Raw genomic sequence first — 72089 nt, 5'->3', positions numbered from 1 at the left:
AACATGGAAAAGTTCGGGTCACTACACCACCCAACACCCACCCTCCACCACCACCCACCCACCACCACCACCAACCACCGCCACAAACCACCGCCACCACCACCACCCACCCACCACCACCACCACCCACCCACCACCACCAATCATTCATCATGAAATGATTATTATTCATCAAGAAATAATTATCATTCATCAAAAAAGAATTATCATTCATCAAAATATTATCATGCATCAAACAATTATCATTCATAAAAAAATGATAACATTTATCGAATAACTTTTATAATTCATCAAATACTTATCATTCGTAAGAAAAAAATGATCATTCATCATAAAAAAACTATCATTCATCTAATTTATCTCATCAGATAGGTATCATTTAAAAAAAAAAAAAAATTATTATTCAAAAGAAAACAATAACCACTAATCATAAAATGATTATCATTCATTAAAATAATTATCATTCATCGGGAAAGAGTTATCATTCATTAAAATATTATCATTAATCAAACAATTATCATTCATAAAGAAAATGATAACATTCATCGAAAAACAGTTATCATTCATCAAATAGTTATCATTCGTAAGAAAACAATGATCATTCATCAGAAAAACAATGATCGTTCATCAGAAGAAACTATCATTCATCGAATAGTTATCATTTTTTTAAAAACAATTATTATTCATAAGAAAGCAATAACAATTCATCACAAAATGAGTATCATTCATTAAACCATTTAGCATTCAACAAACAATTATCATTCATCAAACAGTTATGATTCATAAAAGCAACAATTATAATTCATCGAAAAAAGTTATCATTCATCTAAGTTATCATTCATTAAACAGTTATTATTTATAAAAAATATGATGAATGATAAAAAAAAATTGATGAATGATATAAAAATAAGATGAATGAGAAAAAATATGATGAATGATAAAAGTTTTAGTAACAATCACATGTCAATTAGAAGTAAAAAATGTTATCATTCAAAAGGAAACAATTATCAATTTATCATTCATCACAAAACAATTATCGTGCATCAAAATGTTACCATTCATCAAACCATTATCGTTCATCAAACCGTTATCATGATTACTTTTATAAAAAAAATGGGGCATTTCGAGATTCGAACTCGGGACCTCCCGCACCGAAAGTGAGAATCATACCACTACACCAAATGCCCAATTATCAAACAATTATCATTCATCTAATTGTTGTCATTCATATAAAAAAACACTTATCTTTTATCGGAGAACATGATGAATGATAAAAAAAATATCCGATGAATGATAAAAATACTCAGTGAATGATAAATATAGCTGATGAATGATAATCGACGAAAGATAAAAACTACCCGATGAATGATAAAATACCCGATGAATGATAAAACAACTGATGAATGATAAAAAAAAATTTGATGAATGAGAAAAAATGATGAATGATAAAATCGGTGATGAATGATAATTTATCATTCATCACTCGTTTTGATGAATGATAAATTTATCATTCATCACCAAATTTTGAACGATTTTGAATGTTTTTGGATTATAAAAATATAGATTCGAAGAGCATTTTTATGCATATTAATCTAAAATAAATAATAATAATAAAAAAATATATTCATATATTGCATTATTCTTGTTTTTTTTAATACCACATTAATATCATTAATTCTCTAATTGCCACTAACAAGATCAGTGAACATAAGGTGAAAACCAAGCAAATATTATAGCACGACCTCTAGATCACTAAATGAAGACAATTCAAGTTGTGTAAACTAGTGTAGAAAACAATAATGGTACCTGCATAAAATTGACTAATTGCTTGGTTGCCCATCCAAATAGAAGCAGAGCAAGTAATGCAGAATATACTATACTTTGTTATGCAGCAACCAGTAGAACCTAATTATTCATAGAAAGACAAATGACAAATGTAACCCTGATAAGTTAAATATAAGCCCCTCACCATAAAAGGTTTAATCTTACTTCGGTTATATTTGCAGACTCCTTTACTAGGAGAAACAAAGTTATGTAAAGAACCTGCAAATCAGAAATTCAGTTTACGTACATATTGTATTAAGAAATCTGAAAAAATATATGAACAAACTACCTCACAAGCTATGCAACTGAATCACATAAACATCCTCTTTCCGTAATACAACTTGAATAACCAACTCGTGCTATCTTTCACATCTTTATGATTAGATTTCCCAACCAAGAAAGTACTGCATTTTATAAATAGGTATGTAGGTATCTGCTTTATCTTTAATAGTACAAACGTGTAAAATAAAAAATTAAAAAAGGTTAGCTTGCAAAGAAACAGATTGAAACGTGAAATCAACCAAAATATTGGATTACTTTCGATATTGAACATTCATCCGTATATCTTTCCCCTTGCACGGTTCTTTGAACTAAATCAGCTCCTCTATCATGCAGATAACTGTATGACCTGTAAAACAGACAATTGATGACAACAGGAGCATAAAATTGAGAAAAAAGAAATTGACATATATCCCAGTTGCAACCAAAATGGACTTTGACCTCGCTTGACACACTCAAACCATTAAAACACGTTTACCTTTCAACCAAACTTCATGTTTAACCTGTTTGATACTTACTGTGAATGATAGTATTCAGTGGTAATGATACGTGTCTTAATAGCGACACCTAGAAATTCACCATGAAAATAGAGCATGTTTAAGGCCCGGTGGTGGATGCAAACCCTTCTTCAAATGACTAACCTGTGGAATTAAACAATAAATATACTGTAACTTTTATGATGTATAAATGTGAAGTAAGCATCTGAGTCGCATATATAGTTAAACAATGAAGCTACAGAACCTTAGTAAACAACCTCTGATGACATCTAAACACAACTGATGTGGTGTGTAGTGTATTGTAGGTAGTAAATTGTTGCGTACCTATGGTTGATCACATTTGTTCTTTCTAAGCACACCTGCATATATTTAAAAATTAGGAGATGCATAATTATTTTAAAATGTTTGAAACATTTCTGATCTACTTAGTGCGTTGCAGCTGAACTTTGTTATTGCATTTAGTCGATGTTTTTCGGCTTTCGGCCTTAGGATGCTTTTGCTGCTGTTACTCCCCTCCTCCGATTGTTGCTGCTCCCGACCTTCGATTGATGTTGCTGCTACTACTGAAAATGGCATAATTTGTGGTGACATTTAGTATATATGTTCATTCTGTGACAACAACTATAGAGATCAGAAATTTTTAAACTGATAAATGTGAGTCATACAATATATTCTTGAGTACCAAATTCATTAATAAGTGACAACATGCAACGTACGTTACTTTTCATTTAATTTTAATCTTAAGCCAATATAAGTACAAAATCTTAATGGTAGTCTTGCAACAGGGAGACGGATCTATTGAGTCGACAATAATCATCGATTTATTGGTGACTTGACTGACTCTTAGAGTCTAAATTAAATTCCAGGCAGGATTTAAAACCCATGGAAATTTGATTCTACCATTTTCATGGTGTCAATTATTATTATTTTTATTTTAGTATTTTTATTTAAAAAAAAAAACTTTTTCCTACTTAAAGGCCGGAGGTCCTCTCGGAAGCAATCTCTTTATCCGTCGAATAAAGAGATGGATGACTTTCTCTACTCTTAAGAGTGTTTCACTCTGGGTGGAGAAATGACTTGTCTTTATTCTCGGATAGGGAAGGATTGTCTACATCTCACCTCCCCCATACACCACTCATTGTGGTATAGGGTTTTGTTGTTGTTGTTGTTGTTGTTGTTGTTGTTGTTGTTGTTGCAACAGGGAGCTTGGGGAACACAGAGAGAGGAAATATATATGCCATCCCCAACAAGGGTCTCTTAATAAACCACTTGCAACAATGATTCAATGACACTTAAATCAGATAGAAATTGATTATATATATGGGGTTCATTTTAGCCTACAAAGACTAGTTACGGAGAAATGGCTTGTTAAGGTTGAGATGCATTATTTTCAAACAAATATCTAAACAAATAGAAATTAAGAATCTAACAAGTATAATACCACTTTAGTGTTTTGGTATTAGCAAAGAGAAGGAGCATAAGCAAGTGTAGGCTTACGCTTTCAAGCAGTGGTGCCCTTTCATTTTCAGACTTTTTGTCATAGCGTCTTAATAGCTCAAGAGATGTTTCGGTGATCAGCTTAGTTGTCATGTAGGTCTCCCATGGGATGTCCCTACTCAAAACCTTAACGCATAGTATATAAAAATTAAATCAGTGACGTCGATGCTTCTAGTAACAATATAAATTATCAATCAATATAATAACAAAAACACAGAATCTATCGCCACCAAAATAGAACAATAGTTACTTAATGTTAAATTTTATGGCATAAAAGGTATGTCACCCCTATGTATTCATTTAATTGATATGAGTCTTACCCCAAGTGGTATCACTATAGTAATTTACCTCAGCAAGCGCCAGCCGCCACCAACCTATAACGACTAGGATCTTCAAGCGACATTAGAAAGATGCCTTGTAGCCTGGCTAAGTCGAACCTCTCGTTATCTTTACTGATGTTTATTTCAAGTTCTCTACTTCTACCAGCTCAAGTTCATGAATTATATGCCTATTTTGGGTGCAAGTGATTGGTATATTTTAGTCTATGATCGCACACAAACTCACGATCTAATAAGTCAAATAGTCAATATTCGTTCCATATGAGTTATATGAGACAAATGATCTCTCTTATAGATTCAAAACTCAATTAGAATCTGAAACAATCAGGGATTACTAGAGTATATCAGCCCTAGATTCCAATCAAATGAATATATCATTATTCTCCTCAGAAGCATATAATTAATCTCCGCAAAAGCATATATCAGATTCAGTTAGTGACCTAATTGATTTAATTGAAACAACAGAAACATATATAATTAAAGTAAGGCTTAAACGACATAAATATTTCTCAATTTCAATTTTATCAAGTAAACCCTAGCACCTAAATAACCTAACATACATACAAATATACAAAATATATACAATTATTGAAGCAATTAGAAGGGGAAATAAATATATTCTGCAAATTCATCATGTAAGAAACAAAATTAAAAATAACCTGAGCTTTATCGGCGAGTTGAACAACTAAACGTCCAACAGGAAGCGGAGATTCATACGTATAACCATAATTAATACATTCAGACCTCATATACCGCGATAAAACACGATCGTCGGCAGTAAGAAACAGAATTAAATTAAGGTTTCTTCGTATTAGTTCTCTTGTCAACGTCGGGTGTCGATGCTGCAGAAATTACCGTCAACAAATCATAGGAGCCATCGAGCAGTGATTGTTTGATGATTGCAGGTTTCGTCGGAGTCATCAGTGGTGGAATTGATCTAGACGATGAAGGAGACGATATAGATGATGGTTATCAGATGCGTGCTCAAGTGATGAATGGGAAGTTGTTTGAGGACTTTTATTAAATGACCATACTACCCCCTCCGCGTTTTTAAATATAAAATTGCAAAAATATGAAATGTGAGGCTTATATTCACTTATTCAGTTTGTACCCTATTTAGTGCTTATCCATGGATTGAACCATATATATATCACTATATATATACATTAAAAGAGAGTCTCGATTAGCTAATAAATATTTTCAAAACCCCCTTAATTACCATTAGATTATAAAATTACATTACAATACCCCTTGATCCAACGATCCTTAATCATCCACAAAAAAATTAGCTAATAAATCAATTTTACATACACTCAATCCCTAAAATACCCCTCTAATAAAAACACACGGTAGCTTATAACAAAATTAGGGTTCCGTTCAATTGGGATACACTTTAGAAAGACTAACAAATTGAACCCATCGATTCAAAGAGATCCTGACTCTGGTGCTAGATATCTATAATCAGAGTTGATATTAATTAGTGTTTTGTAATTGATCCATGGTTTAGGTAACACTGTGACGATCGCTCCAAATCCATATGGACGAACACGTCATTCATTGATTTCATTGCGAGGTATTTGACCTCTATGTGATACATTTTGTAAATTGTATTCGTTTGAAAAGGTATTTCATAAATGAATATATAAATTCCAGGTTTTTAACATCTGATGATTCCTACGTATAGACAATCACCATTTAAATGGTTTACAATAATACATCTGTTAACAATACGGTCAAAATAAGATACATGGTAATGGTTTGGTGAATGCAAGTTTCTTGTATATAGCATGTATGACTCCACGCACATATCTTGTATCACGTATAAGCAAACAGCGGAAGACTTCTAGAAACCTGAGAATAAACATGCTTCAAGTGTCAACACAAAGGTTGGTGAGTTCATAGTTTTAATATTACACATAATTCGTATATCAATGTGGATTACAAAAGTTCAGTTGTTTTATTCAAAACGTTTATCAATAGGTTTTACATAAAAGGTGGATCACAAGATTTCAGTTGTTTCATCCGAAACGTTTATCAATCGGTTCTACAAAATTGAGCACCCTGGTAACTAAACTTTAACGTTTATATAATTTGTACCCTTTGTATAATCATCTTAATAATACACGCAAACCAACGTGTACGCTTCTCAAATAGCATACGTCCGTTAAAAGGCTAGCGCTCTAGCTCGGACGGGGATATCAAGCCCTATGGATCCATATACTACTACTCGCGCCCACCAGTTCTTATAACTGGCAGTTACTAGTTACCAAAGCTAAGGGATTTTCGGTTCAAACTCAGTGTAGAATTTAGTATGTACTTGTATCCATTGCGTTTAAAATAAAGTGCATGTATTCTCAGCCCAAAAATATAGATTGAAAAAGCAATTAAAAAGGGAGCAAATGAAACTCACGCATATAAATATTGTATATCGGTTAATAAAGCATTTGCATGTATTCTCAGCCCAAAAATGTAGAGAGTAAAAGGGATCTTATGAAACTCACTGTTTAATATTGATATACAATATTGTAGGAAAGCACGTAGACGCATCGGAGATGATAAACACGAGGTTTGCTTCACAAAAATACCCCCGAACATTACCCATAACCTCCTTGGTAATAACCCATATTTTCCCTAGCTCTAGCTCGCTTGGAAACTCGTTTTGAAAATTACTTGGACAGCACTCCGTCGTAATATTTTATGTACATTATTATTTTTGTATCGCAAAAATAATAACACTAATAATAAAAATAATAAGATTAATAATAATAATAATAATAATAATAATAATAATAATAATAATAATAATAATAATAATAAATATTATACGGAGTAATATATGTGAAAAAAATGGAACGAATTCGACTGAATTTATAGATGTTTTCTGGATCCAGCCTCCATGCGATCGCATGGAGTTTCTTTGGTATGCTCATGCGATCGCATGAGCTTAAATGACAGCTCAAATTTGATTTGTTTTGTAGTTCGTCGACATAATTAAATATTAATATAATATATATAATTTATATAATTAATTATATATTATATTAAATTCACGTGCATAGTTGATTTGAAATTTTCGTTCCGATAAGTCGTATGTCATCACTCGACTTATGTCCCGGTTCCGGTTTCTCGAACGCATTTTCGTACGCTTAGAAAACTAGTACTTTTCGTTTTGTGACTCGTGCCTTTGTCACAATATAAACTTAAATTATCCCTAAATTATATCACTCAAATTATAACTTATACATTTGAGTGTTTTGGTCATTTACTTCTATAAATCATCGTCTCGCTATTTGTTAAAATACATTTTAAAATAGTGTTTTACTGTAGCAAAGTTACTGTAGCAAAGTCAATTTTTACTGTAGCAAAGTCAATTTCACTGTAGCAAATAGTGATTTTCGAAAATACTGTTACATTTTGAGTAATGTGGCAATTTGAAAACACTGTAGCAAATTAGTGTTTTACTGGTTCATCTTAAACGCTTTAGTTAACTTATCTAAATATCAATCGAATCAATAAACGAATGTTACTATCGTTTACTAAATAACTTGAAATCATATATATTCAAATAGATATATAAACCAATAAGTTTAATGTATGGTATCATGCAAATAAAACTTTGTTACGTTTTCAAGTTATAGTATATATATGTATCTATTTACATATAATGGTTCGCGAATCGTTGAGAACAACTGAAGGGTAATTGAATAGTTCAAAATTTTGAGATTCAACTTCATAGGCTTTGCTTATCGTGTCGAAATCATTAATCATTTAATATTAAGTTTAAATTTAGTCGAAATTTTCGGGTCATCACAGTACCTACCCGTTAAAGAAATTTCGTCCCGAAATTTGAGTGAGGTCGTCATGGCTAACAATAAAAATGTTTTCATGAAGAATATGAATTGATAATTAGAATTTTATCACCGTTGAATAATATGGACAAAACAATCCAATTACTCGAAGCGTATGAGAGAAGTTATCGTATTATCGATTGATTTCCGGAATTTAAGGAATAGAAAATCTTCATAATTTAAATAAGATTTGATTCTTCGGGAATTAAGGAAATTATGGTTTCCTTTGATTAAATGCGTAATCTACCTCGATTGCTATGTCTGATATTTCGCTATAAATTGACCTCTTCCGTTTCATTTATTTTCACCACTCCTACTTTCTTTCCCAATTAATACATTCAAAAGATTGTGAAAATGCTTAATCCAGTTCTGGTTCTTGACCTAATATTGACGTTTGCCACACTCATCCTTCTTTTCCAGCTCCCACCAGAAGAATCTGTTTATTTTTATTATGCTCTAGGGATAGTTGTATTTATCATTCTCCCGTGTCTTTATATTGCTATACGCATTGATATACACGGTTTGTAAATTTATGTGTTTTTATCTGACTTTTATTTTTCATTATATTTCGGAGCTTCATGCTTTCGTTTTCTCTTCCCGACCTTAAGTCAAGCGGATACTGGTCCAGAAATCGTAGCTATATATTTCAGAATGAACATAGTTAATGTTCTAAGAAGGTAATCGTAATGGCACGATCTTGATTTGTCAAATTACCAGAATATCCGGAAAAGACCGAATCATCAAGAAAATATTTTCTTGATATGTTTAGAGGTTAAATAGAATAAAAGAGTTATGTAACATGGTTCATTATGAGGGTGGGATCTGTGAACCTTTATCACGTTCCATTAGAAACTCAGCATGACTTACTGTAATATAATCACGTTGATCAAGTGTCATTATATTATACTAATTCATGCTTCAGTTCCCAACACTACTTCAAAACATTCAAATTTTAAACTTGAAGGTTTCAGAATTTAGAAACTAAAATAGTTTCTTTTATGATGTAATACAGATAGTGCGAAGAGATGAATGATTTCAGATAAGAATGCTTATGAAAGTATCTTCAGAAATATCGAGGATATTTATAATAAAAGATACGATGATATCTTAGAATTTCTAATATCGAAGAATGATGAAGAAGATTTGTTCGTAACGGATTTTGAGTTAGTAGCAAGGTATTCGTTAATGACTTCAGCAGATACTGAATCATTTGTATTCTTTGAAGGCAGGTTTAGTCTTTGTGATTTATCCACAGCCCTCCTTCATACTTTGCTCAATCCGTTTTTCAGTTTCAAACCTTCTCTTTTTCTCAGCTTTACCACCATACTATTCTTTATCATCAAACTTTTTACTGTTAAGGTCGTTTACAGTTTTTGCTGCTTCATCAGCATTGTTCCAATTTCAGAGAACTAGTTTCATAGTTTGGGGTGTTTTTCGGAAACTTCACATTCGAAGTATGTAATTCGAGGAGGTAGACGTTATATGTACACATATAACTGTTGGCGTAGACGTGCTGCAAGATTTCAAAATACTGATTGCAAATTCCCTATAGTTGAAACGGCAACTATTGTTACAAGATGTGGATGAGTACATGATAGGGTTTCAATGTATATATAGTGATTTCCGGAGAGATTCAAATAGCAGAGTGACGGAGTCGCTGGTACATTTACTGCTAATATGGTGGAACATAAAAGGTTCCCCAGTAACAAAAACGTATATGCCAAAGTTATAATTCTGAAAGGTCGTCGTTGACTAGTTGAATGGGTGATAATACTGGATACTTTTAAAAAGGAATTGCAAGGTTATTTTCAGTAATAATAATGCCGAAGGATTTATCACAGATACGTGTTAAAGTTTTACTTAGGTTTCGAGAGCTTTCCAGATATATGATTATAAGTACAAATCTTTCTTCTCGTAGATATCGTGTAGTTGGTTTGTCTTCTCGCTTGTTCATTAGCTGAAGTGTTTCCAAGAATTTCGATGGGTTTGAACGCAAAATGTAATCATATGATGTTCTAGTACTGTTCTGAATTCAAAGCATGGTTTTCGAAGCATGGTTTTGAAAGATGTAGGAATCTAAGAGTGATGTTTTTCGTTTAATCTTGACTTGGATTATGATCTATCGAAATTAGAATATGAAATTGAATGAAAATGGTTATTCTGCGATGAACAGATATGTATATCTATAGGTTTGAGCAGTATAGTTAATGATTGCTGAATCAGAATTGAAGAATGTATAGTGTAACATATTAATGTGGAATTTATATATTTCTAGGGTATTACCTACCCATTAAAATATTCTCATCATTAACAGTTTGTACAAAAGGATTTTCAATTACAATCTTTATGAAAATATATGTATGTATATTTCCTTCAGATGTAATATAGATTTAATGAGTTATTAAACTCATTTGATTTTCGGTTGGAACTAGAAACGAATAATCTCTTCTATATTAAAGATTACATAATCGTCGCAGGATATTTCTCCAATGAAGTTATGAATTAATACTTCATCGTTTATGGTTATTAGTATTCTTCGGTGCCTACGGTGCGTATGAGGTTGATACTCGTGGGACAGATTGTGAGGTTAAGGTTTACGGTGCGGATGTTGTTGTTGGTGGTGCTGGTACTGTTATTGGTTGTGCTGCTGGTTCTGGTGGTGCTACCGGTGCTGCCTGCAAATTGTGCATCATATTCTCCAAAGCCACAACTCGAGCGCGAAGCTCGTTAACTTCTTCTATTATTCCGGGATGATTGACGGTTGGTACGAGAGGATGAATAAAGTTTAAAATTCTAGTTATCATATAATCGTTGCGAAATATCCTGGAAATGAGGGTAAAGATAGTGTTTCGAACGGGTTCGCCGGTAAGTGCCGCAGGTTCCTCACCAAGAGGTGAATTCGGTTGGTGGAAAGGATCGCCTTCCTCTTGTCTCCATTGATTAAGTTGATTACGAACCCATCCCCAATTCATCTAGAATTGGTGATGACTGATTGGTTGATTCATTCCGGTTACACTGCTTTCGGAACTCAGGTGGAAATTCATATCGGAATCCGAAGAACTCGAATTACTTGCAGAATTCATCTTACACGGTTAGATAAATAATTTTCGATGTGAAATGATTTTCGGATATCGGATGATATTTTAATTACATAGAATACCTTTATATAGTACAAAGGATCCGTAAATTACGGAGAAACTTTTGGAAACTGTCAAGTAAAGGTAACAGTAACAGATACGCTAAGATATTCATTTTGTCTATACACTAGTCATGCAATCCATGCAATAAGGTGTGTCTAGACTACAAATGATAAGCAGGTAATTTTCCACACAAGGAATGATAAGCAGGTAATTTCTAACAAAAAAATTATAAGCAACAACTTTTATCATGCATACATGGTCGAAGTCCAGACTCACTAATGTATCCTAACAATAACCGGTTAGACACACTAATGCAAATTCTAGTTCGCTAAGACCAACGCTCTGATACCAACTGTGACGATCGCTCCAAATCCATATGGACGAACACGTCATTCATTGATTTCATTGCGAGGTATTTGACCTCTATGTGATACATTTTGTAAATTGTATTCGTTTGAAAAGGTATTTCATAAATGAATATATAAATTCCAGGTTTTTAACATCTGATGATTCCTACGTATAGACAATCACCATTTAAATGGTTTACAATAATACATCTGTTAACAATACGGTCAAAATAAGATACATGGTAATGGTTTGGTGAATGCAAGTTTCTTGTATATAGCATGTATGACTCCACGCACATATCTTGTATCACGTATAAGCAAACAGCGGAAGACTTCTAGAAACCTGAGAATAAACATGCTTCAAGTGTCAACACAAAGGTTGGTGAGTTCATAGTTTTAATATTACACATAATTCGTATATCAATGTGGATTACAAAAGTTCAGTTGTTTTATTCAAAACGTTTATCAATAGGTTTTACATAAAAGGTGGATCACAAGATTTCAGTTGTTTCATCCGAAACGTTTATCAATCGGTTCTACAAAATTGAGCACCCTGGTAACTAAACTTTAACGTTTATATAATTTGTACCCTATGTATAATCATCTTAATAATACACGCAAACCAACGTGTACGCTTCTCAAATAGCATACGTCCATTAAAAGGCTAGCGCTCTAGCTCGGACGGGGATATCAAGCCCTATGGATCCATATACTACTACTCGCGCCCACCAGTTCTTATAACTGGCAGTTACTAGTTACCAAAGCTAAGGGATTTTCGGTTCAAACTCAGTGTAGAATTTAGTATGTACTTGTATCCATTGCGTTTAAAATAAAGTGCATGTATTCTCAGCCCAAAAATATAGATTGAAAAAGCAATTAAAAAGGGAGCAAATGAAACTCAAGCATATAAATATTGTATATCGGTTAATAAAGCATTTGCATGTATTCTCAGCCCAAAAATGTAGAGAGTAAAAGGGATCTTATGAAACTCACTTTTAATATTGATATACAATATTGTAGGAAAGCACGTAGACGCATCGGAGATGATAAATACGAGGTTTGCTTCACAAAAATACCCCCGAACATTACCCATAACCTCCTTGGTAATAACCCATATTTTCCCTAGCTCTAGCTCGCTTGGAAACTCGTTTTGAAAATTACTTGGACAGCACTCCGTCGTAATATTTTATGTACATTATTATTTTTGTATCGCAAAAATAATAACACTAATAATAAAAATAATAAGATTAATAATAATAATAATAATAATAATAATAATAATAATAATAATAATAATAATAATAATAATAATAAATATTATACGGAGTAATATATGTGAAAAAAAATGGAACGAATTCGACTGAATTTATAGATGTTTTCTGGATCCAGCCTCCATGCGATCGCATGGAGTTTCTTTGGTATGCTCATGCGATCGCATGAGCTTAAATGACAGCTCAAATTTGATTTGTTTTGTAGTTCGTCGACATAATTAAATATTAATATAATATATATAATTTATATAATTAATTATATATTATATTAAATTCACGTGCATAGTTGATTTGAAATTTTCATTCCGATAAGTCGTATGTCATCACTCGACTTATGTCCCGGTTCCGGTTTCTCGAACGCATTTTCGTACGCTTAGGAAACTAGTACTTTTCGTTTTGTGACTCGTACCTTTGTCACAATATAAACTTAAATTATCCCTAAATTATATCACTCAAATTATAACTTATACATTTGAGTGTTTTGGTCATTTACTTCTATAAATCATCGTCTCGCTATTTGCTAAAATACATTTTAAAATAGTGTTTTACTGTAGCAAAGTTACTGTAGCAAAGTCAATTTTCACTTTAGCAAAGTCAATTTCACTGTAGCAAATAGTGATTTTTGAAAATACTGTTACATTTTGAGTAATGTGGCAATTTGAAAACACTGTAGCAAATTAGTGTTTTACTGGTTCATCTTAAACGCTTTAGTTAACTTATCTAAATATCAATCGAATCAATAAACGAATGTTACTATCATTTACTAAATAACTTGAAATCATATATATTCAAATAGATATATAAACCAATAAGTTTAATGTATGGTATCATGCAAATAAAACTTTGTTACGTTTTCAAGTTATAGTATATATATGTATCTATTTACATATAATGGTTCGCGAATTGTTGAGAACAACTGAAGGGTAATTGAATAGTTCAAAATTTTAAGATTCAACTTCATAGGCTTTGCTTATCGTGTCGAAATCATTAATCATTTAAGATTAAGTTTAAATTTAGTCGAAATTTTCGGGTCATCACAAACACCCATCTGGTAATTCGTGTTATTATGTTACCGTTAAAATTTTAATATATAATCTTTAATTGCATAGATATCATTCTCGGTTCATCTTCGTGGATCGTTCATAGTTCATGGTTGTTCTTTCTACTTATATTTACAGGTAATATTCACTCATCTTTATCTTTTCCCTTGAACTCCAGCGGTTTGTTTATATGTTATGCAAATTAATCGATTTTTAATTAGAGTTTTTATGATACGAAACTTGGCATCGTGCTTTGTTTATTGCATCATTGTTTAGGTACTTCGTTATTTGTTGCTTATTGCGTTTTTAGATTGTATATGTTGTATATTGTTTGCCCTTTTTTTATTTGTCACTTTTTTAGGCTTTTTTCATAACTTGCTGTTGTAAGTCCTTGTGTGTGAATAATTGCCTGATGTTTTTGAACATGCTTGCCTGAATTTACATCCGGGGGTTTTATTGTTTTAAGTTTGATGCTTTTTTGTTGTCAAGTTGATTATTGACAATTTGAATCTATGTAGTAAGAACGTTATGGAAAGAAGAAAATTTTATGCTTTTTTGTCATTGATAAAACTATGTAGCTGATAACGTGAATGACTAATTTTAATTTGCAGGCTTAGAAACTCAATGCTTGTGTGTTGAAACAAATGTTTTAGTTATATGTAGATCACCACCATTGGTCAAAATTTTGAGATCAGAGTTGATAGTCGATATTCTATCAAAAATACATATGGAGAATACGTATTGTGCATTAGCAAGTTTTTTTTCTCATTTTTTGTCAAATTCGGGTATGGTTAATTGTCAAATTCGGGCTGGATCAACCTATTCTCGCATCTTTAAATAAAAAAATCAACCTATTCTCGCTTCTTTGTTTGTAGGTCACTTGTGCAGATTGGAAGTATCAAGACACGAAGACATAAAGAAATAAAAGTGATAGTTATCATCAAAAACCGTTGCCAACAACTATCGGTTAAACAACATGATCGTCATTGGTTTAAGTTATAGATTCCTAACATTAAATTGATTTCTAATGTTGTTTAACTTTAAGTTTGTTAATGTTTATGAGTTTTATAGATTTACTTTAATGTTCATATATGAGTTTTTGTAGGTTATGAAACAAATAGATGGATCAATGTTTGATTGGGTTGGAACGTTTAATGCCGCTACATATAAGGTAAAAATACTCATATTCATCGACTATTTATTATAGATTGATTCAATTATCAATAGCTTGAAATCGATGGTTTTGGATCGTTGACATTATTATTTTCATCATAAAATCACAATAACACCATCTTAGCATTTTGGTATGGTTTTGTTTGTTATCTCAAACTTTCTTCACTTTCATTGATAGTAAGATGTTTATGATATTATAGAAGAGACTGTGAATTCAGATTCTAAGATGGTTGCATTTTTTGTTTTTGAATTTTATTGATGAATTTGTTATAATGAATTTGTGGTTGCCACTTTCCTACAGTTACATGTTTGACAATTTCTGGATTTTTGTACCTTCGATCACTTGGAACGGGTGTGCTGAATGGAGACTTTTCAAGGAGAAGCGGTTGAGAGTAATTGAGAAGTGTCATCATCTCATTTACTTGCTTATGTTGCACCTCTGATCGAAATGGCAATTAAAATTGCCTTAGAAGGTGGTTACCAGTACCCGTATTTTTACTACTTCTTGTGAACAGCCATGTGAGTTATCCATAATTCTTATCAATGGCAAGTACCATGGTTTGCAGGACCTGCTTCTGTTGCACTTTTGCTTGATTCTTGACGGTTACCATCCAAAACTCTAATTATATTATTTAGATGGTTTTAGTAACTATCATTATCCGTCGTTGTGTTAGTTGGAGAACACACCGTAATGAAGTCATTTGATGACATTACACCTTCTTGAGAATTCAACAATTCAGGTTCATAATCAAAACCATCATCAAACGATATCATGTTGATCTTAAGGCAGCTTTATAAAAATTAAAGTGTTGATCTTAAATTGATTTTAATGTTGTTTTTTGTATGTGACTGTCAGTTAGGATATAATAATCAGATTACTCATCTTCATATGCATAAAGGATTGATGAAACATGATTTTTGATCTTCATCAAGAACACCGGTTATCTGTTTTATATAGGTGGTATCACTAATTTAGTTATTTACAACTCAAAGGTCTGCTGGTATTGACATTTCATCTAATGATTTACTATATAATTTATAATTTTAAAAAAAAATTATAATGAATAAAAAGACTACAAAAATTTCATATTTAAAAGCATACATGTAGCATGTAAATGTTTATTTTTCTTGAATTCGTTACAACTTTATGAGAAGCAACTTGCTAATTGTCGTGTTGTTTGAGCTTTTCAACGGTCAAAGGAGAACACTTCATTTTACTATGTATTTCAGAAGGTCAGACGAATAATGGGATAAAGTGAATTGTAAGTTCGTATTTCGTATTCCAGCATCGATCATATATCTAAATTGATAAATTGTTCATTATGCTTTTGCTAAAAAGTTTGAGTTTGACACATTAGTCATATAATCATGAAGTGGCATTTATACCACGTACTTCTTAATTGGTAGAAAATAATGTATATAATAATGACTTGAAATGAATTCTGTAAGTTGTTCAATATTGACACCTTAATTAGTTATAAAGAAAAAACTTACTTTTCGTGTGAAGCATTATGGGTTGACCCGTTTCAACCCTCATGGCCATATATTGATGAAATATTCAACCTGCCACACCTCTCTGGTGGTGGTGGTATTACTACTGCTGCTGCTCCATACAAATTTGTATGTATTGCACATTGTTTACGTTTACGACACTTTATGTGTAGACTGTCCTGGTAGTAAAAAATATGTTAATATGTTCCTTGGACTGTTTCATGCTAAATGTCACCCTCTTTCTATTATGTTTTGTTTGTAATATGTTATACATCTTTTGTAGAGACACAAAAAAGAAACGACGACGACAGATTACATGCTCAAACCCATGTTCCTATTTTTTGTAGCTATAACATTATTTATAGTATTGTACATTAGTATTAACAAACTCCAGTTCCGCTGCAGCTTTCATCAACGCTTGATGTTGTTGTTACTATTTTTACCACATCAAGGATCTGGGTCAAGACTGCTACACAACTCAAGGTTTGGGTCAACTTTACTACTGTGTAACTTTTATGGGTAAGTTTTACTTCTTACTCTGTGATATGGGTCAAATGTATTTATTCAGATTGCACTTAGTCAATTTTACTACCGTGTAACTTTTATAGGTCAGCTTTTCTTTTTCAATGTACCTATTTGACTGTGCTTTTGATAGTTGGTGGTGGTGATGATGGTGATGCTGTTGGTGGTAGTGGCGCTACTGCTCAACAAGTAGCAGCAGCTGCACACTAGTCAACGAAGTAGGGTTTAGTGTTGTCAGTGGAGAAATCTGCCTGCTGGAGAAGTAACAAAGTATTTTGTGCCAACTATCAATAAAGAAAAGATTTAGGATGGTCTTTACAGTGGTATTTATACATGACACATTCTCATGACTAGCAAGATGGTCATTCTTTTTTTTTCAAAGCTTTACTTTCAGTTATGTTTGATGTTTCAAAACATAACCAGGGGTTCACTCTGCATCTTTATTATATAGGTGAAACAATAAAGTGAAATACAAGTGCAGCCGCATTAGGTGATCGTTTTTGTTCACCAAATTGGAATCAATCAGGTTGGTGTTTGATTATGGCCTTATCAGTATATAATTATGGGTCGTTCATTAACTACTTACTTTTTCAACTATATTTTCTCATAAGTAGTGAAGTGACCAATTCAGTTGGATTTTAAACCTGAAACCGTGCAAATTTATGTTTCTTTATGCGTTTCGGTTTTTGTTAGTTTGTGACGTGAAATTTGATGTTAATTGTGAAGACCCGTCCTAATCCATCCGGACGAAGTCCATATCGATTATAAACGATTCACAACAGTTGATTACATCGCGAGATACTTGACCTCTATATGATACATTTTACAAACATTGCATTCGTTTTTGAAAAGACAAACTTTCATTACATCGAAAGTTGACAGGCATGCATACCATTTCATAATATATCCAACTATAATTGACTTGATAATAATCTTGATGAACTCGACGACTCGAATGCAACGTCTTTTGAAATATGCCATGAATGACTCCAAGTAATATCTATAAAATGAGCAAATACACAGCGGAAGATTTCTTTCGTACCTGAGAATAAACATGCTTTAAAGTGTCAACCAAAAGGTTGGTGAGTTCATTAGTTTAACTTAAACAATCGTTTCCATCATTTTAATAGACCACAAGATTTCAGATTTCCATTTCTCATAAACATACGTCCCATGCATAGAGACAAAAATATCATTCATATGGATTGAACACCTGGTAACCGACATTAACAATATTCATATATAAGAATATCCCCATCATTCCGGGATCCTCCTTCGGACATGATATAAATTTCGAAGTACTAAAACATCCGGTACTTTGGATGGGGCTTGTTGGGCCCGATAGATCTATCTTTAGGATTCGCGTCAATTAGGGTGTCTGTTCCCTAATTCTTAGATTACCAGACTTAATAAAAAGGGGCATATTCGACTTCGATAATCCAACCATAGAATGTAGTTTCACGTACTTGTGTCAATTTCGTAAAACAGTTATAAAAGTTGCGCATGTATTCTCAGCCCAAAAATATAAAGGGTAAAAAGGCAAATGAAACTCACGATACTGTATTTTGTAGTAAAAATACATATGACGTCATTGAACAATGCAGGGTTGGCCTCGGATTCACGAACCTATATCAATTGTGTATATATTAATACGTATAATGTAAGTTACAAAATTTCATTTATTAATATGTATTATTTATATATTATAGTTTTGTAGAATTTATTCTAACCTTTATTTTAAAACGTATACTTATATTATATTTTAAGTTATATTTTATATATATATCGATTTTATGTATATATATCTATAATGATTTACGTTTATATAAATAGTGACATTAATATATTTATATACATATATTTGTGGTTAGTATTGTATTTATGAAATTTTATTAGTTTGTTATGTGAATTATTAATACAATCCTAGTATATACCATAAGTATATATATAGTGTACAAAAGATTTATTTGTTAAAATAATAATTTAGATAATAATGATTTACTAATAATAATAATAATTTTATTAATAATGATAATACTAATAGCAAAAAAAATGAAAATGATAACTGTTAATGATACTAATAATAATAACTCTAAAATAATATTAATACTAATACCATACTTATGTTAATAATAAGGGTTCTAATATTTATAAAATGATAAATGATAATCATAATAATACTAGTAAATATTAATGATGATACTGATAAATATGATATTATTAATTGTAAATGTACTGATGATACTATTATTTATAAACCGGTACAAATTCTAATATTGATGATAATAATATATTTTTATTTCCTTCATAATAATAATAATGATAATCATAATCATAATCATAATCCTAATGATGATAAAATACTAAAATGATAAGTTTATTACTAATAATAATATTATTAATACCTATCATAATAATAATAGTAATGTCTATAATACTTTCAAATATGATAACAAGTATGATACTAATAATAACAATAACAATAACAATAACAATCAAAACAATCACAATAATAATAATAATACTAATAATAATTAATATATAATAACAATAATAAAATTAGAAAAGAAAACTACCTCACATGAAAAGAGTTTCAAAAAAAAAAAAAAGAAACTACCGTCCTCTGGACTCGATCTCGTGACCACATGCTCACACGCAAACACTCTCGACCATCCCACCAATTCTAATTCTCTGTACTAATATCGAATTTAAATTTTATATATAAACTGTTTTTCTTCTATTCCTCTTCTTCTCCACAAGTCTCATGGATTCAACAAAACATCAATAACCAAAAAAAAAAAAAAAAATCAGGGTTCCTTTTAAAGCTTCAAAACATTACAGAAAAAAAATAATTTGGGTTGTAAAATAAAAAAAAAAACACTAAAGGCCTACTGCAGCGTCGGTTCTTGGAACAAAACAAAAAAAATTGATTTCGTAATAGATAACATTATAGATAATGTTTATAACACGAAATAGTTTTCTAAACATGTATAAAAACTACTGGAATCGTCAATTTGATCAGAAACATATACACGAACGCGAATTTGTCTCAAGAACAATTGTTGACTTTTTTTAAACTAAACTTTGACTTCAAAATTCAAGATCGATATAAAGATTTGAGAGTTGAGATTTTGCAGATAGATTCAAAGAAAGATTTCTAACCTTTCTGCATTTTTAGATTTTGAAACTTTATTCGAAATTGAATTAAGAGAAAAAAAAATTGGAGCGTGCAGAGAAGAAGAAAAAAAAATATCGCTGTGCTCTTTAATCCCATTGGATTTCCTTTTTATTTGATTTGCAATTATACATAATCATTTTGTAATAATAGAGATCGGTTGATAAAAAATGGAGAAAATGTCAACACAGGTTCACGAGTTTGGAGCAGGAAAGAAACAAAAAAAATAATAATAATAGAGATAAAGGATACAGAGGTCAAGCGTATAATATAGATCCCTACTGTTTTTTTTTTAATTAATAATAATAATAATATATAATAACAATACTATTAATATCTAATAATATTAATAAAATTAATAATAATGATAAATATAATATTAATGATAATAATAATTGTAAAAATGATAATAATAATAATAATAATAATAATAATAATAATAATAATAATAATAATAATAATACCATACTAATTATGATAATATTAATATTTTATCGATAATAATAATATTAGTAATAATAATCTAATTTATACATCCAATTTCATCTTTATATGATATAAAGTGATATTATGAATACAAATATTGATATTTGACGATACAAATAATATTACTACAACAACTATATTTGTATTTAAATTTAATTTATTAATATCATCTATTATTATGTAATATTTAATAATTATGTAATATGTATTGTAACATATACTGAATATTATATATTTATGCATTTTAATATAAATATATTATAATATTTATTTACATACTAATTATATTATACTTATGTATGTAATTATGAAAAATATAAATGTTTTATATATGTAAGTATTATATATATTTATTAAAATAGTACATTATTTCATCATAGATATATTATAAATTTCTACATATACATAATATAATAATTATGTATAAAATCATATATATATAGTTATATTTATGTATATATGTATACTACCATATATATAAAATCATGTTTTAAATGTTGAGTAGATGATTAATTATGTATATTAAACAATTAACTACAAAGTATAACATTGTACATTTAATATTTTGATAACGTTGGTAAAATATGTTTGAATCATTTATATACAATATACTATATATATATTCAAAATGAAAATCTTTAGTTATTAAATGTTATCTTTTATAATAACAAAATTACTTAATAGTTCATTAATACTAATATAATTAGTTTTATATATAATTATTTATATTTACATTCTTAGTTACAATTAAAGGTTCGTGAATCGTCGAAAATAGTTAAAGGTCAAATGTTATCATGAAATAGTTCAAACATAATGAGACTCGGTTTAATAGACTTTGCTTATCGAGTCGAATCATATAAGATTATGTTTAAATTTGGTCGGAAATTCCCGGGTCATCACAGTACCCACCCGTTAAAGAAATTTCGTCCCGAAATTTGAGTGAGGTCGTCATAGCTAACAATAAATATGTTTTCCTGACGAATATGAGTTGATAACTTGAGTTTTATCATCATTGAGTAATATGGATAAAAATAATTCGATTATTCGAAGAGTGCGAATGAAGCTATTCACAAAAGGATGAAATGAGAAACAAAGATTTGTTTTTAACTTTTGACGTAGTCAGGTTTGAATTTAGAAAATAAGGCGCGTCTTAACTTTTGACATTGCCTTGGTTGAATTCCGGAATTTAAGGGATTTAAAGAAAATCTTGAAGATCTATAAAATCTGATTCTTCAGGATTTATGGAAATTAAGATCTCTTTAATTAAATACGGTGATCTGCCCCGATTACTACGTCTGATATTTCCAGTATAAATTAAGCTCTTCCTTTCCATTATTCTCACCATTCTTATACTTTCTTTCTTAGTTCATACATCCAAAAGATTCTGAAAATGATTAATCCAGTTCTGATCCTTGTCCTCATCCTTACTATCGCAACAATCATTCTCCTTTTCCAACTTCCACCAGAGGAATCTGCTTTCTTCTACTTCGCCCTCGGGATTATAATGTTTTTAATTCTCCCGTGTCTTTATGTTGCGATAAACATTGATATACACGGTTTGTAATTTATGTGTTGTTATCGGACTTTATATTCTCCCTTATATTTCAAAGCTCTATGCTTTTGTTTTCTCTTCCCGACTTCAAGTCAAGCGAATAATGGTCCAGAATTTATAGATATAGAGTTTCGAATGATTATAATGTTCTAAGCATGAAGGAACGTGATAGCACGATTTGATTTTCAAATTTATCAACATCACGGAAGATAGAACCATCAAGAATACATTTTCTTGATTTGTTACGGAGTTAAGTAGGATGAAAGAGTTATGTAACATGGCACACGATGACGTTATGATCTGTGAATCATCACGTTTCATTTAGAAACTCAGCATGACTTACTGTAATATAATCACGTTGATCAAGTGTCATTATATTATACTAACTCATGCATCAGTTCCCATCATTACTACAATAACATTCATATTTTAAGCTTGAAAATTTACAGAATATAGAAACTAACAGTTTCTATATGATGTAATACTGATAGCACGAAAAGATTAATGATTTCAGATAAGAATAGTTATAAAAATATCTCCAGAAATATGGAGGATATTTATAATGAAAGGTACGATAATATCTCAGAATATCTAAGATCAGAGGATGATAGAAACTATTGTCTGCAAGGGTTTAGAGTAAGGAGCAAGTTATTCACTATAGACTTTAGCAGACATTGAATTATTTGGATTCTTTGAAGTCAAACTTATTCTTTGTGATTTATCCACGGCTTTCTTCATAGTTTCGCATAATCTGCTTTTCGGTACTATATTTTCTATTGAATGTTTCCAATATATTGATACACAGGAAGCACGAAGAGGTATATAATTTCGGACGAGAATATTTATGAAAATATCCTCAGAAATATCAAAGATATTGATGATGATATTTTGGAATTTCTAAGTTCGACGGTTGATGGAGAAATATTTTCCGCAAGATTTTAACATGACTTCGGAGCAAGATATTCTCTAAAGATTTCAACGGATCCAGAATTACCTGAATCCTTTGAATATAGGATTTGGTCCTTGTATTTGTCCTTGGTCTCCTTCATGGGTAACTCAATCTGTTTTTCAATACCCAATTTTCTATCGAGCGTTCCTAACACTCCTTTCTTTATCATCAAACTTTTGTCCGTTTAGACCATCTACCATTTTTCTGTTTCCTCTGCATTTAATGCTATGATATCTGAATCATCGGTTATTAATCCGAGGTGGTTTCAGGAGAATTGTGTTTTTAGATGATTAAACGCTGATGGTAATATGATGGAATATGAAAGGTTACCTGGTAACAATAAAAGAGCACGCGTATATATAAACGTTATAATAAGGTTGTTTCGTAAGAAAAGTCGAAGTTGACTTGTTGGAGTTGTGACAAAATTGGCTAATTTTGAAAAGGGATCGCAAAGTTGTTTTTGTTAATAAATGCCAAAGGATCTGACGCGGCTACGTGTTGAACTTTTACTCAATTGCCGAGAGTTTCTCAGGTGCATAACTATATGCATAAATCTTTCCTTCCGTAGATGAAGTGCGGTTGATTCATCCTATCGATTGAGGTGTTTTCAAGAATCATGAAAGGTTTGAACGCAGAATGTAATCGTGAAGATACAAATGAGGTTTAAGACGAAATCAAGTGGCAAACTTGAAGAATTGTTTAGTTTCATATGTTATATTCAATATTTTAATTCATTTTAATTGTCCAATGTTATTAGTCCACAGTCGATAGTCCACAGTTGACAGTGCAATCATTCATATATAGTTTAATATATAATATTTGAATTAATTAATACGTATCGTGACCCGTGTACATGTCTCAGACTCGATCACAACTCAAAGTATATATATTATTATAGAATCAACCTCAACCCTGTATAGAGAACTCGATCATTACTGCATATAGAGTGTCTATGGTGATTCCAAATAATATATATAGATGTGTCGATATGATATGTCAAAACCTTGTATACGTGTCCCGATATTTAAAGTGCGTAAAATAAATAACAGAAATTAAATGACGATAAATAAAGTGCGTAAAGTAAATAACAGAAATTAAATGACAATAAATAAAATTGCGAGAATATAAATTGCGATAAAATAAATTGCGATAAATAAATTGCGATAAATAAAATGTAATACGGAATTAACAGTTAGCTAGGAACAGTTAGCTAGGATTTTGTTAGCGTGGTTTCTTAATAAAATTTAATATTGTTAATTAGTCTGTTTCTAATCAATTTTTATTGTGTCCATTATTTCTTCATTATGCCACTTGTTGGATTCTGATAGGTCAAAATTCAAATATGAAATTGAATTTGAATGAAAATAGTTATTCTTTGGTGAACGGATAAGTATCCCGGTGGTTGTAAATAGGATAGTGAATAACTGTTGAATCAGATTCGAAGAATATACAGTGTAACTTATTAATGTGAAATTTAAATATTCCTCGGGTATTACCTACCCGTTAAAATATTTTTATTATTAACAGTTCGTACAAAAGAATTTTTAATTACAATCTTTATGAAAACATATATACATATATATTTTCTTCAGATGTAATCATGAATTTAATGAGTTAACATGATATTAAACTCATTTAGTTTTCAGTTGGAACTAGAATAAATAATCTCTAAAACATTAGAGATTACATAATCACCATGTCGAACGAAGATAACTGATGTAGAATGTCATGTAGAATGATGATTATACTCGAGGTATAGATTGAGATGTTGAGGCATGTGATATTGAAATTTGGGTTGTTGGTGGTACCGTTGGTGCCGGTGATTTGGATGAAGCTGGTACGTTTTGCACCATATTTTCCAAGACTACAACTTATGCGCGAAGTTCGTTAACTTCTTCTATTACACCGGGATGATTGTCGGTTCGGACGAGCGGATGAATGAGGTTTAGAATCTGAGATAGTATATGATCGTGATGAGATACTTTGGAAATGAGAGAGAAAATGGTGTCTCGAACAGGTTCGCCGGTAAACGTTTTAGGTTCATTGTCAAGAGGTGAATTTGGTTAGTGGAAATGATCGCCTTCTTCGCGTTTCCATTGATTAAGTCGACTACGAACCCATCTCCAATTCATTCAGAATAGATGATGGCTAATTGATCGATTCATTCCTGTTACTCTGCTTTCGGAGCTCGAGTGAAAATCCATATCGAAATAACTGTCGGAATAACTATCGAAATAGCTATCGAAATCAGATGGACTCGAACTGGTTGAGGGATTCATCTCGTACGATCAGATGAAGGATTTTCGATAAGAAATAGATTATAGGATGTAGATTAGTACCCTGCAATACATAATTTACATATGCATATATAATACTAAAATCCCATAAGCTACGGAGGAATCTACGGAAGCTGTCAGGCAAAGGTAACAATAACAGATACGCTAAGATATGAATTTAACTATACACTGTCTATGCAATAAAGGCAGTAAGACGTGTCTTAGACTTTAAGGATGATAAGCAAATAATTTTTCGACACTAAATGATAAGCAAAACTTTTGACATGCAAACACGGTCGAAGTCCAGACTCATTAATGCATTCTAACGACTATCAGTTAGACTCACTAATGCAAGACCTGGTTCACTAAGACCACCGCTCTGATACCAACTGTGAAGACCCGTCCTAATCCATCCGGACGAAGTCCATATCGATTATAAACGATTCACAACAGTTGATTACATCGCGAGATACTTGACCTCTATATGATACATTTTACAAACATTGCATTCGTTTTTGAAAAGACAAACTTTCATTACATCGAAAGTTGACAGGCATGCATACCATTTCATAATTTATCCAACTATAATTGACTTGATAATAATCTTGATGAACTCGACGACTCGAATGCAACGTCTTTTGAAATATGCCATGAATGACTCCAAGTAATATCTATAAAATGAGCAAATACACAGCGGAAGATTTCTTTCGTACCTGAGAATAAACATGCTTTAAAGTGTCAACCAAAAGGTTGGTGAGTTCATTAGTTTAACTTAAACAATCGTTTCCATCATTTTAATAGACCACAAGATTTCAGATTTCCATTTCTCATAAACATACGTCCCATGCATAGAGACAAAAATATCATTCATATGGATTGAACACCTGGTAACCGACATTAACAATATTCATATATAAGAATATCCCCATCATTCCGGGATCCTCCTTCGGACATGATATAAATTTCGAAGTACTAAAACATCCGGTACTTTGGATGGGGCTTGTTGGGCCCGATAGATCTATCTTTAGGATTCGCGTCAATTAGGGTGTCTGTTCCCTAATTCTTAGATTACCAGACTTAATAAAAAGGGGCATATTCGACTTCGATAATCCAACCATAGAATGTAGTTTCACGTACTTGTGTCAATTTCGTAAAACCGTTATAAAAGTTGCGCATGTATTCTCAGCCCAAAAATATAAAGGGTAAAAAGGCAAATGAAACTCACGATACTGTATTTTGTAGTAAAAATACATATGACGTCATTGAACAATGCAGGGTTGGCCTCGGATTCACGAACCTATATCAATTGTGTATATATTAATACGTATAATGTAAGTTACAAAATTTCATTTATTAATATGTATTATTTATATATTATAGTTTTGTAGAATTTATTCTAACCTTTATTTTAAAACGTATACTTATATTATATTTTAAGTTATATTTTATATATATATCGATTTTATGTATATATATCTATAATGATTTACGTTTATATAAATAGTGACATTAATATATTTATATACATATATTTGTGGTTAGTATTGTATTTATGAAATTTTATTAGTTTGTTATGTGAATTATTAATACAATCCTAGTATATACCATAAGTATATATATAGTGTACAAAAGATTTATTTGTTAAAATAATAATTTAGATAATAATGATTTACTAATAATAATAATAATTTTATTAATAATGATAATACTAATAGCAAAAAAAATGAAAATGATAACTGTTAATGATACTAATAATAATAACTCTAAAATAATATTAATACTAATACCATACTTATGTTAATAATAAGGGTTCTAATATTTATAAAATGATAAATGATAATCATAATAATACTAGTAAATATTAATGATGATACTGATAAATATGATATTATTAATTGTAAATGTACTGATGATACTATTATTTATAAACCGGTACAAATTCTAATATTGATGATAATAATATATTTTTATTTCCTTCATAATAATAATAATGATAATCATAATCATAATCATAATCCTAATGATGATAGAATACTAAAATGATAAGTTTATTACTAATAATAATATTATTAATACCTATCATAATAATAATAGTAATGTCTATAATACTTTCAAATATGATAACAAGTATGATACTAATAATAACAATAACAATAACAATAACAATAACAATCAAAACAATCACAATAATAATAATAATACTAATAATAATTAATATATAATAACAATAATAAAATTAGAAAAGAAAACTACCTCACATGAAAAGAGTTTCAAAAAAAAAAAAGAAACTACCGTCCTCTGGACTCGATCTCGTGACCACATGCTCACACGCAAACACTCTCGACCATCCCACCAATTCTAATTCTCTGTACTAATATCGAATTTAAATTTTATATATAAACTGTTTTTCTTCTATTCCTCTTCTTCTCCACAAGTCTCATGGATTCAACAAAACATCAATAACCAAAAAAAAAAAAAAAAAAATCAGGGTTCCTTTTAAAGCTTCAAAACATTACAGAAAAAAAATAATTTGGGTTCTAAAATAAAAAAAAAAACACTAAAGGCCTACTGCAGCGTCGGTTCTTGGAACAAAACAAAAAAAATTGATTTCGTAATAGATAACATTATAGATAATGTTTATAACACGAAATAGTTTTCTAAACATGTATAAAAACTACTGGAATCGTCAATTTGATCAGAAACATATACACGAACGCGAATTTGTCTCAAGAACAATTGTTGACTTTTTTTAAACTAAACTTTGACTTCAAAATTCAAGATCGATATAAAGATTTGAGAGTTGAGATTTTGCAGATAGATTCAAAGAAAGATTTCTAACCTTTCTGCATTTTTAGATTTTGAAACTTTATTCGAAATTGAATTAAGAGAAAAAAAAATTGGAGCGTGCAGAGAAGAAGAAAAAAAAATATCGCTGTGCTCTTTAATCCCATTGGATTTCCTTTTTATTTGATTTGCAATTATACATAATCATTTTGTAATAATAGAGATCGGTTGATAAAAAATGGAGAAAATGTCAACACAGGTTCACGAGTTTGGAGCAGGAAAGAAACAAAAAAAATAATAATAATAGAGATAAAGGATACAGAGGTCAAGCGTATAATATAGATCCCTACTGTTTTTTTTTTAATTAATAATAATAATAATATATAATAACAATACCATTAATATCTAATAATATTAATAAAATTAATAATAATGATAAATATAATATTAATGATAATAATAATTGTAAAAATGATAATAATAATAATAATAATAATAATAATAATAATAATAATAATAATAATAATAATAATAATACCATACTAATTATGATAATATTAATATTTTATCGATAATAATAATATTAGTAATAATAATCTAATTTATACATCCAATTTCATCTTTATATGATATAAAGTGATATTATGAATACAAATATTGATATTTGACGATACAAATAATATTACTACAACAACTATATTTGTATTTAAATTTAATTTATTAATATCATCTATTATTATGTAATATTTAATAATTATGTAATATGTATTGTAACATATACTGAATATTATATATTTATGCATTTTAATATAAATATATTATAATATTTATTTACATACTAATTATATTATACTTATGTATGTAATTATGAAAAATATAAATGTTTTATATATGTAAGTATTATATATATTTATTAAAATAGTACATTATTTCATCATAGATATATTATAAATTTCTACATATACATAATATAATAATTATGTATAAAATCATATATATATAGTTATATTTATGTATATATGTATACTACCATATATATAAAATCATGTTTTAAATGTTGAGTAGATGATTAATTATGTATATTAAACAATTAACTACAAAGTATAACATTGTACATTTAATATTTTGATAACGTTGGTAAAATATGTTTGAATCATTTATATACAATATACTATATATATTCAAAATGAAAATCTTTAGTTATTAAATGTTATCTTTTATAATAACAAAATTACTTAATAGTTCATTAATACTAATATAATTAGTTTTATATATAATTATTTATATTTACATTCTTAGTTACAATTAAAGGTTCGTGAATCGTCGGAAATAGTTAAAGGTCAAATGTTATCATGAAATAGTTCAAACATAATGAGACTCGGTTTAATAGACTTTGCTTATCGAGTCGAATCATATAAGATTATGTTTAAATTTGGTCGGAAATTCCCGGGTCATCACATTAATTTGATAGTAATTTTATCTCCTCAATCAATTTGTGTGTTTTCCAACAGGGAATGGGTACAAGGATGGACTTTATTCACTTCTTCTTCGGGACTAAAATTCACATCTTTTAAAGTTGGCTATTTCCATTGCACCCTCCACTTAAGTCCGTTATTTGTTAAATTTACAATGCCACCTAAGTCCATGTCAGTATGTCATTTTGAATTTGTTTCATCGTCTGTACCCATGAGTGCATTTGATGAAAGTTCTGTCACTTCGTCAGCGGCTAAAAGAAGCTGTAAAGTTCATTCGGTCGGTTCATCAAGCAACGTAGGTATGTATGCATCAATTTGTTATTGTTTTGGCTTATTAATATTAGGTAATAAATTAATTAAATACACACTGTCTCTAAAATACCCCTTTTAATCTTCTAATTAGGGTTAAAAACACGGGATTTCTTTTCCTCCCATCAACAATTAAACGCACACTTTTCTTCTGTCGAACCCTAATCCTACTCGATCATCACCATCAGTGGTTAATTGCTCTTTCTTCAGCTTCAAATTACATAAATTATGTACTTAATTAATATAGAGTTTGTAAAATTCATGTTAAAAATATAAGATATGTTGTTTGAATAAGGCTGTATAAATTAGTTGTATGTATTGTATACATGTGAATATGTGATACTATTATTATATAGGGGATATGAGATATAAAAAAAAAAGATATCTTCTATCGATTGAATGTGGACATAATTACATGTGGTTTTATTGTCGATAAATTCAAAGGTACATGTTCTTGTGTTTATTTAATTTATGGTTTAGGATTTAGGGTTTAGGATTCAAGCAATCGGAGTGTTCGGTAATGAAATTGCCGCCAAAGAGAGGTATGAAATAACCCTGTTTAGTAACCCTATCTTTGCATTTCATTTAGTTTTTTGGATTTATATTGAATTTGATTAGGTTTTTAACGCAGGTTATGGTTCTCTCATTAATCAACATTGTCGATAAATTCAAAAATACATGTTCTTGTGTGTTTTTTATTTATTTTATGGTGTAGGGTTTCAGTTTCGGGTTTAGGGTTTACTGTTTACTGTTTATGTTTACTGTTTACGGTTTATGGTTTATGATTTAGTGCAAAAAACTATTTGAGTGCCTAACATTGAGTACAAAATCGTTTCAATTAAAATTGTTTGAATCGAAACCCTAAATATGGTCAAAAACTATTTAAGTGCAAAAAAAAAAAACATAGTACTCAATCATGGCGGTCATTTAAACCCAAATAGTCAAATCAATTCAAGCCTGATGTCCTTTGTTGGCTACCTTTGCAATGTCAAAACCCTAAATATGGTCAAAAAACAAAAACAAAAAATTTTGCTTTTTTTTACACTTTTTTGTTGCATACTGGAATTTCTTAACATATGATGATTCGTAGGTTAAAAAGGTCAAGCCCGATGTCCTTTTTAGATTTCTTTGCAATGTCAAATCCCACATATAATGGTTCGTGACTGTAAAGCCTCTATATATATTTTCATTTGTGGGACCCAAGTGGTATTTAAAGACTAATGTAATTTCTGAAACAGTTGAAGCTGTCGATGATGAACACGGCTGAATGCACTTCGGTTGTTAAGGCTTCAAATGGCCAAAAAATTCTTTTGGAACGATCAGAACACGTGAGCATGAAAAAGAATGTGACGGGCCCCGTTGCATATATTCACTTTGAGTGAATATAGGACTTGCTACACATATGGTTTTGCAAACAAGAACAAGCTCGGTCAAGGTGGTTTTGGACCAGTTCACAAGGTTTGTTCTTCAAATTAAGCGAATTTTTTGTGTAAATTTAGCCTCTACGTCGAATGTGATTGCCGAAGAGGTGTTATAAATGTCTATTCCTATTGCGAACGATTGCACAATTCCATTTCTCCGATTCTTCAAATACACGTTATCTATTGTTTTTGTTGCATACACTGTGAATACTATTTTAGTTCGTTGTTAATGGAATTGTAAATGTTACTCAATTATTTATTTATTCATGACCACCTCATAAGACTAATGACATTAACAAATATGTGAGAAACTACACCAAAGACTTGAGAAAGACGTCGAAAAAATTCCATTATCGCCACTTGCAACTTATAGATCGAAGATATTACGTGAAAAGTTTGTGTTGGAGATTCAAACGATACTCAACACAAGACAAAAAGCTATGACATTATTCATAATTCATGATCACCTAAAAAGATTAATGACATTAACAAAAATGTGATAAACTACACCGAAGACTTGAGAAAGACATAAAAAAAAGTTCCATTATCGTTTCCTGCAATTTTATAGGTCGAAACTATTAGTATATACGAACAGTTGATCACTACTACTTTCGAATTAAAGTCTGTTACTTTGAAATTTTGGAATGTTATATTGTTTATTTGTGTTATTATGGTTGGAAATTGTCTTAAAATATCATCATTTAATATTACTAACTAATAAATCATATAGTTTAAGGATTTCTATTTATCAAGAACAAGTTGATGTGATTTAGGTTTTTTTCTTTCAATTCCCTAGCATTTATGTTTCAGTTACTTTATTTCCATTTCAATACTGGTTTCTTTATCTAGCTATTATTGTACATACAAGTAAATACGCTTAATGGATAAAAATGATGCATTCAAATACAATAGAGAAACATATAGATCGTATGGGAAAAAATCAAGTGTCCTTGCATATATTAGTGATGATTTTGCATTAACTTTATAAATAACCGGATAAAAAATATTACACATTCACGTTGAGAGTTAATGGTTTAAGGTTAATGAATTGCTATATATGGTTTATAGTTTATGGTTTATAGTTTAGGATTTATGGTTTAGGGTTAAGATTTTAGAATTTATGCTTTAGGGTTTAGGGATTAGAGTTTAGGATTTAGGGTATAGGGTTTACAGTTTAGTGTTTAGGGTTAATGGTTTAGGGTTTAGAATTTAGGGTTTAGTTTAGAATTTATGGTATAAAGTTTAGGGTTTAGGGTTTTATGGTTTAGGGTTTAGTGTTTAGTGTTTACATATAGGGTTTAGGGTTTAGCGTATAGGGTTTAGTTTATAGGGTATAGGTTTTAGAGTGTAGGGTTTAGTGTTTAGATTTTAGAATTTATGGTTTAGGATTTAGGGTATAGTGTTTAAGGTTTAGGGTTTAGGATTTAGGATTTAGCGTGTAAGGTTAAAGGTTGTTGGTTAAGGGTTTAGGGCTGATTTAAGGTTTAGGGTTTAGATATAGTGTTTAGAGTTTAGTGTATATGGTTTTGGGTTTAGTGTTTAGGGTTTAGAGTTTAGTGTGTAGGGTTTAGTGTTTAGGGTTTATGGTTTAGTGTTCAGGGTTTAGTGTTTGCGGTTTAGAGTTTAGGGTTTAGTGATTAGTGTTTAGGGTTCAGGATTTAGGGTTTAGTGTTTGGGGTTTAGGGTTTAGGGTTTAGTGTTTAGAATTTAGGGTTTAGTGTTTAGGGTTTAGAGTTATAGTTTAGGGTTTAGTGTTTAGGTTTTAGGGTTGATGGTTTAGGGTTTAGGGTTTATGGTTTAGGGTTTAGAGTTTAGCGTATAGGGTTTACGGTTAGATTTTAGGGTTCAGAGTTTAGTGTGTAGGGTATAACGTTGGTAGTTTAGAGTTTAGTGTTGGTTTAGGTTTTAGAGTTTAGGGTTTAGATATAGGGTTTAGGGTTTAGAGTTTTGTGTATGGGGTTTATGATTTAGTGTTTAGGGTTTATTGTTTACAGGTAAGGGTTTGTGGTTTAGATTTTAGAATTTAAGATCTAGGGTTTAGGTTTTAGGGTTTAGGGTTTATTGATTAGCGTTTAGGGTTTAGAGTTTAGGGTTTAGTATGGTTAAGGTTTAGATTTGGGGTTTATGTTTAAGGAGTGAGAAAAGTTTACATATTGATCAACGTTGTTTTATTGAATGATTAATCTACAGCAACTTCACAAACATTTTGTCTGTCAACAGTTTAAGAAAACAGTGAAAAAGAGGAATGCCTGTATCAACTGTAACGGTGTTGAATTAAAAGTTAAAATTACCTAAAAATGTGATATAGGATTCATAAGCAGTGACTAGCCTTCAATAATGTAGCAATTAAATTTAAAACATGGAAATATCATTTGCTTCACTATAATACAACAAGCTTATTAGAATTTAACGATTTATGATGTAGGAATGTGCTTAACCAAGTTTGAAGATGAAGTAACACATACAAATAATACATCAACCTACCTTAAAAGACTTACAATGGCACCACACATGCGTTTTCCATCTTGCATCAAACAAATTACGGATACTAATATGCATCCACTGGTATTTTTCTTTGCCTACACACATCATATCTATTTACAATGTTCCGTTCAATATTATGTTAACGTTAATATTACTATACATGTTTTTATTTCAGTTTTAGAAACTTGCGAAGTCCGGGTGATCACACTAGCCAAACCAACATTGATGTCCATTACCAGTATCAGTATAATCCTATCACTAATGATGAAAATAATGATAATGACAACAGTTCAGGTTTAATTTACTTGGAACATCAAAGTAATGAAGAATTGGATCTCGAATATAATACAGAGTAAATGAATGAAGAAACCAACCTGCACAACCCAACAATGATCTACACGACCGACAAGTTGTCTTTCCTGTACCAGGCAGACATACCTGGGTACGAAGCCCTTTCAATGTCAATGAAAAGTATTTGTCGTTATTTAATTCTAAGTTTAACGAGAATTCGTATTTATTAACTATCGAAATATCATCAAATAAACAAACTTTTTAATTATAATCAAAAAATGCATGAATGATACAGATGAACAATTGCAAATGTTTATGGATTATTTAACGATTAAAATATGAATGTGATTTAGCGGCTGCCGGAAGAGCTTCAAAAACTAAAGTAATTGTGACTATGAGTGCCTCGATCTAAACAACGTAACAAAACTCATATATGGGGTTTGAAACAAGAAAAAAGATCAAATAAAAAGTATGTTTCTAAAGGGTGGTTAAAGTTCTTAACTGTAAATTGGTATGTTCCGGACAACAAGTGTTTGATTGCGTTCCTGTGTGATGAACGCAGGTTCATCATGGTCCTAGATGGAACTCACCCGGTGTAACAGTTTATTTTTGGTATCAGAGTCTTTTGATTCTGCAGGATGTCCGTTAATTTGTGCAGAAGTGTTAATGAATATGGATTTAGTTTCTTTCTATTTTGATGCTTAAGCATGTAATTATTAAACACTTTAAGATATAACTTATGGTAGCTTAGTAACCATTGAATAGTTTGGCACGTAACTGAACTTTATGATATGCCACTCGATGAATGATGATAATTTTTATATGCTACCGATCTTATCATAAAACACAAGTTGCAACTAAATAACTAAAATGTATGATTTTTATGTTTGTATAATCTTATTCTTCTGCATATTATAAATAATTGCCAATATAAATATATTACAAATAGTATTCTTATGAAATCATGAACTTCATAGATCATCTTCTATTGTTAGATTGTTTGGATAACCAAATTCAAAGCAAAATAACAAATACAAAGGGTATAAATAAATGATTTTACCCTTAAAAAATCTCGCGAAATCGCGGGTCTTTAACTAGTATATATATATATATATATATTAAAAAATTTACTTAATAATTATTTTAATTATTAAAATTAAATAATTTTGAATTGAGTACGAGAAGATATAAAAGCTAGGTATAAGGAAGGAAACCAATTCTAAATTTATATTTTAATTTACACTTATAAAATAAAATGACAACAAATATTATTTCTTATGATTGGATGTGAATTTTTTAATATGCATTTTAGGTGTTTGATGAAATGTTCAGCTGTCGAGTTTCTTAGTCGGACTCTGTGGTTTCACGGATCATTAAACTAAATGAATTTAATATTTACGTTCACTTAATACATAAAGCATATCATTAAATTGTTTCGTTTAAACAAACTCGTGTTATTAAACTAAATGACTTTATCATTTACGTTCACTTAATACCTAAAACATATCATTAAATTGTTTTGTTTAAACAAACCCGTGGTTTCACGGGTCATTTCACTAGTGTGTGTGTGTGTGTGTGTGTGTATATATATATATATATATATATATATATATATATTAACGAGAACCACTGAAAAGGTGAGAACTATTTAATTTAATAGTTTTTATGCGTTTAAATGCAACAAATTACATGCAAATGTTAATTAATGCACATATCATTAACAAACATATGTTCATTAGCTCAAATTACATGTTAAATTGTTAATTATATGAAATTGTTCACATGTTCAGAAACAAATATGCACATGTGAACGAAAAACTATATATTAATTATATAGGTAAAATATAAATGTTTTTCAACTATTTTATGTTCATTCATACTCTTCATCAAGGTTTATGTGTGATTCAATCTAGTTACACGTAAAAATCTTTTTAAATCAAAAGTTCTCGCAGGTCTCGCCTTTTTTATGGTTCTCGTTTGAACTTTTGACTATATATATATATATATATATATATATATATATATATATATATATATATATATATACTCACATAATTTTACCATTTCCAGTCTTTGATTGTGGTTAACAATGATTGATTTCTTCCGGTTTCTTTCAAACGATTTTAAATTTAGGGTTGAAATTAGGGAGTTCCTGGTTTAAGAGGGGGAATGATAATGGAAATAGGAATGGAATGATTATTCCCATTGCATAATTGTTGCTTGGTTGCAACTTCATAATAAAATTTATATATATAATGAATATGTTAAAAGACAATAGGTTGAATCATGTGATAGATTACCCCACATTAATTTATGCAGGCATATTTTGTGAAATTATAAGAAATATTTGAAAAATTGTCAAATAATGAGTAAATCGTATATATACGTAGAAGAAGAGGAACTTAAAAAAAAAAAAAAAAAAAAAAAAAAAAAGGAACTAAAAAGAGGCAGTTGACGAACGTGGGGCAATTTGAAAATGAAATTACCTTATAATGAAATTCATTCCCCCAATTAAAATTGGATAATGGTCCATTAACTAGTTTAGGGTAATGGTGATTCCCGTTATACATAACCAAGCAACTACAAAGTATCCATTCCTTCCAACCAAGCACACCCTTAGTGTTTCAGGCTGCTCTACTCAAACCGTATCCCCCGCTGTTTCATTTTAGGTTGTTATTGACAGATTTGAGGTACGATTTATATTAATAATTGTCTGATTTGTTTGTTGTTTTCTTCATTCTCGCTTATTAGGGTTTCTTTATTAATTGGATGCATGCGATGATTGTGCCTAGTTTTTGTACGACGGAATTGTATTAGGGTTCCCTCTTCCTGAAGTTCACTTATTTGATAACTTAACTTGACTCTAATTATTATCTCAGTTACAATTATAGTTCCAAGTGTTATTTCCACTCTCGCATTTGTAGGTTCAAGGGGTTTTTTCTGTTTGTGTTGTGTCTGTTTGTTATTAATTTGGTTTACGATTTGGGACTCAATTTTTCTTCGTTCGTTTTTGCATAATTTGGTTCTTCTTACTTACTGTCTGTTTCATACAATATTTGATTCTTCTTATTGTTTTTTATACGTTTGTTACCACTAGATTTTGCATATTTGAAGTTAGTTGTTTAGGTGATATACTTCTTTTTTCTGGCGTTTTTTTTTTTTATTCTTATTGTCTTTCAGGTACTGACGTTGTTGGTCACTTTGTTCTTTGAAGACTCGCTGCAAGGATACTTGTTGCTACAGGTAAGGTGTTTCTTTTTGGTATTGTCTTGGGTGTTTTGTGGTTTCTATCTTTGCATATTTATATTTTGTTGTGTTTTTGGTTGCCAGTTTGCATATTTATTTATCGTTTACTTTTGGGTTTTCTGTTTTATTATGTGTTTCCTTTTTAGTTTATGCTGTTTTTAAGCGTTAGTTAGTGTTTAGGTTAAAGATTTGTCAGTTTCTTGAAAGATCAACACCCTTTTGGTTATGTCAAAGAGATTAGCAACTCAATCTTTACTCCTTTTTTAAAGGTTGTGTTTATTTTTTGTTTATAGAAACCTTTTGCTGGAATGATTGGTGTGTATGATGTACTTAAAAGCTTATTTAGAATAAACAATGCAGAATAAGTACGAATTCTCTTGATATATTTTGTTGTATTCTTTGGATACAAAAATATCTAACTTTAAAGCAATTTAGTGAAAATTATTAGTGTACTCTTTGTTATCATTTATATTTGAAACTACACTTTTAAGAGCCCGTGCGTTGCACGGTTGGCTCTATTATGTTAAGGGTTAATACATTAGGTATTTTGACTCAGTTGCCTAAGCTAACCTGCCAAGCCATTTCACAACCTTTAGATTTCAATAGTCATTTTAACATGCCAAACATGTCAGCGTATATTATCAAACATGTCAAACTTGTATTTTATCTACAAAAAGTCAAAAATGTCAAACTAAGTCATTTATATATACATCTTGCTATTTCATATTGGATTAGAATTGACCATGGTTATATAGTTACATACAAACTCAAATGGATGTGATTGTGTCCCTAGTTCAATATGACTTAAAAGTCGGAGATGTTAATTTGCCATATATTCACATTAGTTGATAGTTATTATATTGGGGAACTTACTTCAACATAAAGGCCCCATTCACTCCATCCATCAATATCGGAACGCCATCCTAGTCCATGAGAAATTAGTGCTCTTAGCCGTCTTATCCACACTTCAGTGTAACTCTGCTTCTGATCTATTTTGTAACAATGTACTTGACCAGGATTCAACTCGTTTCAACTTACATAAAGAAAAGAATATATGATACCACAACAACTCGGCTTTCATCCATGAAAAATACCTATAAACAAAACAAAAAGTTGAAATACATATAAAATTTTGCAAAAAAAACAAAAATACTTTGTTACCTTACCTGGAAAGTTGAAGTCACGGTCGATTAGAAAATCATCTCGGGATATTTTGAAATCAAAAACCGTAATATCAACTACGTCATATTTACACATCAAAGATGAATCCGTGTTGAAGATTGTAAAAATTAATGAAATTGGAAACATAGATGAAGGAATACGGTTGGCGATCAGGAGCCATGAAATTAGAAAAAACATACCTGATAGCAAAAATATCGCAGGATACGGGCTGGAGGAGGACGATCTCGATCTACAAATACTCCGTATGTAACCCTAAGCAATACTAAATAATGAAGTCGCATAGAATACTGATAGTGTAAAAGACAAATATAAATAATGATAAAATGTAGAATATATGTTCAATGTGATTAATTATGATACAATTGTGTCAAAGCATTGATAAGCTTAAAACATTTTACACTACTTTAACAAAATAAAGTGTGACAAAAAAGCTACCGGAATAAAGCTAATATATTACTCCTATAACATTTTGGAAGACACTAACAAAATACAATGTGACGAAAAAACTTTTACCGGACTAAAGTTAAGTCTCAATTTCTGACGTTTTCCGATCGACCCATCTTCCAGTGTTCAACACTGCTACTCTTAGAAAACACACTCCAACCGTTGTAACTCCACCTGATTAACAACCAAAGTTACTACACAATGTCCTATTTACAAAAGCTGAAAGCCTACATGAAAGTATATGTTCATTCATTTTCTATCTGCGTTCTTGCGTGTACAATACATAAACTCAATTAGATAAAATTTATTATTGACACAAAGTTGTAGCAATATAAACATACAAACTCAGATAGCTGATAGACATGAGTGAAAGAATCAATAATTTTTACCACTTGGAGCGTTCATTTGGAGAAATGTCACGCATATTCTGATGTGCTTGACAACACGATATGGTCCTCACTTGTCCCATATCAAATGAAACCCCGTGTACTCGATCTCTAAAATAGAATAACAATATGACAACACCATTAGTGATATACCTATTCCCTTTTAATTGAAAAAGTGATACATTTTCACTATCTGGTACACACCAATGACTTCCAAAACAAACCAATGATTTCCAAAATTCGGACATTTAAAGGGTTTTCAGGTAAAGGTTTCCATGTGTAAAAAACACAGGCATGTTCAAAATTCTTAGAAAACTTATATTAAAAGTAGAACATATTTACAACTTATGTAATCTACCTTTTACAACCTTTGATGTGGTACTTGCCATTTTGATGTACTTACTCCTTTCAGATCATGCACTTTGTTGATCATTATTGCGACCATAAAAAGGCAAACACATACAATATGTTACGATGCAAAGCGTTACACTTGTTAGGATGCAACGCATTACACAAATTATTAATAATGATAACCACAATTTTATGTAATTTTAATAAATAATAGAGACAAAAAGTTCAAGTTGTACTTTTAAATTAATGGATAGAATGAGGTTATGATAGGATTTTATGTCAAATGAGTTGATACAATATAATTGATACAATTATTTAAAGATTTTAAAGAATAGTTATCATATAGAAGACATAATAATGTTACCTACAATTAAACAGGGCAACGTTCCTGCAAAAAAAAAAAAAAAAAAATGGTGATTGTCATCCCGATTCTAAATCAATATTTAGTTACCTATAATGATATAATAATCTAATGTCTGTATTATTGAAGATGACCAAAAACTGCAAGTACTCTCCAATTAACAAAATATTCCTATCAAAAGAGAAAGCATAATCCCAATAGTGACGGAAAGCTAAGAAAAACAATGTATAAGTGAAAAGGAAGAAACTTTACAATATAAAGATGACTAAATCATGGAACTATTAATTAACATTCCTGTTTAGAATTACCTGAACCTAACCCTCCTCTCATGTTTAGCATTGTTGTCTCGGCTATATACACAGAAACCTCTGTAACACACCCATTGAAAAATATTTTATGACTTTTTCACAAAGTTGCTTTATATACTAATATCCAACCCTAAAGAATTGCCGTATAAGATATAATCCCTACACCAAATCGTTCCAGTAACCTTTAAATGTATAGTAACACACTAACACTAACACACAATTAAAGATAAAGAGCATCAAGAGGTAACTGTTGCAAATGATATAGCAAGCCAGCCAAGTATATTACGGATAGTTTCAATCATCAAGGTCTGGAATTAAAAAAAGAAATCACACGGTGTTATTTATGCCGAACAAACTAAGCAATAATCAAATCCTAAGTTTTCATATTTGTCGGACTTTTACCAATTCAAAATATATGAATTTTATAAACTTCCCAATGGCGTTAACGTGGAGTTTGGATTTACATCTTTGAAGTGATTAGTGAGACTTGAAAAAACCATTATAAGAATCATTTAACTAAATCTAAGGCTAATTCTATACCGACATTTGTTTCTAGAATCCGATTATATTTACTTTGTCATATACAACTAACATATTATTATAAACACTTCAATTTAGTCAATATCGAAACTCCATAAATCAATCAAAAAAATTTTAAAGCATTAAAATTTATGAAAAATTAGACAAACCAATAAATCAAATCACAAGATTATTATTAAGAATAAAATTGGATGATATGCATTTTCTTGAATGAAAGGTTAAATCGCAATATTAATCATTAAATAGCACTCTGCTGAATGAAAGGTTAAATCTCCATACAACTATGAAAGGTTAACCCTAGAAATTCCAAACAAAATAAAATAAAGTAAAAAAAAAAATCTTATATATGGTCTACGTAGACAACACTCTGCCATTATGTTGCATATAGTGAAATTAAAAAAGATGCACAAAATCAAACATCAGGGATTGAGAAAATACCTGATTTATGATTCAATCGCTATGAAGTCTGGGTAAATTCATGTTGGTGAAGGATAATCGCTACGATTTATACCTATATTGTATAAAAAGAAAAATTTTGGAACCCTAATTTCAATTTCAGGATCCGTTTGAGTAATTAAAGTCTGAAAGAATTAGGGTTTTTTTTGTTGGGAAGAAAAATTGGACGAATGAGTTGGTTTTGAATGAATGAAGTAATGGAAATAAGTTTTGAAATAGACCGTAGGGTTTGATGAGAGGAATTGAAACGAATGGGTACTAATTGAATCACGATTAAATTAGTAACGAAGGAGACTGGACGTGCGGTAAATTAAGGTTACTCAAAACCGGTGGGAAACGGTTTCCGGCGGCAAAAGCATATCCGGCGGTTGAAGGAGATGAAAAAAAAGGGAGAGGAGTCGTTGAAAAAAAATGTGGAACGGAGGGTTGCCCTAATTTTTGATGTTTTAATTTAAAAAAAAAAAAAAAAGAGAAAATCAAAGAAGGTAGACACGTGGCGAATGGAAAATTTATGGGATTGTGGGTCTGACACATTGGATGTAAGCCTCATGCTTTATGTGAAGAAGCGATTTGGGCCGTAAATTCGATATTTCCCAATGTAATTAATAACATGTGGATGAGGATTTGATATTAACATGGGTTATGTGTATGTGACAGATATATATACTTGGGGCTTTATCGATAGCCAATTTGTTTTGAAAGAAGAAATAATGAAGAAGGTACTGGGAATAATTAAGAATGCTTTTAAGGGAGGTGAAGATGTCGTTTTTGGGTTTTTTCGAAAGGCAACGACACAATTAGGGGTGACTTTTAGGGTACTAAATTAACATTATGTAACGATTGTATTCTTAACTTAACAACTATCTATACATGTAATTCACAAATTATCACTAATTTTACATAATGTAATCAAAAACCCTGCGCAACGCAAAGGTTACTACACTAGTTACTTCTAATATCTAACATAAATATCAGTATTGTCTTGTAACTTCTCCCCTGAGTATACAACAACAACAACAACAATACCCAATCCCGCGCCTGCGAGGTATGGGGGAGGTAAGGTGTAGACAATCCTTCCTCTACCCTAAACTAGAAGAGAAGTCGTTTCTGTTACCACGAGTCGAGAGAATTCTCCACCCACGGTAAAGAAAATTCATCCCCCTCTCTACTCCAGGGTAGAGAGATTGCTTCCGTGAGGACCTCCGGCTAAAAAAAGACTCTTTTTTTTTTTTTTTTTTAAAACTAGAAAATAGAAATTAAAAAATAAATTAAAACATACAAAGATAAATAAAAAATAATAATAATAATAATAATAATAATAATAATAATAATAATAATAATAATAATAATAATAATAATAATAATAATAAAATATAGGGGGGACGCCATGAAAATGGTAGAATCAGATTTTCATGGGGTTTAAAGCATGCCTAAGAATCAATTTAGGCTCTGAGCGGCAGTCAAGACGCCACTAAAACGACGCTTGTCGTTGCCTCAATAAATAGAGCCAAAAGACCTTGTGGACAGCAACTCGAGGGCATGCCGGGTGGAAGTTGTTGCGCAAGCAAAGAGCCAACCACCCTTAGCAAACCAAAAACCACTCATGCACCTTTACGGTAGACACCCCCGAAACCACCCAACTAAAAGGAACCAACCAAGCTCTAGAGCAAGGGAAGTCGTCCTCAGCCATAATGGTCCCAAGATGCACCGAGCGATGCGAATCACTTGATCATACATACATGCATACATACGTACATACGTACACACATACCTAAACCTACATACACACCAGACATACCTACGTATATACATGAGACATACCTACGTACAAGTATGAAACATACCTACGTACATACATACATGCATAAAGCCACACATACAACCATACATACATAGCATAAACACCCAGTCCTACATAAACCTATTAGCAAAACATACATACATGAGTGAATATACCACACCTGCAGACAAGTAAAAAACAAGCATACATACATACCTACCTACAAATATACATACATAAAAAACAAACTCACATACAAAAACGTGTGTAACTGCATCACACCTTCATTACAAAACCTACATGCATGCATACATACATACAAACATACAAGAACCTACGTGCATACGTACAAACAACCAAGCAAGCATGCATACATCCAAAACCAAAGATACCAAAAACATACTCATTTAATAATATTAGTAACAGTACATAAAACTAATAAAAACGATAGTAATAGTAATACAAATAATAGTAATAATAATAGTTCATATAAATATTAATAGTAATAAATATTTGTAATACAAATACTAATACACTAATAATTAATAATAGTGATACAAAAAATAATAATAATAACAATAACAATACTAATAATAATAACTTCTCCCCTGAGTATGTGATTAGTAAATGTGTATGATTATTACTGACCCATAAAATGTTTCATAATTTTCAGACCCTTCAGGTCATCACACAACCATAAACAAACAAGTGTGTGGGTAAGGTGTATTGGGTTACAAGGTGTGTGAAGTTGAGAGTATTTGGCTACAAGCTAGTGTGTGGGTTAAGGGGTGTGTGTGTGTGTGATTTGATCTAAGGCTTATTAGAGTTAAGCATGGAGGTGGTACTATTTATATCAACATACCACACCCCTTTGCAAATCATATCAGTAATTTGTGATCTAACAATCCAATGCTTTTAGAATAGTGTGGGTCGCAGTGGCATAAGTAAGATGGGATAATAAGTATTTAGTAGAGTTTAGTGATATAGATAGATATAAGAAACTTCATCAGGAGTAATGATATATGTTATTCTACATCATCCTCCTATCATCTAAGACACGTGGAAAATCGTAAAAAGACAACATAGAACTAAAAATATCACACTTGATTACATAGAGAAAACATAAAACAACTGCTCAGACAACGTTTCTTCCTAATCATTGTTTTTTTTTAAATTGATATCTGTTTCTAGATTTTGGTTTATTTGAATTGATCACCGAAACCAAAATGAGCCATTAACAACCAAATAATGGTAATGAGCTCACCACCTTTAATCACTTGTTCTGATTGAATCTTTGCTTGAGAATGTTTTGCACCATAACACAATAAGTCTACCCACACCTTGCTTAAAATCAACCATTTATCTGAACAGTTGCCTTGCCCGTCTATCTTCATTACCTCGTTTGCCAAGATAACACTATAAGGTAGCACCGACGTTTGCTGTTCCAAAGAAATAAAAGGTACCACCGCCATTTGCTGGTCAATATTAGGCACCTTCGAATTCCAATATTCATCAGTTTTATCAAAAATCTTCGTACATTCATTTAAAAGCTCTGTATCCACTTGGGTATCCCCGGATTTTATTGTTTGTTGTTGGACTTCATTCACTTGATTTGTTCTTTCAGTTTTGAATATGCCTTTGACATCTCTAAGAGCCGCTAAAAAATTTCCTTGCACCGTGCTAGTTATAGAGGTAATCATGTTTGGCTTCATGATAAGAATGTACAACATGTAATCAGATAGAAGCTTTGCAATCTCCCGATTGTTATTTACGTCTGTGGACATGGGATTTTTATTGAATTCTTTGTAGTAGCATAAATCAGTGACAATATGCCATAGAATAACACGCTGACCATAGTCACAATCTCGAGTGTATCCGCTTAAGTGACTCCAACCACGTTCATCACGAAGCACCCAATCACCCAGTGATGAACTTATATATTTTGCTTCGTGTAAGTTATCATGAACGGCTTTTGATCTATTCTGTATCTCGTCAAAGATAAAGTCTCTTAGTTTATCAGTGTAACGTTTGGTTTTCACGTACTTAATTAAGTCAACATATTCACCAATTCCCACTGTATCATATATGCTTGTCGCGAAACTTGAATGTGGATGCAAACCACAGTACATAAGGTTGTAAGTTGGTATAGATTCAGACCACCTTCGTTTTAGGGACCGAACGGGCCATCTATGTGTTTTGGCTTCACTTGTTCTCAACTCTAGCATGCGCTTCACCTTGCACATCTGAAAGATTCTGAGGAATTGTGTCACGATCACGAGAGACGTGTTTCTTTCCACGCGTGATCTCAAAATAAAATTGAGCGTCCTTTTTGAAGACACGAGCGCGAACATACCAACTATCTCCAAAGCCAATGCACTAAAGAGTAAACCATATGTGATTATTACATCAACATTGGTAAATTTTGATTTGCTCTCGAATACGAAGAAAATTGCGGCCACACAAACTGTCACAAAGGAGAAAAGCCGGCGAATCACGCCAAAATAACCGTACAACACTGGGGTCTTGGTGAAAAGATCTTCATAAAGGAAATTTAACTCAAGTTCGACTATTTCGAAAGCATCTTTTGCAGTTCGCTTAAGAAAAAAGTCCTGACTTAGATCCCGAATTGTATGAGTAAATATCAGATCTACAGCCAACCCTTTGAATGTACCGAAGAAACAATAAGCATACTGTAAAATCTCAAACTCTGTCAAATTCGGCTGGTCAGTCGTTGTAGTGGCTCTTTCTTCCGCTATATTCAACATAAATTGCTTCAACTTTTCCATGTAATCCAGGCTTGAATCAGTATTTGTATTCATCGACATTTTGAATTTATAAGCACGTGCAAGATAAAATGAATATGTTCTCTCAGAATATTTGATAATTCCATTCACAAATATCAAAAGTGTGGGAACCCAGAGTGGATTATGTGGGGGAGTTTTAAAAAGAAGATAAACCGTTCCAGAGCATTGTGACACTAGACTCATAAGATGACGAGTCCATAACTCATTATCCTCCAACGCAAAAGCTGTGATTGTGTCCGGACCTCCAAGGTGCAACAAAAGAAAGGCCGCCCATAAGGCAATCAGGAACTGATGTGTACCAACCACACCATGACAGTTTATGTTTGAGAAAGAATTGGGGGTGCCGTTTCCATTTGTAATCAGGCCAAGGGAATAAATAGCCACCACATCAGCAAGCAAGTAGGCAAACCACAAGGGTATGGTAATCAAAGATGTTGATGTGCGTTTTCGTAAAGGAGAAAAAAGACTCAAAAAGATTTGTAAACAAAAGCTAAGTATGACAACGCCACGAAGATCCCATGTAAACCATAAATGCTTCCACCTTGGAAAATTAATCTCTATCATTTCCTACACCAAAGCTTCAAAGTGCAAAATGAGAATGCTATATATGGTATATATGCTAGAAAATTTGGTTCATGAACTAGCTAGGCATGCATATAAATTACGTATATGAGGATTAAACTAGCTAACATCCAAAGGCTCGCGTTCTAGTGTAAAGTACCCGGTACCGGTGGCCTCACTTTGGTAACCCAAGGGGTACTATGGTGGTTTAATTTGGATGTGATTTACTTGTTGCCTACCTTTGTCTATTTATGAAACTCTTACTCAATAATTAAAACCCTAAAATTAATAATACTCTGTTGATTAAACGAACAAGGTTTTGAATTGCCTATATGTCATCATTCTCAAAGTATTGTCAAAAAATTCTAGGTGGCATCATAAAATAAAAAATTAATCTTGGAGTTTCATTAATTACAATTAAATTTAATTATTTTAAATTGAATATCCATAGATTTAATTATATATTTTCCTTAATTGAATCTTGATCCGTGAACTACTAAACAAAAATATAAATTATATTTGAACTATTAATTCCCAACTTATTTATAGAATTATAGTAATATTTAATTCAGTTTAATTAAGAAAATGAATTATTTAATTCGAATTAATTGTGGAATTAACACGTAAGATTATTTCATTCAGATTTACTGATAAATTAACACGTATGAATAATTGAGAAATCGCATCACGACGAATTTTCTGCCAACTGATACACCTTTTCGAGTGATAATTTTTTTCATAAAAAACAAACAGTTGCATTCTTTCGTTACACCCTTTCGTTGCACTTTTTCGAGTTGCAATTTAATTTAATGTGTTTCACTCTATAAAACATTTAATTGCTTTCAATACGAAAACAAAAAATACACATTTCTTTATACACTTTGATTTGAATTTTCGTGCCTAGACTCTAATCTCGTTCTAACCAGAGGCGAAGCCAGGAATACAGAATAGAGGATGCTTACGAACAGTGGCGGAAGCAGTAATTTTTTTTCATCGGGGGCAAAAAAAAACCTAGAAATTTTTTTGGGCAAAATATGGAGGTTTTGGGGGAAAAAATGGAGTTTTTAGGTAAATTATGAAGTTTTTGGGGTAAATTTGGAGATTTTTGAGCAAAATTTGATGATTTTGGGCAAAATATGTAGGTTTTGGGGCAAAATTTGATGATTCGTGGATAAGGGATGAATTAAGGGATGCTTATGTTTATTTGTTGGCGGATATTGTCAACTAATATACAATTTTTAACACAATATATTTCGCTTATTTGAAGAGTTGGGGGATGCAAAGCATCCCAAAACATCCCCCTGTTTCCGCCTCTGGTTCTAACCTTATCTTAATTAGGATTTCGTGATACTCAAGGCTTGTAGGGTTGAAATACTTAATTGAAAAATTGATTACACGATTCAAGAACCAATCAGATTATCAATTACAACCCTATTTTCTAACAAAAAACTTATTTTTAGATGGATGCATAAGTGTACATATAGTGTAATATTTACTCCTAATTTGTTGAGACTACGATACGTCTTAGTGATATGGATAGTTACTACTCCCTCCGTCCTTAAATTGTTGTTAATTTTTTTTTTTGTACAACTTTGACTTCAAATATTTTTTTGTTTGTGTTACATAAAATTTATAATATTTGATAAATATTATACCACTTAAAACATATTTTAAAACTGTATTCGTTCATTTAAGTTTCATCAAATATTATATAGAATGGATAAATATATTTAAAGTCAATTCTTTTTTAAAAAAATTAAAGGTATAACGGGACAATTATTCTAGGACGGAGGGAGTAATGTAAGTACAAACATGTTTTTGTGATAACACCCAATTTGTGATTTTGTTTTTTTGTTTATTTTATTTAAATTATACTCAAATCGTCCCATAATAATTGTCCTATTTTGACTTTTCAAAGTTTTTTCTTTACAATTTTGACTTTAAATATTTTTATTTGTGTTACATAAATTTTCATGAAAAGTTAAATAAATAAAACATACATTTAAAATATAACTCATTCATGAAATTTTATCAAATATTATATAATACAAATAAAGATATTTAAAGTTAAAGTTGAAAAATAAATAATTTATAAAGTCAAAACATATCACTTATTTGAGACTGGTGAGTATTTATCTTTTAGATATGGAATCCTTCTTGGAAAAAAATTAGTTAACATTCATCAATAATATTAAATATTTGTGAAAAAAATAATGTTCTTCAAAAGTGATATTATTCTTTGATAAAATTTGTTAGCGTTCTAGTCAAAATCAACTAATATTCGTCGATAAAAAATTTTTTATTCAAAAATAATAATCCTTATAAATTTTTGGAAAATCTTAATAATATTTTTCGTTAATAAAAAATATTTTTAAAAATCATATTAACTTTTTATGCAATATTTTTCTTTAAAAAATGTTAATTTTCTTGACAAAAAGTGATTAACATTAATTTAGATATATTAATTTTATAGGCAGAATTAGTGACATTCATCGAAAATACTAAATTTTCAAAAACCATTCTATGTCTTATAAAAAATGATAATATTCTCATAAAGAATATTATCATGTTTGGGTAATCTATATAGTCTAATAAACTTCTAAAATGATAATGTTATTATTAAGCTTAATTTTTATAATGATTGTGTCATAATTATTAATTTAATTTAAAAAATAATACAAAATATTTTATAAAAGAAAATATTAATCTCTCATAAATTGTAATTTTATTTTTATAAAAAAAATTTAAAAGGCATTTATTATTATTAATTATTATTATTATTATTAAATATATAAATATAAATATTCAACTTTGAGCGAATTTAAAAGGCATTTATTATTATTAATTATTATTATTATTAAATATATAAATATAAATATTCAACTTTGAGCGAATTTTATGTTTGTAAAATCAACGACAAGTTCCACGGGGCAATAAACTAAATGACTTTAACATTTACATTCACTTAATACGTAAAACATATTATTAAACTGTTTCGTTTAAACAAACTCGTGTTTTTACCGGTTATTTCACTAATATTATTCGAAAAGGGAAATATATATATTTTGAAAGACAAAATGACAAGAATATCCATCTGTCCATTTTAGAGGGACATGAAAAGTTCATATCTTTTAGGATATAAATGAATGGTGTGATCATCGCTTCTCCTTTTTCCCCTTTATTGTTACTTCCGTTTAGATACTATGATTCAAAGATTTATTTATCTATTTAGCAAAAAAAAAAAAAAAAAAAAATTAATAATAACGAACAGATCCGAAAACTAAGAGGTACAAAACCGTACAAAAGGAGATCCAAAATCACGGTAAATCACGATCGACAAACTAAGTGACCTAAAGAAATGTCATCACAAAGAGGGTGAAAAAACGATTAGCTACTCGTACTCATAGGGTTATAGGGGTGCAAATGAGCCGAACTACTTGAGGTCGACTCGTGACAAAGTTGATTCGAGCCGAGCTTAAACGAGCTCGAGCTAGAGCTAGAGCTTCAACATATTTTGAAGCTCGTTTAGTAAACGAGCCCGAGCTCGAGCTTCATATCTCGAGCTCGAACAGGCTCGGAGCATAAACGAGCTTTTTATTTATATTCATTAAATTAGTATTTTGTAATAAATAAATAAATAGAATACAATTTTAAACCTATTTATATTTGTAACCTCAAAATACTTTCCTTTTCTTCCTATTGTATACTATGGAGTTAAACTACAGAGTTTTGGTTTTGGTAAAATTCAGACTTCATCTCTTAATTATAAGAAATATTAATCTGTGTGTTTAGGGTTGTAATTCAAGAGAGGTGTAATTTCTATTTTTCTATAACTGAAGTGAAATGTATCTTTCTTTATACGTGCGTCTAGAGTTTTGTACCATCATTAAGTATGTCTCACTTTTCTTGACTGAAAGTAACTGCCGGAAGAAAGCGGTGTCTTGAATTAGTATAGTGACGGCAGTGGCCGTTGAGTTGCTTAGCACTTTAGTTTAACTGAACGGCAGCGGCCACACGCAACATCATGAACCAACTAGCTGAACGAATTGAAGTATACAATGACGACAGACAATTAAATCTTGTTTCAAAATTTTTAGTTGTTTGTTGGTATATGTTCAATGAAGAACGTAATGAAAAGTAGTCGTACGTTCTTGCAAGCCCAGATCTAGCTTAATTTTTGCAAATTACAAACCATTTTCCTATTAAAAATATTAGTTGTACATTTTGATTGTTTTGACATGTCTTGCAATGTTCATCTTTTGTTATACACTATTAATTGGGGTATTTTATTTGAGTAGTGATAGGTCATAGGTTTTAATAAAACCTTGCTGTACAATTTTTTAAGGGGTAATTTTACTATAGATACAAAATTTTGAAATATCTACACTCATTTTATGTAGACCACTTGGAGGTGCCTATGTTTTGACACTCGGTGTTCAATATCAACGAGCCACAACCTCCCTAATGGGCGTTCATGGGAATTGTGGTTTGAGCGTTCTTCGTTTCACCATTGGCTCCAAAACGCTCCAAATGAATACTCACTTCAAGTTATTCGTTTGATCGAGGGAGTAAAAAAAAAAAAAAAAAAAAACTCATATATAGTCTTACTATAATATTGTTCCCCATCTACCCGAAATCTATCTGTTTAATAGTGTCCTGTTAATATAGTACGCATACCTACGAATATAACTACTCTAGATAAAATCCTTTAGGTCACGAAATTGCGGCGTAAACATCAACTGGCATTTATGATTAAATATATAAAGAACAGTATCATATTGATTAAGAATACAAAAGTAATGTGTTAAAGTGGAGTACCTTGTTGAAATAGGCAGCTGAAGTTGCTAGTACTGGATAAAGATGATTTTGAGTGTGTTTTGATGATCCACCTATTTGGTATTATCAAAGACAGAGGCAGATGAACTGAAACGGAGGATGAGCTTCAAAAGTTATATAGTGGAGATGGTAGTTGTAAGATAAAAATATTTTAAAATTTTAGATGCAAAGAGGTAAGGAGCGAGCTTGCAATAAAAAAAATCATTTGATCCCAATTATTAAATATTATTTTAATAATTTTGTTACAATGGTCATAGTTAATCAATCTAAACGAGTTTTGACCTCATATAATTACACTTATTTTTGGGTTGAGTTATATTGCATGGTCCTTTCTGTCATTTGTTGAAAGTTAAGTTTAGTGGTCAAAGTTTGAAGAATGAGACCTTTGTGTAAAACCTGTGAAGCCGACTTAAACAAGTTGAGGGGCCAAAGTGCAAATTCAAGTTTTTTGTATATTTATTTTTCTTTTCTTTTTCATATCACAGTTTTCATTTTCTGATATTCATCTGCATCTCATATGATTTAAATTAAGGTTTTCTGATCTTCATTGTATTTGTGAGAGATTGGTTCATATTTACATGAACCTTGAGTGTTAGATTGTAGACGAGTGAATGTTTACTGTGATTGCTAATAGATTATATTTTTCTGTTCATCAATAATATTCTAGAGTTTCTACACTCGAAATTCGCCCAAATACATTTTTTAAAAAGTTTTATTTCAAAATACATTTTTTTTTAAAAACGTCTATTTACACCATTAGGTCGACCAACATTATGGTCGACCTCCCCTTTACCTGGTCGACCAAGATAGTTTTCAAGGTGGTCGACCAACATTTTGCCTAAATGTTGGTCGACTACTTCGATAAGATGGTCGACCGACTTGTGATGCAAAACTCGGTCGACTAGCATTAGTCGACCATAGGTGCATTGTAGTCGACCAATAAGTGGGTCGACTAAGAATAAAAACACAATTTTATTGGATAAGATATATCAGATAAGATTTTATTGATATTGGATAAGATTTTTTGGAGTTTAGATAAGGTTTTTGATATTGTTTCACGACTATAAATACTCCCACATGATTTTCTTCTTCTGTTTCCAGAGGGTTTCCATGAGGGATGCCATCACTGACCGACTTGAAAGTGTATGATTCTATTCGGTGTTTGTATGCCTCCCATATCCACATCTTCAAACAAATGACAAATTCGGTTAAACATGAAACATGTTATTTGATTAACATTTATAAGTACAAATTAATACCTTAAACGCCCAAGTGAAGTCGCTCAAATGGTATGTCATCACCCCTTCCGATTTTTATCTGCTGCCCTATCTTTATAAGGTACCAACACGTGATGCAAGTGATTATTGAAATGTCCCGTTCATATCAATTATAAACGTTTCATATTAATTGGTTTCGTTGCGAGGTTTTGACCTCTATATGAGACGTTTTTCAAAGACTGCATTCGTTGTTAAAACAAACCATAACCTTTATTTTATCGATAAATGTTTAAAACATTACGAAGATTATCAAATAATGATAATCTAAAATATAGCGTTTTCACTCGACCATTACGTAATGGTTTACAATAATATTACACAATAACTTAAGTCTTCGAATGCAGTTTTTAAACAATATTATACAAGCATATTGACTCCAATTATTGTCCTTAATTTAGCATGCAACAGCAGAATCTCTTAATAATCACCTGAGAATAAACATGCTTAAAACGTCAACAAAATGTTGGTGAGTTATAGGTTTAATCTATATATATATATATATATATATATATATCAAATTGTAATAATAATAGACCACAAGATTTCATTTTATAAACATAATCCTTAAGTAGAATACTCACGTCTGCATTAAGGTAAAATCATTCATATGATGAACACCTAGTAACCGACATTAACAAGATGCATATAGAATATTCCCAAAACAGAATCCTCTCGTCTGTATAAAAATCGAAGTACTAAAGCATCCGAACCTCGGATGGGGTTTGTTAGGCCCATAGATCTATCTTTAGGATTCACGTCAATTAGGGGTATTGTTCCCTAATTCTTAGGTTACCAAGCTAAAAGGGCATATTCGATTTAGATAATCCAACCATAAAATGTAGTTTCGATTACTTGTGTCTATTTCGTAAAACATTTATAAAACTGCATGTATTCTCATCCCAGAAATATTAGATTTTAAAAATGGGACTATAACTCACATTCACAGATTTTTCCTTCGTTGGAAATAAGACTTGGCCACTGGTCGATTCACGAACCTATAACAAATGTGTACATATATATCAAAGTATGATTGAAATATATTCACAACATTTTTTATTACGTTTTTATGATTTAAGTTTGTTAAGTTAGCAGTCCTCGTTAGTAACCTACAACTAGTTGTCCACAGTTAGATGTACAGAAAATAAGTCAATATATATTATCTTGAATCAATCCACGACCCAGTGTATACACGTCTCAGGCTAGATCACAAAACAAAGTATATATATTTTTGGAATCAATCTCAACCCTGTATAGCGAACTCAAACATTACAGCATATAGAGTGTCTAGGGTTGTTCCAAATAATATATATAGATGGGTCGATATGATATGTCAAAATATTATATACGTGTCTATGGTATCCCAAGATTACATAATATATGTTAGAATACATGTATAATACAATATAAGTTAGCTAGGATATGATTAGTGTAGATTTGTTGTAAAATTTTCGTAGCTACCACAAGTAAAATTTTCCAATTTTGTTTTACCCATAATTTCTTCGTTTTAAATCCGTTTTGAGTGATTCAAGTTGCTAAGGTTTCTTAATGAACTGTAATTTATGAAACTAAACAGAAAAAGTATAAGTTTATAGTCAGAAATACAAGTTACAAGTCATTTACTAAAGAGATAGTCATTTCCGTTGAAAGAACGACATCTTGATGACCATTTTGAAAAACATACTTCCACTTTGAGTTTAACCATGATTTTTGGATATAGTATCATGTTCATATGAAATATCATTTTTCCAGAAAACAAACTTCCAATTCAAAGATTAAGATAGTTTATATTTTTCTAACCCAAAACAGCCCCCGGTTTCACTACAACGGCGTATGTCCGGTTTTACGGTGTTCATCGTGTTTCCAGGTTTTAAATCATTAAGTTAGCATATCATATAGATATAGAACATGTGTTTAGTTAATTTTAAAAGTCAAGTTAGAGGGATTAACTTTATTTGCGAACAAGTTTAGAATTAACTAAACTATGTTCTAGTGATTATAAGTTTAAATCTTCGAATAAGATGGTTTTATATGTATGAATCGAATGATGTTATGAACATCATTACTACCTTAATTTTAGTAGGTAAACCTACTGGAAATGATAAATATAGATCTAGCTTCAAAAGATCCTTGGATGGCTTGAAAGTTCTTGAAGCAGAATCATGACATGAAAACAAGTTCAAGTAAGATTTCCACTCGAAATAAGATTGTTATAGTTATAGAAATTGAATCAAAGTTTGAATATGAGTATTACCTTGAATTAAAAAGATATCTTACTGTAAATAAGAAAGATTTAAAGAGATTAGATGATCACTTGAAATAGATTTGCAAGATTGGAAGTAAGCTAGTAAACTTGAAAGTGTTTTTGGTGTGTTCTTGAGTAGTTGTTTTGTAAGTTGATCTAGGTTAAGATTTATGAGCTATATTGAGCTTGATTTTAATGAAGGTGATGAAGAACACTTAGAAAATCAAGAGAGAACAAGAGAGAGATAAGTTTGATGCATGAAAGTTGAAAAATGAAAGTGTTATGGTTGGTGAAGAAAAACGTGATCCTACCCTTGAATATAAGGTTCCATTAGTTTGTATTTTTGTTAGATATTTCATACTAGTTGCCAAATGATGGTTCTCACATGTTTAGGTGACTCATTAAGGCTGCTAAGAGCTGATCATTGAAGTGTATATACCAATAGTATATACGTCTAGAGGCTGGGTATTGTACGAGTACGAATACGGATTGAATACGAGTAAATTGTGTTTACTGTAGCAAATAGTATTTTACTGTAGCAAATAGTATTTTACTGTAGCAAATAGTATTTTAATGTAGCAAATAGTGTTTTACTGTAGCAAATAGTGTTTTACTTGTACATCTTTGATTTAATTGTATTTCTTCTTATATATATATATATATATATATATATATATATATATAATAAAAACTTACATCATAAAAAAAATAAAACAATTATATAATCATCACAAGTTATGACGTTCGTGAATCATCAGACAAACTGGGTGGTCAATTGTCTACATGAAACTCATTTCAAATAATCAAGTCTTAACAAGTTTGATTGCTTAACATGTTGGAAACATTTAATCATGTAAATATCAATTTCATTTAATATATAATCATGGAAAAGTTTGGGTCACTACAGTACCTACCCGTTAAATAAATTTCGTCCCGAAATTTTAAGTTGTTGAAGGTGTTGACGCATCTTCTGGAAATAGGTGCGGGTATTTCAGCTTCATTTGATCTTCACGCTCCCAGGTGAACTCGGGTCCTCTACGAGCATTCCATCGAACCTTAACGATTGGTATTTTATTTTACTTAAGTCTTTTAACCTCACGATCCATTATTTCGACGGGTTCTTCAATGAATTGTAGTTTTTCGTTAATTGTAATCTCATCTAATGGAATGGTGAGATCTTCTCTAGCAAAGCATTTCTTCAAATTCGAGACGTGGAAGGTGTTATGTACACCCGCGAGTTGTTGAGGTAACTCAAGTTGGTAAGCTACTGGTCCGACACGATCAATAATCTTGAATGGTCCAATGTACCTCGGATTTAATTTCCCCCGTTTACCAAATCGAACAACGCCTTTCCAAGGTGAAACCTTAAGCATGACCATGTCACCAATTTCAAATTCTATATTATTTCTTTTACTGTCCGCGTAGCTCTTTTGTCGACTTTGAGCGGTTTTCAACCGTTGTTGAATTTGAATGATTTTCTCCGTAGTTTTTTGGATAATTTATGGACCTGTAGTTTGTCTATCCCCCACTTCACTCCAACAAATTAGAGACCTGCACTTTCTGCCATAAAGTGCCTCAAACGGTGCCATCTCAATACTCGAGTGGTAACTGTTGTTGTAGAAAAATTCTGCTAACGGTAGATGTCGATCCCAACTATTTCCAAAATCAATAACACATGCTCGTAGCATGTCTTCAAGAGTCTGTATCGTCCTTTCACTTTGCCCATCGGTTTGTAGATGATAGGCAGTACTCATGTCTAGACGAGTCCCCAATGCTTGTTGTAACGTTTGCCAAAACCTTGAGACAAATCTGCCATCCCTATCAGAGATAATAGAGATTGGTATTCCATGTCTGGAGACAACTTCCTTCAAGTATAGTCGTGCTAACTTCTCCATTTTATCATCTTCTCTCATTGGCAGAAAGTGTGCTGACTTGGTGAGACGATCGACTATTACCCAAATAGTATCATAACCACTTGCAGTCCTTGGAAATTTAGTAATGAAATCCATGGTAATGTTTTCCCATTTCCATTCCGGGATTTCAGGTTGTTGAAGTAGACCTGATGGTTTCTGATGTTCAGCTTTGACCTTAGAACACGTCAAACATTCTCCTACGTATTTAGCAATATCGGCTTTCATACCCGGCCACCAAAAGTGTTTCTTGAGATCTTTGTACATCTTCCCCGCTCCGGGATGTATCGAATATCTGGTTTTATGTGCTTCCTTAAGTACCATTTCTCTCACATCTCCAAATTTTGGTACCCAAATTCTTTCAGCCCTATACCGGGTTCCGTCTTCCCGAATATTAAGATGTTTTTCTGATCCTTTGGGTATTTCATTCTTCAAATTCCTTCTTTTAAAACTCTCTGTTGCGTCTCCTTTATTTGAGTAGTAAGGTTAGTATGAATAATTTTATTCATAGCTTTTACCCGCATAGGTTCTCTGTCTTTTCTACTCAAAGCGTCGGCTACCACATTCGCCTTTCCCGGGTGGTAACGAATCTCAAAATCGTAATCATTTAACAATTCAATCCACCTACGCTGCCTCATGTTTAGTTGTTTCTGATTAAATATATGTTGGAGACTTTTGTGATCGGTATATATAATACTTTTGACCCCATATAAGTAGTGCCTCCAAGTTTTTAATGCAAAAAACAACCGCGCCTAATTCCAAATCATGCATCGTATAATTCTGCTCGTGAATCTTCAATTGTCTAGACGCATAAGCAATTACCTTTGTTCGTTGCATTAATACACAACCGAGGCCTTGCTTTGAGGCATCACAATATATCACAAAATCATCATTCCCTTCAGGCAATGACAATATAGGTGCCGTAGTTAACTTTTTCTTCAACAATTGAAACGCTTTCTCCTGCTCATCGTTCCATTCAAATTTTTTCCCTTTATACGTTAATGCAGTAAAGGGTTTTGCTATTTTGAAAAAATCTTGGATGAATCTTCTGTAGTAACCAGCCAATCCTAAAAATTGACGTATATGCTTCGGAGTTTTCGGGTTTCCCATTTTTCAATGGTTTCAATCTTTGCCGGATCCACCTGAATACCTTCTTTGTTCACTATGTGACCGAGGAATTGAACTTCTTCCAACCAAAATGGACACTTTGAAAACTTAGCGTACGGTTTTTCTTTCCTCAGCATCTCTAGCACTTTTCTCAAATGTTCTTCGTGCTCTTGATCATTCTTTGAGTAAACGAGTATGTCATCGATGAAAACAATGACAAACTTGTCAAGGTATAGTCCACACACTCGGTTTATGAGGTCCATGAACACGGCTGGTGCGTTAGTTAAACCAAACGGCATTACCATAAACTCATAATGACCATAACGTGTTCTAAATGCAGTCTTTGGAATATCATCCTCCTTCACCCGCATTTGATGATACCCAGAACGTAAATCGATCTTCGAATAAATAGATGAACCTTGCAGTTGATCGAATAAGTCGTCGATTCTCGGTAGTGGATAACGGTTCTTGATGGTAACTTTGTTCAACTCTCAGTAGTCGATACACAATCTAAATGTACCATCTTTCTTCTTAACAAACAAAACATGAGCTCCCCATGGTGATGTGTGATAGTGCTCCAAATGAACATATATTTAAGCACAATATCCTTCCAATATGTAAAGCTTTTAGTTGCAATTGTTCTATTTTTATGTAATATTTGTTTAAATAAATAAGTGCGAAGACAAAAGAAGAAAATGACAATTTGAAGACGCAAATGACCAAAAAGCTCAAATGAACAAGATATAATTCAAGTGGTTCAATTTATTGATGAGAAACGTCTCAAAATTACAAGAGTACGAGCCGCAAAACGCAAAATACAAGATATTAAATTGTACGCAAGGACGTTCGAAAATCCGGAACCGAGACATGAACCAACTATCAACGCGCGACGCAACGGAGCTAAAATTACAAGTCAACTATGCACATAAATATAATATAATATATAAATAATTCTTAAAATTATATATATATATATATATATATATATATATATATATATATATATATATATATATTATATAATAAAACGTCGGCAAAACTAGAAAACAAAAGTAGGTGGCCTGATCCAGCTGGCCATGCGATCGCATGGCCAGGAAGACCATTTTTCATGCGATCGCATGAAGCCATACGACATCTTTTACGATTATGTATGTTCTATTTAGCTGTCGCCTGATCCAGCTGTCGAACCTATCTTTAAATTAGTTAATCTAATAATTATTAAAATGATTATGTATGTTCTATTTAGTGACGTTTATACGACATCTTTTACGATCATTTAATTAATTATTCGGGTTGGGTAATTGATTATTCATTCTGATCAAGTGGGTAAATTAATATTCATATCTCATTAAAACAGGGGTGAATTACATACAAGGATAATTGGTGTAATTGTTACCAAAGTTATAAAACCTTGGATTACACGCAGTCGATAACCTGGTGTAATCATTAAACAAAGTATTAAAACCTTGTTACAGTTCGAATCCCTAATTAGTTGGAATATTTGACTTCGGGAATAAGGTTAATTTGACGAGCATTTTATAATTATGACCGATGGACTATTATGGACAAAAGATCAAATAATCCAGGACAAAGGACAATTAACCTCGGGTAATAAATTAAAATCAAACGTCAAACATCATGATTACGGAAGTTTAAATAAGCATAATACTTTTAATTCATATTTCATTGTACCTTTATTTACTGTCATTTTAATTACTGCAATTTACTTTATCGCAATTTAAATTCTGTCATTTATATTATCGTCATTTATCTTTACGCTTTATTTAAAATCGACAAACCGGTCATTAAGCGGTAAAACCCCCTTTTTATAATAATAATAATAATACTACTATATTACTAATATATATATATATATATATATATATATATATATATATATATATATATATATATATATATACACAAATATAATCGTTTAAAAATATAGTGTACGCAATAAGCCATCTCCCTGTGGAACGAACCGGACTTACTAAAAACTACACTACTCTACGATTAGGTACACTGCCTATAAGTGTTGTAGCAAGGTTTAGGTATATTCCATTCAATAAATTTAATTAAATAACTTGTGTAAAATTGTATCGTATTTAATAGTATTTCTCAGTAAAAATATAACTATTTCGTATACACCTCGCAACACACCAATGTGCTTGGTCGAATGAAACCACGTTCTAAAAGTTCTTGTAATTGGCTTTGTTATTCCTTCATTTCGCTGGGTGCGAGTCTGTATGGAGCACGAGCTATTGGTGCAGCTCCGGGTACAAGATCTATTTGAAATTCAAAGGCTCGATGTGGAGGTAGTCCCGGTAATTCTTTCGGAAATACATCAGGAAATTCTTTTGCGACGGGAACATCACTGATGTTCTTTTCTTCGGTTTTGACTTCCTCGATGTGTGCTAAAATGACATAGCAACCTTTTCTTATTAGTTTTTGTGCCTTCAAACTACTAATAAGATTTAACTTCGCGTTGCTCTTTTCTCCGTACATCATTATGGGTTTTCCTTTTTCGCGTACAATGCGAATCGCGTTTTTGTAACATACAACCTCTGCTCTCTCCTTTTTCAACCAATCCATGCCAATTATCACATCGAAACTCCCTAACTCTACTGGTATCAAATTAATCTTAAACGTTTCGCCAACTAATTTAATTTCTCGGTTCTGACATATTTTATCCGCTGTAATAAATTTACCGTTTGCTAATTCGAGTAAAAACGGTAGGGTTTTATTATTATTATTACCGTTCGCCAACTCATAATGACCGCATGAATCTGTAGGCTAAAATCCATGCGACCGCATGGTTTGATCTGACACGACTGAAACCTTAAATCATTAATTACGCTGTAGGGTTTTATTATTATTATTATTAACCTAATTAGGGTTATTTAGTTTATTATTTAGTTTTAGTTTTATTATTTAGTTTGTAATTTTAAGTTTAAGTATTATTATTAATTATATAGTCTAATACTTTTAGAAAATATAATATAAAAATAACATTTTTATAAAATTTGTATTTTTGTATTTTCTTTTAATCGTTTATTTCGTAATTTGTATTTTTTTTATCGTTCGTAATTATTTTTAAACTTAGTATTTTGCCATAGTTATTTTTATATTTCTATTTTTTAGGTTTTGCCGTAAAATTCCTTAAGTGTTTTTTCTTTAGATTAAGATTTAGGCGCTTTAGAATTTTGCGACGCCGTTTTAAGATTTTAGTATTTTTTTAAGTTATTGCCGTTTTGGATATAGAATTCCTTTAAGTTTTAATTCCTTTAGACGCAATTTTTAATTCTTAGTTTTTAGGCTTGTAAGTTTCGACGCTTCATTTTATTATTTTTCGACGCTTAATTTTTCGACCTTTTATTTTTCGACATTTTTCGACGCGCTCTTTTTCTTTCTTATTTCTCGACGCTCTAGTTTTTAGGACATAGAATTTTCTATTTCTTCTCTAAAACTTCGACGAAAAATTATTTTAAGTGGTTAAATTGATAAACATTCAAAATTTTCTGGTTCGTAGTAATAGTTGGATTTGTTAGTGGCGAGTTGTGGGCTTCTGATTTAAAGGGTCATGGCTACCTGCTGCATCTATTGGCTTTTCGAAACGTGGGCAAAATCAGAAAAGTTTATTAATTTGATAAGTTATATAATTTTTATATTTATAACTAATAGGATATTCAGTGAATGCACCGAGCAAAACGTTCACCACCTTTCATACGTTCACCACCTGTAACTCGATCAAGAAATCTAGCCAATATTATCGCCGTTGATTTTTCTTTAGAATCATCATCTAGTCAAACAAGTACTCCAACTCAAAATCCCGATAATCCATTTTTTGAACCCTACTTCAAAATTGAAAACCCGGAGGATATTCAAGGACAATTCCAAGATCCAGAATCACTAATCATTCCTCCGGAACCACAAATTACTCATCCAGAGATTGTCGAGGAAGAAATCATTAAATCAGAATCCTCTAGTGATTCAGATTCAACAAATTCAATTATGGAAGTAACAAAACCTCTAAGTATGGAAGACCGAATGAGAACCACACGCACAGGCCAAGGTTACGCCATTATTAAGCCAGACATTAATGCACCAGATTATGAAATCAAAGGACAAATCCTACACATGGTAACTAATCAATGCCAATTTAGTGGTGCGCCGAAGGAAGATCCAAATGAACATCTTCGTACTTTTAATAAGATCTGTACTCTATTCAAAATCAGAGAAGTTGAGGATGAACAGATCTATCTCATGTTATTTCCCTGGACTTTAAAGGGAGAAGCCAAAGATTGGTTAGAATCGTTACCTGAAGGGGCGATTGATACATGGGATGTTTTAGTTGAAAAATTTCTTAAACAATTCTTTCCGGCATCTAAAGCCGTGAGACTTCAAGGAGAAATTGTTACGTTCACACAAAAGCCAAATGAAACTCTATATGAAGCGTGGACAAGATTTGGAAAATTGTTGAGAGGATGTCCTCAACATGGTTTAGACACTTATCAAATAGTAAAAATATTCTACCAAGGATGCGACATCACTACAAGAAAAGACATCGATATAGCAGCTGGTGGTTCCATTATGAAGAAAACCGCAACCGAAGCTCACAAAATTAGTGATAACACAGCCTCCCACTCACATGAGTGGCACCAAGAAAAAGATATTTTTCGTTCATCTAAAGTGGCTAGAGCCGATTCTAGCCATGACTTTGATTCCGTTTCAGCAAAAATAGATGCTTTCGAGAGACGAATGGAAAAGATGAATAAAGATATTCACGCAATACGAATCAGTTGTGAGCAATGCGGTGGACCACACTTAACGAAAGATTGTCACATTGAGCAAACCATGGAACAACGTGAGAATGTTTCCTACATGAACCAAATGCCGGGAAATAATTATCAAAATAATTATCAACCGCCAAGGCCAAATTTTAATCGAAATCAAAATATTCTTTACAATCCAAATGGCCCTAAAAATAACTCGTACAACTAACAAGGTCCAAATAACCAACCAACTCAAAACAACACTTTCAATCAACAAAAACCTAGCTTATATAAACCACCACAATAAACCGAAGAGAAATAGTCAAATCTGGAAGAAATGATGGCAAAGCTAATGGAATCTCAAACACAATTTATTACATCTCAAACCCAAAGAAATGAAAGGTTTGATCAGTCATTAAGAACTCAACAAGCTTCCATTTTAAATCTAGAAAAACACGTAGGTACTCTTGCTAGCATGATGAGTGAGAGGGAACAAGGAAAGCTACCAAGTAATACTGAAGTAAATCCTCGGAATGAGAATGTTAACATGGTGTCAACAAATTCTGAAAAACCAACACCAGAAGATGGGAAGGTTTTAGATGTGAGTAACAATGAAGAAGTTACATCACTAACACCACCCGAGTATGTAAAGCCAGTGGTGGCACCATACAGACCACCCATCCCGTTTCCAAGAAAAGGAGTTGAGTATGAGCAAGTAATAGGTAATAAAGTTTGTGATACCTCTGGAAAGAAGAAGAAGAAGAATAAGAAAGTGCAAGAAACAAAAACCGTAAAAATAAATCCCGGTGAAGACAGTTCCACCAAAAGTTTCACCCAGGTTGGGTGATCCGGGTGAATTTATTGTTCCTCGTCTACTTAGTGATTGTGTCATGTATGATGCACTAGCAGATTTAGGTGCGAGTGTGAGTGTTATGCCTCTTTCATTATATAAGAGATTAGGAGTAGGTGAGTTAAGTCCAACATATATGAGTGTCCGACTCTTTGATTAAACCATTAGGCACCCAGTTGGAATTGCTAACAACCTACCCGTTCAAGTGGGTAATTTAACCTTTCTAGTCGAATTTATTGTCATTGACATAGAAGAGGACTCAAACATTCCTCTAATTTTAGGTCGACCATTCTTAGCATCCACCGGGGCGTTATTTGATGTAAGAGAAGGTAGAATGACACTTAGTAATGATGAAAAATCGATCACCTTTGTAAGTCGAAAGTCTAAATCTCCACCAACCAAAACCGTTGAACCAACAAAAACGATTGGTAAGAACCATGTTGTTTTACCAACTCCAACGGTAGTGCTTAACAGTAATAAAACACCTAAGTGTGGGGAAAATGAAGTAACACCTGATGATGACCTGATAACAAAGAACCCCGTTGTTGATATGAAATTAAATGACCCCGTTATTAACAGTTCAATGAAGAAACTTATTAAACGGATTCGCGATGCTAGAACCAAGGGGAACTTTAAGTTATGTAACCGGTTAGTATCCAATCTTTCGCCTAAAGAAAAGGCAAAAATAGTTGAATTTGTGGATATTACACAAGAATCTGACCAATGGCTTAAAGCAAAAGTCACAGATATGCAAGTTGATTATGGTCCAAAAGAAATTGACAATGAAGTTAATCATAACTGCGACACCACAGCTACCTAAGTGTGGGGAGATTCAAATATTCTAAAAAGAAAACGTTGTCTAGAGTTAGTTGTTCTGTTCTCGTGTAGTTCTGAATGGAATCCGATTGATCTTTTCCACTAGCAGACACTAAAGAACTAGTTTTCTCCCCCCATTCTGATTTTTTGTTTTGTAGGTTTTGTAAGAAATTAATACTCTTTTTCAATTTAAGTTTTGTGTGAATTTAAAAACAAAATTTACTTTATTTCATTAAGTTTAAAAAATGATTTCTAAAATTCATCTTAAGTTGAAGACTAGGTCATGGAACCGAAATTGCTTACCCGAGGGCGGGGCGAAAAATTTTGTTATCATTATTTTTAATTTTATTGATCTAAAGTATACCAAAAAAATTTAAAAAACCAAAAATAATCGCTTTAAAAACGACAAATTTTAAATTTTGTCGAGGGACGGACAAGGTAAACATACCGAAACTACCTAAAGTAAAAGGAAACAAAATTTTAAAAAAAAATTTCATTTAAAATTGTTTTAATAAATAAAGGTTTTTAAAAAAATAAAAAAAATAAAAATAAAATATATATATATATATATATATATATATATATATATATATATATATATATATATATATATATATATATATATATATATATATATATATATATATATACACTATATTATATATATGTTTGTAGTTTATGTACAAAATAGGGTAAAACAGCGCACTTTCAAAGAATGGCATTAAAGTTCAGCAAAAGCTACTAATTTTGACGACAAGACGCAAAATATCAAATGTGATATAAAATAATATGTTTGCAATATTTTTAATCACTTTTCTACACTAATCACCCTCATGAATTTATAATTATAGTCTGATTTCATGCAAATGAGGGCATTGCATGATCTCAAGTGTGGGGAAGGGTTATAAATTCTCTCGGGTTTACACTTAGTTTAATTGCCAAATTTTGTGAAAATTTGAAAAAAAAATTCAACTAAATGAATTCAAAATCATGTTTATACATATTTATGAACGATAAAACTAGGTGTTAATGCCGAAATTATTGTTACCTCGGAGAGAACATAAATGGAGAAACAACCAAAAACGTTAGAATTCATTTAAAATGGAATAGAGGAGAATAAAAAGGCAAAGAAAAAAAATAAATAAAAGCTAAGTGTGAGAAGAATTCACCAAGTTCTTTAACATATATCACATATATTTGTACAAGATTATTGCAGGTACTTTTGTTTTGGACTAAACTAATCAGTTTTACCCGATTTACTGTAATATATTTGAAAGAAAGATGGATCTGCATGATGAATCAATTCCATTATTAAAAGGAAGTCTTCAGAAAAAGACACGCGCTTCTTGATTTAGGTTAGGAATTTGTCGTCCAGACCAGCTGTAGGTTGACGAAAAATCTAGAAAAGTCATCTCTAAAATCAGTAGAAAATCCACGGACCTCAGTATCAAACAGGGTCGCCAAGTGGTCAGACTTATCCTAACCATGAGAGGATCTGTCTCATAAAATGGGGAGGGCGCCGTGCAAATTAGCTTGATAAGACTAATGAATCAGACCCCCAGAAAAGGATAAACTCTTTAAAGATTAAAAATCAGCTTTTAAGCCTGATATTACTCAATCCTTGAGATTGACTTTAAAAGATTGAGAATTACAAACTCATGGAATTCAATGATATCTAAACTCGAGCTTGAACGAGAAAATATTTTGATCAAAATTAAAACCGATTTGTTTTCTGAAAACCCATTTTCAATGCGTTCATTACCATTGAACGTAAAATCCTAGGAATTTACCTGGAATTCATTAGGTCACCTGAACCAAATTGGGTGTCAACCGTAAGAACGGTGATTGCATAACATGGTCGAAGACAGGACCTTGTGCCAGACCGAAAAACTCTAGGGTGATCTTTACTATTGCTCCTACAAAGGATAGTAATTGCATCCAACACGTTATAGACCATAATCAAAAGCATGTCACAGGACATTGCCTTAACAGTTGCTTGTTCAACGCTTTCCTTTACAACCGGACGGTAGTTTACCGAAAGGTAATATACGGAGCAAGTATACTGGACGTGTGCTTTCCTAATACAAGGTTAGCAAGTGGGTGACACAAAACCGCAAGTTTTGAACTAAAATTTAAAATATGAAACCCACACAACCTACAAAAATATTTTGCAAACACCGGTGAAGGGTTATTCCGAAAAACTTATCTAGGGTAAAAGCTAGATTGAATTTTCAAAAGATCAAATGTTTTCATAAAGATCCAATTTCCTTAAAGGATCTAAATTTTCATAGTCATATGGGACTGTAAACGACATTGTTACTATCATTGTTTATACCGCTGTATCAAAATCACTGATGTATAAAGTGTGAGAATAAAAAAAAAGTGATTCGAGTGAAGTGTGATTTTATTTCAAGTTATGTATTGCTTGAGGACAAGCAACGCTCAAGTGTGGGGATATTTGATAGTGCTCCAAATAAACATATATTTAGGTACAATATCCTTCCAATATGTAAAGCTTTTAGTTGCAATTGTTCTATTTTTATGTAATATTTGTTTAAATAAATAAGTGCGAAGACAAAAGAAGAAAACGACGATTTGAAGACGCAAATGACCAAAAAACTCAAATGAACAAGATATAATTCAAGTGGTTCAATTTATTGATGAGAAACGTCTCAAAATTACAAGAGTACGAGCCGCAAAACGCAAAATACAAGATATTAAATTGTACGCAAGGAGGTTCGAAAATCCGTAACGGGACATGAACCAACTATCAACGCGCGATGCAACGGAGCTAAAATTACAAGTCAACTATGCACATAAATATAATATAATATATAAATAATTCTTAAAATTATATATATTATATTATATAATAAAATGTCGGCAAAACTAGAAAACAAAAGTAGGTGGCCTGATCCGCATGGCCAGGAAGACCATTTTTCATGCGATCGCATGAAGCCAGATTCCTGGCCAGGTCCTATAAATTCAGCATTTTTCGACGAGTAAAACACACCTTTTTCTTCTTCTTCCTCTGTAATCATAATTATATTTTTAATTATAATTTTAATTTTAAATTAATTTTAATAATAATTGGGCTATTGTAAGGAATGTTTTAAGGTTTTGTAAGTCGAAACTCTGTCCGTGTAACGCTACACGATTAATCACCACTGTAAGCTATGTTCTTCCCTTTTAAATTAATGTCTCGTAACTAAGTTATTATTATGCTTATTTGAGCCAAAGTAATCGTGATGTTAGACTAAATATTAAGACGGGGTTATTAGATTTTGTACCATAATTATGGTTTGGACAAAAGACCGACACTTGTGGACATTAGACTATGACTATTAATAGATAGGGGGTATTGTCTAATCGAATGATAACTCATTAGAATCTGTCGAACCTATCTTCAAATTAGTTAATCTAATAATTATTAAAATGATTATGTATGTTCTATTTAGTGACGTTTATACGACATCTTTTACAATCATTTAATTAATTTTTCGGGTTGGGTAATTGATTATTCATTCTGATCAAGTGGGTAAATTAATATTCATATCTCATTAAAACAGGGGTGGATTACATACAAGGATAATTGGTGTAATTGTTAACAAAGTTATAAAACCTTGGATTACACGCAGTCGATAACCTGGTGTAATCATTAAACAAAGTATTAAAACCTTGTTACAGTTCGAATCCCTAATTAGTTGGAATATTTGACTTCGGGAATAAGGTTAATTTGACGAGCATTTTATAATTATAACCGATGGAGTATTATGGACAAAAGATCAAATAATCCAGGACAAAGGACAATTAACCCAGGGTAATAAATTAAAATCAAACGTCAAACATCATGATTACAGAAGTTTAAATAAGCATAATACTTTTAATTCATATTTCATCGTACCTTTATTTACTGTCATTTTAATTACTGCAATTTACTTTATCGCAATTTAAATTCTTTCATTTATATTATCGTCATTTATCTTTACGCTTTATTTAAAATCGACAAACTGGTCATTAAACGGTAAAACTCCCTTTTTATAATAATAATAATAATACTACTATATTACTAATATATATATATATATATATATATATATATATATATATATATATATATATACATATATATATACAAATATAATTGTTTAAAAATATAGTGTACGCAATAAGCCGTCTCCCTGTGGAACGAACCGGACTTACTAAAAACTACACTACTCTACGATTAGGTACACTGCCTATAAGTGTTGTAGTAAGGTTTAGGTATATTCCATTCAATAAATTAAATTAAATAACTTGTGTAAAATTGTATCGTATTTAATAGTATTTCGCAGTAAAAATATAACTATGTCGTATACACCTCGCAACACACCAATGTGCTTGGTCGAATGAAACCACGTTCCAAAAGTTCTTGTAATTAGCTTTGTAATTCCTTCATTTCGCTGGGTGCGAGTCTGTATGGAGCACGAGCTATTAGTGCAGCTCCGGGTACAAGATCTATTTGAAATTCAACGGATTGATGTGGAGGTAGTCCCGGTAATTCTTTGGAAATACATCAGGAAATTCTTTTGCGACGGGAACATCACTGATGTTCTTTTCTTCGGTTTTGACTTCCTCGATGTGTGCTAAAATGACATAGCAACCTTTTCTTATTAGTTTTTGCGCCTTCAAGCTACTAATAAGATTTAACTTCGCGTTGCTCTTTTCTCCGTACATCATTATGGGTTTTCGTTTTTCGCGTACAATGCGAATCGCGTTTTTGTAACATACAACCTCTGCTCTCTCCTTTTTTAACCAATCCATGCCAATTATCACATCGAAACTCCCTAACTCTACTAGTATCAAATTAATCTTAAACGTTTCACCAACTAATTTAATTTCTCGGTTCTGACATATTTTATCCGCTGTAATAAATTTACAGTTTGCTAATTCGAGTAAAAACTTATTATCCAAAGGCGTTAATGGACAGTTCAATTTAGCACGCAAATCTCTACTCATATAGCTTCTATCCGCACCCGAATCAAATAAAACATAAGCAGGTTTTTCATCAATAAGAAACGTACCCGTAACAAGCTCCGGGTCCTTCTGTGCTTCTGCCACATTAATATTGCAGACTCTTCCGTGGCCTTGCCCATTAGTACTCCCTTGGTTCGGGCAGTTAGTCCTGACGTGGCCCGATTTCCCACATCCATAACAAATAATGGCGGCATTATTTGTTCCGACATTATTTATTCTTTTAATTCTGTTGGTCATTGGTCCGTAGACTTCACACTTCATCGCACTATGACCATTTCTCTTACACTTGGTGCAAAATGTCGTGCAGAACTCATTCGGATGGTATCCTTCACACCTCTGGCAAGGTTTCTGCCCCTTGTTATTATTGCTGGGATTGTTGTTGTTGTGGTTGTTATTGTTGTTGGAACGGTTGTTGTAGTTATTGTTGTTGAGATGGTTGTTGTTGCGTTTGTTTTTGGTAAAAATGGTGCGATTGTAGTTGTGATTGTTGGGCTGACTGTTGAAGCGATAATTACTGTTGTTGTGTTGGTGACCCTTATTACTGTTTTCTTCCCACTTCCTCTTGACTTGTTTCATTTTAGCCTCCTTGGCCGCCTGCTCTTTAATCCTCCCCTCGATCTGATTTATAAGTTTGTGAGCCATTCGACTTGCCTTTTGCATTGAGGTAGGCGCGCTCGCACTCACATCCTCCCGAATTCTCTCTGGTAACCCTTTTACAAACGCATCAATCTGCTCTTCTTCATCTTCGAACACTCTTGGACACAATAAACACAACTCTGTGAATCGTCGTTCGTATATGGTAATATCGAATCCTTACGCTCGTAATTCTCTAAGCTCTGTCTTGAGCTTATTGACTTCGTTTCTGGGATGATACTGCTCATTCATCAAGTGTTTGAATGCTGGCCACGGTAGTGCATAAGCAGCATCTTGTCCCACCTGTTCGAGGTAGGTGTTCCACCATGTTAACGCAGTACCTGTGAAAGTATGCGTGGCGTACTTAACCCTGTCTTCTTTGGCACATTTGCTTATAGCAAACACAGATTCGACCTTCTCAGTCCATTGTTTCAGTCCAACTGGTCGTTCAGTTCCATCAAATTCTAGAGATTTACAGGCAGTGAAAGCCTTGTAAGAGCATCCTACACGGTTTCCTGTGGAGTTAATTCCACTGCTAGACCCAGAGTTATTGTTGTTGTTTTGCATCGCAGCCTGAACTACGACTATGTTTGCGGCAAGGAATGCACGGAAATCTTCCTCGCTCATATTCAAATTCTGACGAGTAGTCGGTGCCATTTCCTTCAAAAATAGCCAAAAGAATTGAGTTAATCATATAGAATTTTAAGAGTAGTCAATAGTATTTCATAGCATAATATGAACTTATTTATAAAAGCTTTTTCTTTATATTAGCGTTTTATAATTTTTAATTCGGGTAGTACCTACCCGTTAAGTTCATACTTAGTAGCTAACATACAATTCAACTACTACAATTCTATATGAAAACTGATTATGATAATATTTCACGTTCAAACTTTTATACAATATTTTACAAACTTACAATACCGCTATTATACATATAGCATGAAATATAGCACACAATAACTTTGATACAAAATAGTTGTGACAACTATCCTAGTTAATACGAAAGTCGTTCAGCAAAGGCAATAAAAACACGTAATTCATAAGTCCAGAAACAAGTCATGCATTCTGATTTTACTAAGACTACTTCCTATCCTTGGTCTTGTGGAACATAACCGTTGTGGCTGTTGACAAGACAACATGTTGTAATGTCGTCAAAGGGACGAGGGTTTCGTAATGTCCAACAGTCCTGTAATAATCTAAAAACCTTGTTTCTCACCCCAGCTACTGAATCCGTCACTTGTGGGAAGGTTTTATTTAAAAGTTGTAATCCGATGTTCTTTTTCTCACTTTGGTGAGAAGAGAAATCACTAACCCGTAAGCATAACATGCTTCTTTATGTTGCATGTAAGAAGCTCTTTCTAACTCACGAAGTCCTACGTTGGGATATGTTGAGTCAAAATAGGTTCTTAACCCGTAGCGTAAAATTGCATTTGGGTTCCTCGCATTTAACGCTTTAAAGAAAACACAACGTAACTTACGGTGTCCCTAATGTGATATACCCCATCTTTCAAATGAAAGCCTTTTATAAACTAAGGCATGCCTGGAACGTTCTTCAAATGTTCTACAAACTAATTTTGCCGTAAATAATTGTGCCGATGAATTCTGACCGACTTTAGACAAGATTTCATCAATCATGTCCCCGGGTAGGTCTTCTAAAATATTCGGTTGTCTATCCTTAACGTCCATTGTGTGTTTTTATACTGTAAAATAGACGAAGATTAGATTCGTAAAAGATAATT

General features: G+C 31.5%; 1 protein-coding gene, 2 long non-coding RNA genes and 1 other non-coding gene across 16 annotated transcripts; 1 reads left to right on the top strand and 3 right to left on the bottom strand.

Moving 5' to 3' along the window:
* The first annotated feature begins 37006 nt into the window (after positions 1-37006).
* On the top strand, positions 37007-42678 carry LOC139876488 (uncharacterized). Its single transcript, XR_011768129.1, has 3 exons — positions 37007-37159; positions 37650-37712; positions 42401-42678. It is a non-coding gene; the product is annotated as an uncharacterized lncRNA (long non-coding RNA).
* Positions 38221-42158, bottom strand: LOC139876487 (uncharacterized). Of its 13 annotated transcripts, XR_011768117.1 has the most exons (6): positions 41726-42158; positions 40443-40466; positions 40086-40147; positions 39731-39838; positions 38882-39515; positions 38400-38809 (listed from the first exon to the last, which is right to left on the bottom strand). It is a non-coding gene; the product is annotated as an uncharacterized lncRNA (long non-coding RNA). The 13 variants fall into 13 exon arrangements; XR_011768125.1 differs by lacking the exons at positions 40443-40466; positions 41726-42158 and adding an exon at positions 38221-38382 and having other exon boundaries at positions 38589-38809; positions 40086-40428; XR_011768122.1 differs by lacking the exons at positions 40086-40147; positions 40443-40466 and adding an exon at positions 40748-40807.
* Positions 42679-44722: 2044 nt separating the features above from the next.
* LOC139874858 (uncharacterized) lies at positions 44723-46891 on the bottom strand. Its single transcript, XM_071862254.1, has one exon. The coding sequence runs from the start codon at positions 46889-46891 to the stop codon at positions 44723-44725; it is 2169 nt and encodes a 722-aa protein (XP_071718355.1).
* A 15764-nt stretch (positions 46892-62655) lies between these two features.
* LOC139879131 (small nucleolar RNA R71) lies at positions 62656-62762 on the bottom strand. Its single transcript, XR_011769984.1, has one exon. It is a non-coding gene; the product is annotated as a small nucleolar RNA R71 (small nucleolar RNA).
* Positions 62763-72089: the final 9327 nt, after the last annotated feature.

The sequence above is a fragment of the Rutidosis leptorrhynchoides genome, chromosome 11, assembly GCF_046630445.1.
Source record: "Rutidosis leptorrhynchoides isolate AG116_Rl617_1_P2 chromosome 11, CSIRO_AGI_Rlap_v1, whole genome shotgun sequence".
NCBI lineage: Eukaryota > Viridiplantae > Streptophyta > Magnoliopsida > Asterales > Asteraceae > Rutidosis > Rutidosis leptorrhynchoides.
The sequence above is the reverse complement of the archived record's forward strand: the minus strand, read 5'-3'. Positions and strand labels throughout refer to the sequence as shown.

Excerpts from the sequence above, each read along its gene's own strand:
- LOC139874858 (XM_071862254.1), bottom strand. The coding sequence starts at position 46,891 with ATGATAGAGATTAATTTTCCAAGGTGGAAGCATTTATGGTTTACATGG.